General features: G+C 39.3%; 1 protein-coding gene across 6 annotated transcripts; it reads left to right on the forward strand.

Moving 5' to 3' along the window:
• The first annotated feature begins 11,412 nt into the window (after positions 1 to 11,412).
• LOC118015109 (gamma-taxilin-like) lies at positions 11,413 to 53,532 on the forward strand. 6 transcript variants are annotated; one of them, XM_035012815.1, is made up of 10 exons: positions 11,413 to 11,483; positions 22,620 to 22,923; positions 29,722 to 29,813; positions 40,206 to 40,376; positions 42,200 to 42,394; positions 44,800 to 44,919; positions 46,439 to 46,513; positions 49,506 to 49,598; positions 51,760 to 51,855; positions 52,810 to 53,162. In XM_035012815.1, exons 2-10 carry the CDS (start codon positions 22,635 to 22,637, stop codon positions 53,128 to 53,130), a joined length of 1,452 nt encoding a protein of 483 aa, XP_034868706.1. In that variant the 5' UTR covers positions 11,413 to 11,483; positions 22,620 to 22,634; the 3' UTR covers positions 53,131 to 53,162. The 6 variants fall into 6 exon arrangements, with proteins under 6 accessions (XP_034868706.1, XP_034871698.1, XP_034868031.1 ...); XM_035012140.1 differs by having other exon boundaries at positions 11,477 to 11,530; positions 52,810 to 53,532; XM_035014383.1 differs by having other exon boundaries at positions 11,477 to 11,530; positions 53,008 to 53,532.
• Positions 53,533 to 64,022: the final 10,490 nt, after the last annotated feature.

Raw genomic sequence — 64,022 nt, forward strand, 5'->3', positions numbered from 1 at the left:
AAAGAAAGAAAGAAAGAAAGAAAGAAAGAAAGAAAGAAAGAAAGAAAAAGGAAGGAAGGAAGGAAGGAAGGAAGGAAGAAGGAAAGAATGAAAAGAAACTACATCTTTCTTCTTAGCCCCCAAATCTTAGAAAAACATTTATTATGGTAACAACAAAAACTATCATCTTAACTGTTTTTAAGTGTACAGTTCAGTGGTATTAAATACACGTATAATGTTGTGCAGCCATCACTACCATCCATCTCAATAACTATTTTCATCTTGAAAAACTGAAACTCTGTGCCCATTAAACAATAACTCCCCATTCCCTGCCTCTCTCAGCCCTTGCAGCCACCATCCTACTTTCTGTTTCTGATTTGGACTACTCTAATTACCTCATAAGTGTGTTTTTGTGTGTGTTTTTATGAGTTGCTTATTTCACTTAGTGTAATATCTTCAAGCTTCAGCAATGTTGTGCCATATTGTAGAATGTCTTCTTTTTTAAGGTGAATAATATTTCATTGTTTGTGTGTACCATATTTTACTTATGTTTTACTATGAACATGAGCGTACAATTCTCTGTTCAAAATCCTGCTTTCATTTTATGGGGTATTTACCCAGATGAAGAATTGCTGGATTATAGGGTAATTCTATTCTTAATTCTTAGAGGAACTGCCATCCTGTTTTCCCCACCAACTATGCCATTTTATATTACCACCAACAGTGTACAAGTGTTCCAGTTTCTCTATATCTTTGCCAATATTTATAGTTTTCCAGGGTTTTTTAGATAATGGTTATCCTAATGGATATAAAGTGGTATCTGCATGTAGGTTTGATTTGCATTTCCCAAATTATTTGGTGATGTTGAGCATCTTTCATGTGCTTATTGGGCACTTACATATGTTCTTTGAAGAAATGTCTATTCAAGTCCTTTGCCTATTTTGTAAATTGTATTGTTTCTTTGATGTTGCTTTAGGAGTTCTTCAGATATTTTTAACTTATTTTATTTAAATTCAATTAGTTAACATATAGGTATCATTAGTTTCAGATGTAGAGTTCAGTTATTCATCCATTGCATATAACACACAGTACTCATTACATCATGTGCCCATCATCCATCCCCCTAATCACCTCCCATTCAACAACCCTGTTGATTTCCTATAGTTAAGAGTTTCTTATGCTTTGTCTCTCTCTCTGATATAATCTTATTTTATTTTTCTCTCCCTTCCTCTAGGATCCTCTATTTTATGTCTTAAATTCCACATATGTGTGAAATCACATAATTATCTTTCTCTGATTGACTTATTTCACTTAGCATAATACCCTCCAGTTCCATCCATGTAGTTGTAAATGGTAAGATTTCATTCTTTTTGGTGGCTGAGAAAAAATATTCCACTATATCTATCTATCTATCATCTAGCTATTCCACTATATCTATCTATCTATCATCTAGCTAGCGATACCTATCTATCTATCTATCATCATCATCTATCTATCTATCATCTATCATCTATCATCATCTGTCTATCTCACAACTTCTTTATCCATTTTCTGTCCATGGGCATCTGGGGTCTTTCCATTATTTGGCTATTGTGGACATTGCTGCTATAGACATTGGGGCAAAAGTGCCCCTATGGATCATAACATTTGTATCCTTTGGGTAAGTAACTAGTAGTGCGACTCCTGGCCCATAGTGAAGCTCTATTTTTATCTTTTGAAGAACCTCCATACTCTTTTTCAGAGTGGCTGTAACAGCTTACATTCCTACCAACACTGTAAGAGAGTTTCCCATTCCCAACATCCTCACCAACATTTGTTGTTCCTGGATTTGTTAATTTTAGCCATTCTGACTGGTGTGAGTGGTATCTTGTGATTTTCAATTGTATTTCCCTAATGCCCAGTGATGTGGAGCGATTTTTCATGTGTCTGTTGGCCATTTGTATATCTTCTTTGGAGAAATGTCTGTTCATTCTTCTGCCCATTTCCTGACTGGGTTTTCTTTGAGGGGGGGTATTGAGTTTGATGAGTTCTTTATAGATCTTGGATACCAGTTCTTTATCTGTAATGCCCTTTGCAAATATATTCTCCCATTCTGTAGGTTGCCTTTTGGTTTTGTCGATAGTTTACTTTGCTGTGCAAAAGCTTTTTATCTTGCTGAAGTCACGATGGTTCTTTTGCTTTTGTTCCCCTTGCCTTCAGAAATGTATCTGGCATGAAGTGACTGCAGCCGAGGTTGATGAAGTTGCTCCTTATGTTCTCTTTTAGGATTTTGATGGATTCCTGCCTCACATTTAGGACTTTCATTCATTTTGAGTTTATCTTTGTGAGCGGTGTAAAAGAATGATCCAGTTTCATTCTTCCGCATGTGGCTGTCCAATTTTCCCAACACTATTTGTTGAAGAGACTGTCTTTTTTCCATTGGACATTCTTTCCTGCTTTGTCAAAGATTAGTTGACCACAGAGTTGAGAGTTCATTTCTGGATTCTCTGTTCTGTTCCATTGATCTGTGTGTCTGTTTTTGTGCCAGTACCATGCTGTCTTGATGATCACAGCTTTATAATAGAGCTTGAAGTCAGGCAACATGATGCCCCCAGCTTTGTTTTTTTTCAACGTTCCTTTGGCTACTTGGGGTCTTTTCTGCATCCATACAATTTTAGGATTATTTGTTCTAGCTCTGTGAAAAATGTTAATGGTATTTTGATAGGGATTGCATTGAATGTGTATATTGCTTTGGGTGGTATAGTCATTTTAACAATATTTATTCTTCTAATCCATGAGCATGGAATGTTTTTCCATCTCTTTGTGTCTTCCTTAGTTTCTTTCACAAGTGTTCTGTACTTTTCAGAATACAGCTCCTTTACCTCTTTGATTCTGTTTATTCCTAGGTATTTTATGGTTTTGGGTCAATTGTAAATGGGATCAAATCCTTGATTTCTCTTTCTTCAGTTACATTGTTAGTATAAAGCAGTGCAACTGATTTCTGTGCATTGATTTTGTATCCTACCACATTGCTGAATTGCTGTATGAGTTTTAACAATCTTGGGGTGGAGTCTTGGGTTTTCCACATAAAGTATCATGCCAAATGCGAAGAGTGAGAGTTTGACTTCTTTGCCAAATTGGATGTCTTTTATTTCTTTTTGATGTCTGATTGCTACGGCTAGGACTTCTAGTGCCAAGTCAAACAACAGTGGTGAGAGTGGCTATCCCTGTTGTGTTCCTGACCTTAGGGGAAAAGCTCTGTTTTTCCTCATTGAGAATGATATTCACTGCGGGGCTTTTCATGGATCCTTTCAAGAAAGGATGCTGTATTTTGTCAAATGCTTTTTTTGCATCAATTAGGAGGATCATATGGTTCTTGTCCTTTCTTTTATTAATATGATGTATCACACTGATTGACTTGTGGATGTTGAACCACTCTTGCAGCCCTGGAATAAATCCCACTTGGTCGTGTTGAGTAACCGTCTTAATGTACTGTTGCATCCTATTGGCTAGTATCATGGTGAGAATTTTGGCATTCCTGTTCATCAGGGATATTAGTCTATAATTCTCTTTTTTGGTGGGGTCTTTGTCTGGTTTTGGAATCACGGTAATGCCAGCGTCATAGAATGAGTTGGGAAGTTTTCATTCCATTTCTATTTTTTGAAAAAGCTTCAGAAGAATAGGTATTAATTCTTTTTTACTGTTTGGTAGAATTCCGCTGGGAGGCTATCTGGTCCTAGACTCTTATTTGTTGGGAGATTTTGGATTAGTTCTTCAATTTCCTTGTTGGGTATGGGTCTGTTCAGGTTTTTTATTTCTTTCTGTTTCATTTTTGGTCATTTATGTTTCTAGGAATGCATCCATTTCTTCCAGCTTGCCTAATTTGTTGGCATATAGTTGCTCCTAATATGGTCTTATAATTGTATTCTTTTGGTGTTGATTGTGATTTCTCCTTTTTCACTTATGTTTTTATGTATTTGGGTCCTTTCTTTTTTCTTTTTGATAGATCTGGCTAGCAGTTTTTTTATCTTTGTAATTCTTTCAAAGAACCAGCTCCTACTTTCATTGATCTGTTCTACTGTTTTTCTGGTTTCTATTTCATTGATTTTGTTCTAATCTTTATTTGCCTTCTCTTGCTGGGCTTAGGTTTTATTTGTTGTTCTTTCTCCAGGTCCTTTCAGGTGTAAGTTTAGGTTATGTATTTGAGACTTCTTGTTTCTTGAGAAAAGCCTGTATTGCTATATGACCACCTTTGCTGCAACCCAAAGTTGTGAACTGTTGTGTTTTCATTTTCATCAGCTTTCATGATTTTTTTTAAAATTCTTCTTTAATTTCCTGGTTGACCTACTCATATTTTAGTAGAATGCTTTGAGTTCCTTCCAAATTTCCCCTTGTGATTGAATTCAAGTCAAATTATTGTGGTCTGAAAATATGCAGGGAATAATCCCAATCTTTTGGTACTGGTTGAGACCTGATTTGTGATTCAGTATGTGATCTATCCTGGAGAATGTTCCATGTGCACTTGAGAAGAATGTGTATTCTGTTGCTTTAGGATGGAATGCTCTGAATATATCTGTGAAGTGTCTCTGGTCCAGTGTGTCATTCAACATTCTTGTGTTTTTGTTAGATGATCTGACTATTGATGTGAGTGGGGTGTTAAAGTCCGACACTATAATTGTATTATTGTCAATGTGTTTCTTTAATTTTGTTATTAATTGGTTTATATGACTGGCTGCTCCCAAGTTAATGGCATAACTATTTACAATTGTTAGGGTAGACCTTTTAAGTATGATAGTGTTCCTCTTCATCTCTTATTATAGTCTTTGGTTTAAAATCTAATTTGTCTGATATAGGATTGCTACCCTAGCTTTCTTATGATGGCCATTAGAATGATAAATTGAAAAAAAAAAAAAGAATGATAAATTGTTCTCTGTTCCCTCACTTTCAATCTGGAGGTGTTTGAGTCTAAAATGAGTCTCTTGTAGGTAACATTTAGATGGGTCTTGCCTTTTTATCCAACCTGATACTCTGTGTCTTTTGATTGGAACATTTAGCCCATTTACAGTCAGAGTAACTATTGAAAGATATGAATTTAGTGCCATTGTATTACCTGTAAATTCAAAGTTTCTGTATATTGTCTCTGTTCCTTTCTGATCTGTGTTACTTTTAGATTCTCTCTTCACTTAAAGGATCCCCTTTAGTATTTCCTACAAGGCCGGTTTAGTGATAACAAAAATTCTTTTAGTGCCTGTTTCTCTTGGAAACTCTTTATCTTTCCTTCCAGTCTGAATGACTGCCTTGCTGGATAAAGTACTCTTGGCTGCATGTTTTTTCTCACTTAGCACCTTGAACGTATTATGCCAGTCCTTTCTGGCCTGCCAGGTCTCTGTGGACAGGTCTGCTGCCAGCCTTATATTTCTGCTGTTATAGGTTTAGGACCTCTTGTTCTGAGCTGCTTTCAGGATTTTTCTTTGTTTCTGAAATTTGCAACTACTCTATTATGTCACCCTTTATCCTTTTTTTTTTTTTTTTTTTGAGGGGGGGCGTTCTCTCTTCCTCCTCGAGTTGAATGCCTGTTTTCTTCTTCAGATTAGGGAAGTTCTCACCTATAATTTGTCCAAATAAACTTTCTTTCCCTCTCTCTCTCTCTCTCTCTCTCTCTTTCTCTTTCCTCTCTTCCAGGACCCCTACTATTCAAATATTATTGCACTTTACCATATAACTGATTTCTCAAGCTTCCCTTCATGATCCAGTAAGAATTCTTTAGATTTTATGAATAGTAATCCCCTATCAGATCTGTGATTTACAAGTGTCCCTTCCATTCTGTAGTTGCCATTTCATTCTGTTGATGTCTTTTGATGTACAACATTTATAACTCCCATGGAGTCCAGTTTGTCTATTTTTTATTTTGTTCTCCTTACCTTTGGTATTATATCAAAATGATTGTCAAAGCCAATGCAGGTTTTGCCCTATGTTTGCTTATGAGTTTTACAATCTTAGGTGTTACATTTATGCCTTTGATTCATATTTAGTTAATTATTTTAGATGGTGGTAGGTAAGCTTTCAAATTCATTCTTTTGCATGTAGATATGCAGTTGTCCTTTTCCCCATTAAATGTTCTTCACATTCTTGTCAAGAATCATTTGATTATATATAGGAGAGTTTATTTTGGGGTTCTCTATTCCATTCCATTAGTCTGTATGTCTGTTTTTCTGTCAGTAAGACACTGTTTTAATCACTATATGTTTATAATAAGTTTTGAAATCAGGAAGTGTGAGTTCTTCAGTTTTGTACTGTCTCATGCATCTTTCCTAGATTTGGTGGTGTTCTTTGCTGGTATTCTTGGCATTTGTTGGCTTATAGCTAGTACAGGTGGGGGAAAGTTCTGCACAGAATTCATTTGTACCTTTAGAAACAAGAATTATTTTGTATTGCTGCAAGTAATCTACAACTTACAGAGTTGTAAAATAGTTTCAGATGAAGAAAGGATAGAATCTGATAACCTGAACGACTGTGCTATAAATATTACTTAGTTTCTGTTGAAGAGAACAGGAATCTTTTTGTTTATTTGCCATATCCTTATAACATTTAGAAAGTTCTCACATTACTTGAGAAACTTAATTGGAAGAATTATAAAAGGAAGTGGTTTAAATATTAGGTTGCTTTGGATAGAGTTCTCTCTTAAATTCCTACCTAGGCTTGTAGAAGGATTTTTATTTTTTATTATTTTTTTGTAATCACAAAATGAATATTTTTCTAGGCTAAGGGAGACTAAACATTGATCACAATGAAATGCCAGAGGTTAAGCTATGTTTATGAAGTGCCTTAACATACTTTTACCTTCTTGCCTTCAGAAACCCTTGTGAAATCAGCAGGATGGTGCTATTGTTTTCACATTACAGATTAGGAAACTCCTAGATAAGTTTCAGGAAGCTAGCTTTCCTTCTTGAACCGGATTAGAAGCCAGGTGAAATTTGCTTCCTCCTGGTAAATATTGCATCCTGTTCCAAAATTTGGTAAATGTCATTTGGTAAATATTGCATCCTGTTCCAAAATTTCTCTGATGGAGATCCCCAACATATTCTGGTGGAGGCAGCTCCAGCAGCTCTCATTTTAGGCAGCTCTTTCCACAGACTGCAAAGTGAAAGCATCGTATCTTTCAACCTTTCTGTTCACCTGGTTAATTCCTGAAGAAACAACTTAAAAGCATTTCTGCATCCCGACAATCTGGATGTACCTGAACTTGTATAGACCCTGAGGGAGTTAATCCCTAGAGGGACAGCTGGATAAGTCCTGGTGTAGGTTAGGGATTCCTGTGATTAAATATAATTAAATACAATTCCCATGGAGATTGGGGAGAAGATTGGCATGCTGGTGACTTGGCAATGTGTATTCCTTATCCCAGTAAGTTTCAAAATTTTACCTGGCTGGTTGGATACCCAGTTATGTGGTCCTGGATCTCAGTCCATGACCCTGAGCTAAGCATAATGCAGGAAGACAGGGGGCATCTGAGAATTGCAGTCTTGAGAGACCAGTTTGCATGGACAGAACAGTGTTGTTGTTTTTGCACATTCATTTATTCCATTTTTGTGGAATGATGAGCCACAACTGAATGAGGAAGTCATAAGGAAATATACAGTCAGTGTGAAGACTACAGTGACAATTTGGGATTGCACTTCAAGAAAATCCATGGCTTCTATCTTAAGGAATGCATGAGGAGTCTGTCAATGCTGGCAACTTTGGCTCAACTTCCTCCTATTTGCCCAGTGGAAATTTTTTGGTGTCTAGGTTCAGGGGTTATTAGAGCAGTGGGCTGTGGAGGGATCCTGTGAATATGTCAAACCTGACCCAACAGTGAATTAATAAGTATTCACAAGTTAGAAGTTAATCTTCTAGGGTTTAAATTGAACTGGATGCCCTTCCACTGACTACCAAGCACATACCGGCACAAGAAAGCTTTGGGCTGTGGTCAATACAAGACCTGATAGTGTTTGCAAGAGGGTGAGGAATGACCACACTGCCCTCATTGCAAGTGATCAGAAGTTCTCAGTTATCTGCCAATAACTGGCCACCAGTAGTTAGGTAGGGGATGGGGGAAAAAGGAGAGGGAATTCTATAAAAGACTTTCTCTGACTTTTCTTTCAATAGGCAAGAGGCTCTGCAATTTTCCTTTACAAACAGAAGACTAAATATTAAGTCTTCTCTTTGTTCAATTTAATTGTATAACTTTTATCTTGGAAAGTTAGATCCCAGTTATTTGACTCAAAGCATTTCCCAAACTCCTTAACACTGAGGACCCAACTTTGGAGAAACAGAATAACTGGAGGCATCCATATTTGTAAAGAAGAAACTAATACTATCTACAAAACATGGTCTTGTACACCGTGTAGAAAATATTAACAAACAAAAACACACGTGTGCACACACACACATTTCTGTTAGAACTAATAAATAAATCCTGGAAAGTTGAAGTAAACAGGATCAACACCCAGAAACTAATTGTATTTCTATAAATTAAAAATGAATAGTCTATTCCATTTTCCCTTCCTTCCCCTATCGTCCTCTGCACTATTCCTTATATTCCACATATTAGTGAAGTGATTTGATAATTATCTTTCTCTGCTTGAATTATTTCATTTAGCATAACACCATCCAGTTCCATGGGAAAAAATATCAGAGAGGGAGACAAACCATGAGAGACTCTGGACTCCGGAAAACAATTTGAGGTTTGCAGAAAGGTAGGGGTTGTCGGGATGCGGTAGCGGGGTGATGGGCATTAAGGAGAGCATGTGATCTGATGAAGCCTGGGTGTTATACATAACTAATTAATCATTGAACACTACATCAAAAACTAGTGTTGTACTACATGTTGGCTAAATGAATTTAATTTAAAAAAGAAAATAAATGAATGATCCAAAAATGGAATTAAGAAAACATTCCATTTTCAGAAGCATCAAAAAGAATAAAGTACATAGGAATAAATTTACCCAAAGATGTGCAGAATTTGTACATTGAAACTACAAAATATTGTTGAAAGAAATTTTAAAAGGCCTAAAAAAAGAGTGGAAAGGCTTCTATGTTCATGTATTGGAAGACTGAAGACTGCTAGCAGTACTCATTGACAGGTGATCTACAGCTGATCCCAAAAAGATGTGCCACTTCTATGCAATCCTTTTCAAATCTCACTTGACTTTTGTGTGTGTGTGTGTGTGTGCGTGCGCGCGCATGTGCGCACGCGTGCTTATTTTGTTTCTACAGAAATGCACAAGTTAATTCAAAAATTCACATGGGTTTACAAGGGACCTGGAAAACCAAATCAATCTTGAGAATATAGGACTTATACTTCCAAGCTGCAAAATGTATTACAAAAGTAAATACAGTATAGCAATGGCATGAGAATTGACATACAGATCAATAAGAAAATTTAGAGTAAAAAATAAACAGTCACATGTATGGTCATTTGATTTGCAACAAGAGTGCCAAAACCATGTTAATGGGGGAAAAGAGTCTCTTGCACAAATGGTGCTGGGATAACAAGTTATCAACAAGTAAAAGAATGAAGTTGGACTCTACAATACACATGTACAAAAACTATTCAAAATTGTTTTAAGAACTTATAAGAATTCAAAATTCTTATAAATATAAAAATTAAAACTATAAAACTTTTAGGAGAAAACATAGCTACAAATCATCATGTCTAGGATTAGGCAATGGCTTCTAAAATATGACATCAAAAGTACACCTGCAAAATAAACTGAGTTTCATCATCATTAAAAACCTTTGTGTGGCACAAGAAACCATGAAGAAAGTGAAAAGGTAACTCACAGAATGGGAGAAATATTTGTAAATCATACCTGATACAGGTTTATATCCAGAACGTGTGAAGAACTCTTACAGCCTAGTAATAATAGCTGAAATTTTAAAAGGGCAAAAGATCTCAGTAGACATTTCTCCAAAAAGATATACAAATGGCAATAAGGAAAATATGCTAAATATCATTCATGATGGGGGAAGACAAATCAAACTATAGTAAGATCTGATTCACACCCACTTGGATGGCTATAATCAAAAGAATGAATAATAGGAAGCATTGTTGAGAATGTGGATAAATATGTTGCTACTGGGAATATAAAATTGTGCAGCTGCTGTAGAAAACACTTTCATCAGTTTTTCAATAAATTAAGCATAGAATTACCATATAATCCAGCAATTTCTCTACCCAAAAGAACTCAAACCAGATTATCAAATATTTGTTCAGAAATGTTCACGGCACAATGATGTTCACAATAGTCAAAAAGTGAAAACAGTACAAATGTTCATCCACAGATGAATGAAGGAAATATGAAAGTCCAAGGTTTATAAGGAGCCCTAGAACGATTTGAAGAACTGAGAATCTTGAAATCATTATTGTAAGTGAAAGAAACCAATTGCTAGGCTGAGGGAGAATGTGGTGAGTATGGGGATTTTTGTGGTTAGATGATGAAAATAATGGATTTATATAGTAGTGGCTGGACAACTTTATATATATCGTAAAAATTACTTGTACACTTCAAACATGTAGAATTGTATGGAGTGAATTGTATCTCTAAAAAAGTCTTAAGTCTTGATTTTATCAACTGGAAACAATGTTCAGGAACCCTCAGAGCAACGTTTCATATTAACATCATCAACGACTACCAAAACTGACTCAGCAAACAAAATGTATTATAAATCTAATAACGAAACAGTGGCTCGCAGTAGAATCCATTCAACAAGTATTAAACGCCAACTATTTGTGGAACTGTGTTCTTGAAGGCCCCAGAAAGTTAACCAGCACTCAACAAGACACGGTCCTCATCCCACTGTAATCTGAAACTAGTAAAGGACCACCAAGGTTATGATGGCTGGATGGGGCTCTGGGCAGATGTCTGAGACCGGACAAATTATAAAAGCCAATACTCCTGAGTTTTTTCCTAAGTGTGAGGACGCCATATAGCTTAAAGCAACAGGGACAAAACAGAAGTATATGATTCTTTTGATGTATAAACACTGGAATACTTATAAAGTTTTTCGAGTACTTTCCATAACCCGAACACCACCCCTTGAAAACTACAAATCCCAGTAGGCTGTGCGCGCAGCGGAGTGGGTACTTTCCCTTTCTCAGAACCCTGAATTACGCTGTAAACATTATCTGGGCTTGGGGAGCTAGGACCACGCAGCTTGCAAGGAGTGCCAGTTTTTTCCAGAGTCTTCATCAGGGACTTCGCAAACTCGTCCCGACCAGTACCCAGCCTTTGGAGGACAAGTTCAGCCTAGCGTCTAATATTCCCCACCCACATCCCAGTCCGTTCCTTCTGGGGCCAACCTTCTCTGGTCACGTGGAAGGCCTTGTGTGCGCGATTGGTCGCCGGGGTGCGGAAGCTGGGAGATAGGTCTGGCGAGCTTCAGTGCTGTTGGTTGAATTGCGGATTTGGCTGCTTCCGTCAACTTTCAGCGACTGGGTTCAAATAGGCCGTCAGGAAGGAGGCGCCCGCTGTTCCTGGCAGGTATGTGGGTTAGATTCCCTGGTCACCGCTGGCTGCAGGGGTCGAGGGTAAGGGAGAATACGGCCTTTTACAAGTTGGCTTTTAACTCTTGTTTGTTTACTTTAGCCGCGGGACGAATACTTGGCTTTCTTTCCTCCCGGGGAATCACTGTGGGAACAAGTGTGTGTTTTTATCTGTGTGTCGGACTAAATTGGGTGGAAGAAACGGCTAGGGTTTGGGGCGCGCGACTGACAGAGAAGAAAAGGTAGGGAACGCAGCCCTGTCTGAAGGGATAGTATGCGAAGCAGGGATGGGCCAGGTGTGACAGCCACGTGCGGACGGCGCCGCGGGGCCTCCGGGAGGCTGGTGTTCTCTCTCCCAGCCCCTGTCGTTCCCGCGCTCCCCGCGCTGGGCACCACCGTCTGGAGACTAACTGAGGTCAACAGCTAGCCCTCCGGTTTTGGCGGGTGCACAAGGAATTGCGCAGGATGCTCCCTGGCAGAGCTATTGCGTAGTTCCATAATGGCGCGGAAGCCGTCGCTACGCTACCTCCTCCCTTTCCAGGTCTTTCCTTTCCTTTCCGCCGGCGAAGGGTTGTGGGCTGCTGTGAAGTAGCTGGTTATGGCTGCGTGGTTCCTGAGCCCTTGGCCCTTAGCGTCACCGGTTTGGCGACACTTGGGGCAGCGATGCCTACGTGGTGCCAGAGGACCTCACCGCGGAATTGGCAAACATCGTCATGTAGTAACTTCTTTCTCTCTCTTTTTTTTTATTCTTATGAAGTAACTTCTTTCTAATTCATGTTTTTCTTCCCTTTCTTTTTCTTGTCCTTTGAATGCCTCTCCTATGGCCTTTGGTATCTCAACCTGTGATACATCCTAGAAAATTCCCCTTATTTTATTTACATCAAGGAGTTTTCATTGTCTTTGTGGATACAGGAAAATGGGGACCTCCTTAAGATTGGGAAAATCCGATTTGTCCTGGGGTCAGTGTATAGAATTCGGAAAAGTTCGCACAATAGATGGGCTCACCTACTCTCTACTGTTTTCAGAGCCCTGGAGTGGAGAATTGCAAGGAGGGGCCTGGGAAGATGAAAACCCCGTTTGTTTTTCCCTTCACTTGGACACAGTAAAACATTCACTCCTGTATGAAATTACGAAATAATGTTCTTCTAACAAGTTTAATGAATTTCAAAAGGTCAAATTTATATTTGATCAGAGTGTCAAGAATTAGCTTTTGAGGGTCTGTTTCCTATGTCAGGTATTTTCATGTGTCACTACAAGGTGGTACTACTCAGTTGTCTCCCCCCACCCCCTTTTCACTCTCCGTGCATCTGAAAGAAAGATCCAGTACCTGCAGGATTGAAAGAGAAGCCATGGATTCAACATACTCTAGGGATTCAAAATTGTAACTTTTGGTGACAGTGATGTTGGAGGTCTTTACCCCAGGGACAACTCTGATTTAAAAACACATTGCTATTAAGGACATAAGTTTTGGTTTATGCTCCTTGGGATGAGGGTAGAGACTGGTTGAATCTGGAACAAAGTTTTATTCCATTAACATTTTAAATGACCAAATTAAAAAGGTTAAGGTAATGACCTTTTGTGTTAATAGTTGGAAATGAATAGTCTGAAACTAATAGTGCCTTAACGGTCTCATTTTCATCTACCAAATTATACAGTCCATCCTTCTCTGCCTATACTTTTTCTGAGCATTTTTCTAGTTTTGTTATCTTTTCTCATTTAACAACATGGGATTGAAATACATGATAAAGTATAGTTTTTCAATTTTTATTTTAAAAACTTGGGTAAATATCTGCTGTCTCCATATATCACTTTTAGGTAGGTTCTTTATGACTCTTTAATTTTTAAATTTTCTCACTGACTTGAAAAAAATACTTAACACTAGGTTAACCTCTGGTCTTTCTAAGGAAGCAGAAATAATGTATAATTATTTGGTTATTTTTTTTAAATATTGGGGAAATTAAAAAACAAGTGAGTCTTGTCCCTCTTTACAGGAGATGGCCTTTATTGGGTTCTTATTTCAGAATTTACTATTTTTCCCTTCAAAGTGTTTGTTATTGCTTATATCTTTTGGGGTTCTGTTAGGTGTATGTAAATTTGTAATTGTTGATTTTCACGCATTGACATTTCAGTCAATATATAACACTTTTGTAACAGTTTTGTCATAACATCTTTTTGTCTAATTTTAGATTGCCACTCTACTTTTCCTTTATTTTTTTTTATGGAATATCTTGTTCCATCTTTTAGTATTCCTATAATTTGAGTCCTTGTATCTGAGGTGAGTCTCTCCCAGAAAGCATGTAGTTGGATTATTCATTTTTTAAAATACTTTATTTATTTGAGAGAGAGCAAAAGAGAATATGAGTGGGGGTCCAGAGGTGAGGGGCAGATGTAGAAGGAGAATCAGACTCCCTGCTGAGCAAGGAGCCCTGTGCAGGGCTCAATCCCAGGACCCCTGGGATCAGTGACCAAAGCCAAAGGCATATGCTTAACGTACTGAACCACCCAGGCACCCTATATTATTAATTTTAAAATCCAAGTGTCATACTTTGCATTATTTATTTACTTATTTATTTATTTTAAAGATTTTATTTGTCAGAGAGAAAGAGTGTGTGCACAAGCAGGGGGGAGGAGCAGAGACAGAGGGAGAAGCAGGCTTCCCACTGAGCAAGGAGCCCCGATGCAGGACTCCATCCCAGGACACTGGGATCATGACCAGAGCTGAAGGCAGCCGCTTAGCTGACTAAGCCACCCAGGGCGCCTATATACTCTGCTTTTTAATTGGAAAGTTAACTCCATTTACATTAAAAATAATTACTAACAGACAAATTTACTTCTGTTAATTTGTTTTTGTAGGTCTTTTTCCCCTCTATTACTGCCTTCTTTTGTGTTTGTGTTTTTTGTAGTGTAGCATTTTATTTCTCATTCCTTTTTCTGTTATTGTTTAGTTTTCTATTTTCTGGGGATTATAATTGGCAACTTCAGTTTATAACAAATCAATTTGAATTAACATCAGTTTATCTTCAGTAGTGTGCAGAAAGTCAGCTCCTATATAGTTCTGCCCTCCTTTCTTTTGTTAGTGTCTTAGAGTGTATCTTTATAGATGAAATAGTTTTATTAATGTTTGTAATTTGTCTTTTAATCATGGAGAGAAAAAAAGAGATAAAACCAATAATGTAATGATATTGGCTCTCTTATGTAGCTATCTTTACTATTGTTTATTTCTTTGTATGGTTTTGAGTTGCTGAGTGATATCCTTTCATTTCTGTCTCAGGATTGTCATTTTCATTTTTTGAAATGAACGGACATCAACACTGAACTCTGGAAGCCAGATTCTGCCCCTACTCCCTAGGGTTCCTGGTTGCTGCTTATAAGGGGTTGTAGTTGTTTAGTAACTTTTTATGCTTTGGCTAATGGGGGATCCGCTCTTTTGCGTTATATTTGTTATTTTGTTTTATTTTTTATTGGAGTGTGGTTGACATACAATATTATATTGTTTTCAGGTGTACAACACAATTATTCAACATTTAAATATGTTAATGAAGTGATCAGATGCTTAATCTCGTTGCCATTTGTCACCATCTTCAGCTTTTGTTTAGAGATGTTTTAATGCCCTCTTTATTTTGAAGGATAGACTTTGAGTTTATCATATCTAAAGTTCGTTTAGTTCATTAGATGTGTAGATGAATAGTTTTCCTCAAGTGTGAGAAATTTTTTGGCTATTATTTCTTAAAAAGAAAATTTTTTTTTGGCATCTTTCTCTTTCACTTCCCCTTTAACTCTCATTGTGTGTATGCTGGTATGCTTCGTGGTGTCCTAGAAGTCTCTTAAACGCTACTGATTGTGTTCCTTCTTCTTTCTGTTTCTCAGACTAATTTCAGTTGACCTAACTTCCAGTTTGCTGATTCTGCTGCCTGCTGAACTCTGCTATTGAACCTCTCTCTTTAATGGATTTTGCTTTTTCAGTTAATTTATTGTTCAGCTCTGGAATTTCTATTTGGTTCTTTCTTTAAATAATTTCTCTTTACTGATGCTGTTATTTTGTTCATATATCGTTTTCCTGATTTAGCACTTTGTTTAAGTTTTATTTTTTTAGTTTAACTTTTCGAGCATAGTTACAACACTTGATTCAAAACGTACTCCTAATTAGTTCTATACCAGGGTTTGCTCAGGGACATTTTCTCTTAATTTCATACCTGTAATTTGCTCATCTTTCCATGTTTCTTTGCATAATTTGTAATTTTTCTGTTGGCAAGTAAATATTGTGAATGTTATAATGTTGTCAAACAAAAACAAATTGTGATTTGATAAGACACCTTATTCAAGGACATTACAGCAATAGGGAGGACATTCTGATTTTAGAAATCTGAACGTATTTCCGAATCAGAGGATGATTTTTCTTTGATTGGAAGGGGTAAGCAGGACTAGTAGAAACTTTTTAAGAGGAAACTGAGCAAGGAAAGAATGAGCAGACAGCATGATGGGAAATGTGTCACCACTCTTCCTTGGGATGACCTCTTACTAAAGGGGGCATAATCTGTATTTTAGTGCTCACTCAGGGGTAAGCCCAAATTCAGGGACCGGAGGGAAGTAGAGAAACTTGACTAAAGTTTGGCCAAGAGAAGGCAATGAGTACGAGGTGTGGCGTGGGGAACACTGAACTCTGGAAGCCAGATTCTTCCCCTACTCCCTAGGGTTCCTGGTTGCTGCTTATGAGGGGTTGTAGTTGTTTAGTAACTTTTTATGCTGTGGCTAGTAGGAGTTGTTTTGTAAAAATAATATATGCTTTGTATGGCTTTGGAAGTCTCTTCTTTTAGCTTAGAGGTCAGCTACTGATTTGAAAGAGATTTCCTTGCCACAATGTCCCTTTACTAAAATGTACCATTCTTTCTTCATTTAGCCTTTCTGTGGTTGTTGTAAATTTTGATTACATTCCAGAGTTTCAAAAAATTAAATTTTTTGGATGGTTTTTTGGAGCTTAATCTTTGCTTTAGTATAGGAAGAATGGGTTTTTAGAAACCCTGCTTCATCGTTTTCAGTCATGTTTCTCCCTCTAGTATAAGCTTAATTTTGTGAAGTAGTGGTATCTGGATAACACATCCAGTTTAAAAAACAAAAACAAAAAACCAGCAAAACTGCCTTAGGTGACATAGTTCCTAATCATGTTGCAGATGTTTAATCAGAACAAGCCAGAGCAATGAAGATACAAGGGAAAATGCTTTATATCGCCTCCTATTTGGATTTTCCTGGCTTGATAACACCGATCACTTCACAAAACGACGTCTTATTTATAAGTTATAGTTGATTGAGAAGGAAGTGGTTGGTACTCCTCTCCCTGTTGTCCTACCCAGTTCCAAGGCATTTTCCCTAAAGTTGGGTTTGCCTGATAATATGTAAGGTAGGGATCCCTCTTAGACAATGTCTTTATTTCTACTGCCTTCCTGTCTGTGTCCTTATTTACACCCAAGGGCAACAGTTCTCTAATTTTTTGGCCTAAGAAGTCACTTAACTATTACTTAATTTTACTCTAAAAATTACTTAACTATTACTTAATTTTACTTTAAATATTACTTAAAAAGGGGCGCCTGGGTGGCTCAGCCATTAAGCATCTGCCTTCGGCTCGGGTCATGATCTTGGGGTCCTGGGATCGAGCCCCACATCAGGCTCCCTGCTCGGCGGGGTCCTGCTTCTCCCTCTCCCACTCCCCCTGCTTGTGTTCCCTCTCTCGCTGTGTCTCTGTCAAATAAATACATAAAAATCTTAAAAAAAAAATACTTAAAAAGCACTGACGACTCCAATATAGAATCTTAAGTCCTACTAGAACTTTTTCTAATGTGCCCTTTTACAATCCAGTGCTCTGTTTTATGCTTTAGATGCATCCTGTTCTTTTGGGTCATTTTGTAATGCATTGTCATGTGGAAAATACTGAATCACTGAGTTGTGTAGATCTTTCAAATGTTGTTATAAAATATTAGACCATCATAGTTGTTGATACCGTGATCAATCTTATCATAAAAGTCTTTATGTACTGGGAAGCTGCCAGTCATGGTGGCTGACTGAAATTTTCCAAAAATTCTAATTTTCGTTTGAAAGTTTGAATTTTCCCATTGGGACAGATACTGTCTGTTGTTTATCCTTATGAGCTTGTTTCGTTCATTTTCTAGAAAATGCCTGGCACATACCCAAATTTGAATAATCACGGTAACTAGAAACTACAAAGGTCAGAGATGTTATTTTACTTACAAACTACTTTTTTTTGTCATAGTTTGTGAGTACTGGGAGAAGTGTCAAGACAAAAGACAGGTTTTTACAATAGCATATACCAAAGTGTCCACATTCACACCTGTTTCCTGAGCCTCAGTTCTTGCAGGGTGATGTAAAGAAAACCAGATGATGTTTGCATTTCATAAGAGGAACCCTAAGCTTCGGATCCTAAGATCCTAGTACTTAGGATCCTAAGATGACTCTTTTAGAATGTAGCAGACTCAAAGATGCCCATGTCTTAAACAGGGACCTGTAAATTATCTTATTGGCCAAAGGGATTTGGTATAGATGTGCTTGCATAGATTAGGATTTTGAGGGATTATCAGGATGGGCCCAGTGAAATTGCAAGGATCTTTATAACAGGAGGAGGAAGACAGGAGTCAGAGTGAGAGGGTGCGCATTGTGCATAAGGCTTGTCTTGCTGTTACTGGCTTTGAAGATAGAAAGAAGAGCCAGGAGCTAGCCTGCATAAAAGGCAAGGGAATGGATTCTCCCATAGACCCTTGAAAAGGGATGTGATATAATAAATAAGCCACTGAGCTGTGGCAATTTATTATAGCAGCGATTGGAAACATGCCAATAAACAAATATGTCTTACAGCTTTAGAAGTAGACACCATTCCTATTTCCCACCCCCCAAGGCTGTTTGCTGTATGGGCATCCTTGTAAAAATGGCCTGAAACAAAGGCAGTGTCTCTGTCCACAGGAGAAGCAGAAATACTGTCATAGGTTCTAGTGAATTTTCCCTTGGGTATACAACCCCATTGCTAGGACAGATTTGTTCAGTTTATCGGTAGGATACTATCAACAGGACTCCAAGCATCAGGAAGAGCCCAAGTGGCAGGGTTAATAACTTCAGCCCTACCCTGAGATCCAGATGTAACAGGCTGAACAAGTCTCATAATCTATCAGATCTACCTCAGAAAGCCAGATGGCTTTCTTCCTTGAGGCTCCGTGTTGACCTTCCACTGGCTGGGAGTGTGGCTCATGAATGGTCCACAAGAAGGTGGTCTAGGGCAGTTTTATCATTACTAATAACTGAGACTCACCTGAAGCCAGTCAGTCATTGATCATTTCAACTAAAGTTGTGGACAGATTGCAGACTACCTTTTGTTAGTGAGTGACTCCCATTCTGGGGATAAAACTACCTACAGTGTGGGCAAAAGCCCATGTTATGTGTGGAATGAGTTGGCCCTCTGGTGAGTTCATGCAAAGAACCAAAGGTGTGAGGGCTACATGAGTACTGGTTGTGTTTCCTTAAACAGCTGGTGATCTTTTATGGCGACCCCTAAGGGAGAAGACACAGAGTTTTTTGAGGGATGCAAGTTAATGCACAGCTTCCATGAAAGAAGAGGTGCATATTGTATATCTGTAAAGAAAGTGTTTTTATGATTTTGGGGCTTCCCAAGTAGTACTTAAATCTGTGTTCTCAAGTGGACACAAGTTTAGAGTGCTTTACTGCATAGCTCCCTAGAGAACTTGTGAGTCTTACAATTTCCAGTTAAGTAATTGAATTACGCCCTCTTCCCCTTTTTGAAAGGCCTGCCTGAGGCCACTCTGTCCAGTTTGCCTTGTCTGTCGATTACATCAGCTGGATGACATTTGTTTACCCCTGGATTGACTTGGTGATGACTAGAGGAATGAGGGCAGGAAAGACATTCAGTCACTTATTTGGGGGATGCAGGAGTTGGGACATCCATTTCTGCTTCCCTTTAAAAGGCAATAAACTTACCATCCTTGTCTCTCTGTCAAATAAATAACACACACACACACACACACACACACACACTCTCTCTCTCTCTCTGGTGTGGCCTTCTCAAACTGTTGCAATGTCCTTGGATCTGACGCATTGCTGAATGTAGCTTCCAGCCAGATCCAAGGACACTGCAACAGTTTGAGAAGGCCACAGCAGATATATATGCTATATACATTTATATGTATATATTTAAGATTTTATTTATTTATTTGACAGAGAGAAAGACAGCGAGAGACGGAACACAAGCGGGGAGTGGGAGAGGGAGAAGCAGGCTTCCTGCGGAGCAGGGAGCCCGATGGGGGGCTCGATCTCAGGACCCTGGGATCATGACCGGAGCTGAAGGCAGACGCTTAATGACTGAGCCACCCAGGCACTGCCAGAGTATATTTTTTATGAGGAGGTCTCCAGGAATAGTTTTGAAAGACACAGGATAGTTCATTACTTTCCTCCCTCAACACTCCTCGTCTAAGCTGTTACTCAGTACTTAGATTTTGTAACTGCCACAAAGTTGGTATTTCCAGTAGATTCAACTTCACCTTTTGTCCAGTCATCCCCTACTTGTAGCAGTCCTTTTGTCCAGAAAGGTTAGGTGCTTGGGGGATGGGGAAAGTTTTATAAACTGTACAGAGGTCAGAAGACCTCTTTGATCTGTGTGGGTTATCATCCTAGGGATACCCCATGGGCAGTGGACAAGTGGTCATTATCCTTGTGATATAGGACCATGTCAGTCCCACAAGAGAATCCAGGTAGCTGAACCAAAGTTTGAATCATCTAGGGCCCATTTTGTACCTGGAGAATGTACCATGTGGATTGATTTGGTTTTGCTTTTGGGGGAATGAAAGAAGCATCGGTTTATGAATGGTCAGGGTTCTTTGAATGTCATTTGATGGTGGTGCAAATGTTATGATCAGTGCAATGACTGTAATTCAGGTAGCAATGGTGGCAGTGTGGGTGGGGCAGGCTTGATCAGTGGCTTCATTTTAGTTGCCTTGGGCAACTGTATGAATAGCCCAGATGATTCATTTAGTAGGTTTGATTGATTTCCTCATTTTGTGATGCTAAAGAGGAGGTCTTTCATCTACGACTGGGTTCATCTACTGCTCCATAGTTTTCTAAGCTGAACACCAAATAGTGAGGCTGTAATAGGCTTATCAGGGAGTATAGGTCAGAGCATTTCTCTCCACTAACACGTTCTTGGTCCTTCATAATTTGTTTTGAGGCAAAACAGCTACTGCAGCCAGCTGCACACTGTTCAGTTTCATTGTAACTGAATCCCCTAGTAAATGGGAACCAGGCATTTGCAGAGCCTCTGTGAATCCCACTGGGCCAGTGGCTTTGCTTTAGGCAACAGATCTCCAAAATGACGCCCTACATTTCTTTGTGTAGCATTGAGATGAGACTTTGCTGGCTAAATTCTTGACTCTAGACTCTACCATTTCAGTTTGAGAAATGAAGTTTGTTGGGTCTTTCCTACATGGTTAGTCTGATAAACTGAGCTGACCCACCCCAAAAGAAGAATATTAGGCCAGAGACTCAGGAGAGTTTTATTCATTAGGTGTTCACTGTTTACAACAGCCCCGAGGTAAGATAATTGGTGCTTTTCAAAAAGGATATGTCTGGTGTGTGAGGGAGGCTGCTTTTTGCTTGCCTTATCATAGAGACTTGTGACATAAAGGAGTCATTAGGGTTTGTGGACCCCCAAAGTAGTTATTTGTGGGTTTCCCAAATGAGAGAATCCCCACTGGCAGCATATTACCCTTCATATCTAATGTATATATGTATTTGTATAGTAATCTGTACTATACATTCATATTTGGGGGCAACACTAACAGTACATTGAATAAGGCCAAAGCTGGTTGGTCTAACTTTGTAGGTCTACTGTGACGTGTGCCCCAGATGCCATTAGTGAAACAGAATCAGGTGGGGCAGCGATTTAGGTAGCTGTTTCCAAACAGAGACATAAAAATTTGAGTCCCTCAATTCTACACAGTACGCCAACATACTAGGATGCGTTATGTGTGGCCTTTGGTTCCATTTGGGGATAGTGAATCCTTGGTCCAAACCCTAACCATCTTTCTCCTTAAGGTGGCTAACGTCAGGGTACACAGGAAGAAATTAGAGGACATGAAGAAGGAGAGAGTAGGTCCGTCCACATGATACGCAAGAAGTGTTTCTTCTTGCTTCTGAACAGCATAACCAGGGTGTTTATAACTCTGCTTTCAAATGTTAGCCTTCACTTCTGTTTGAAGGCCAGACTGAAGGCCAGGAAGAGGTAAAAGGTAAGTTTGGGGTGTGAGAGCTTCTAAAAGCATATCATCATCTCCTCTCCCAGTTTCTCTCTTCTCAGTTTTTTTCTCTCTGTTGCTTACTTTTTCCTGATTGTTGTCCCTTAACCCAGCTGCTGAAGTCAGTATTTGTGCCTATAATGTTTTTATCCAGAGCTTCCTGGAAAGCTGCCCCAGCCTTGGGACAGCTCTCTCAAGAGTGAAACAAAGGCATACTCTTGCACAGGTTTCTCAGGGAGCTGCCAGAAAGGCTGAGGGAATCCTTTGAAAGTCATGTCTATATCATTCCCTCTGGCACTAAGAGTATGGGCTGCCATCTTTATGGCCACTGTTGATGTAGAGTGTGAGGAAAGGTAGGTGGGAAGTTTAAAATCCCACGGTGCTCTCCTGTAGCAAAACAGCTGCTTTTCTATTCACTAAAGTCTTCCATTTGGATTGAAGTTTTAATTTTGTGGGTACATTTTTAGAAAATTCCAGAAGACATTTCTGCAAGAGTTGTTTCTGATGGATTCTGCCAGTATATATTACTTATTGGAGGGACAGGGCCTTGGGAGTTTCCTATTCTACTGTTACGGTAGTCCTTTTTAACTCTTTGCCTCCTTTAATTCTAAACAGCATTGTTATTTTGTAAACAACTATGAAAGGATGAAAAACTGTCAAATGATGACGTGCCTATTGATTGTACCACATACAAAAAGTAAAACGTACACTCAGACATGAACAAAGAATGTAGGATGAAAAACTGTATTTTTACGTACTGCATAGTTCCCTCCCTTCATTACATTTGATTTAGGTTCCCTTCTGTGATCTTTTTTTCTCCTCATTCTTTCTAGCTTGTGATTGGCATAATGGAAGACTCTAGAATTTGCAGGCTAGGACTAAAAGCAGATATATCATGTAACTCTCAATCAAGTGACATTCTTCAACATCAAGACTCAAATTGTGCTGGCACAAGTTATAAGAATTCCTTGCAAGAGGGTGAAGGCAGTAACTTTATAACAAAGAACAGGGATTTGGTGAACCCAGTGCACTGCGTGCAAGAGTCAAGAGTGGATCCTCCTGGACCAGATGTTGGAACAGATCCTTCTGATAGTCAACAAGATTCACAGTGCAACAGGAACAAAGGAAAAACCTTAGGTAATAATCTCATAAATAAATCTCATGTCTCGGGGTGCCTGCGTGGCTCAGTCGGTTGAGCGACTGCCTTCGGCTCAGGTCATGATCCTGGAGTCCCGGGATCGAGTCCCGCATCGGGCTCCCTGCTCAGCGGGGAGAGTCTGCTTCTCCCTCTGACCCTCCCCCCTCTCATGCTCTCTGTCTCTCATTCTCTCTCTCAAATAAATAAAAATAAAATCTTTAAAAAAATAAAAATAAATAAATCTCATGTCTCATAAAATTTGACATTTATACATGCTGCTCATTTTACCTAACTTTTCTGTGGCACAGGCAATTATAGAACCTGTCCAGTTTCAAGGTAGTTGTGGTTTTGGTTGAAACACACCTCTGTTTTCTTTGAACAGGTCGGTCAGTTATATGCAGCAGGGGAAAATGGCGAGGTAGGGACCTTAGTTATAGGATCCGAGTTATTTCTCCCTGAATAATCAAGAATTGTTTTTTTGTGGAAAGGGTCTATGGCCATTTGGCAGAAGCACTATTGTTTTGCCCTGTTTTTTGGTTCTGTAAAGTAATCTGACCAATTACTGTGAAGACTGTGTTTTTGCTCAGTTTATTTAAAGAATATTTACTAATATTTGGCATGATCTATTATTGCTGGCTTAGAAAGCAGGCCAGTAAGACTGGATTTCAGGGTGTGTTTTCTCCCTTCTGCTCTGTTAGTTTGAGAAGTTAGGGCTAAGAATGCGATACGTTAAATTTCATGAATAAAATCTAAAACCCTGACTTTGGCTTTAAGGGTTGCTTCTCATTTTTAAAAATTCCTGTTCTAACCAACATTGACCGTATTTGAATTGAGTGATTTCTGTACCTAACACTAATTTGGAATTTTTTTTTTTTTTTTTAAGATTTTATTTATTTGACAGAGAGAGACACAGCGAGAGAGGGAACACAAGCAGGGGGAGTGGGAGAGGGAGGAGCAGGCTTCCTGCTGAGCAGAGAGCCTGATGCGGGGCTCGATCCCAGGCCCCTGGGATCATGACCTGAGCCGAAGGCAGACGCCTAACGACTGAGCCACCCAGGCGCCCCTGGAATTTTTTTTAAGTCCATTTTCCGCCATCCTTTATGATTTTAAAATTTATAGGAATATGAATAGTATTTAAAATTCCTGGCAAGCAAGACCAATATCTTCAGAATAGGCATCCCCAACAATATATGTAAAATGTAGCTTTAGGTTAAAATTGTTTAAATAGTTATAAATGGTTACAGTTTAAAATCTTCATAAAATTACAGTTTAAATGTTCTGTTATTTAACAAATTGTATTTCCTCTTTATTTGTCCTTGAACTCAATGAGAAACAGTTTCAGAATGAAAATTTTATGTGCAGAGCAAAGTATTTTATTTTAAGTTCAATTAAATAACATATAGTGTATTAGTAGTGTAGAGTTCAGTGATTCATCAGTTGTATGTAACATCCAGTGCTCCTTAACAAGCCCTGGTTAATGCCCATCACCCAGTTACCCCATCCTGTGTCCCCCTTCCTTGGCCCCCAGCAACCCTCAGTTTGTTTCCTAGAGTTAAGCATCTCTTACGGTTTGCCTCCATCTCTGTTTTTATTTGTCCTTCCCTTCCCCTATGATCCTCTGTTTTGTTACATCATATGATAATTGTCTTTCCCTGACTGACTTATTTCGCTTAGCATAGTACCCTCCAGTTCCATCCACGTCCTTGGAAATGGTAAGATTTCATTCATTCTTTTTGATGGCTGAGTAAAAGTCCACTGTATATCTTTATCCATTCATCTGTCGACGGACATCTGGGCTCTTTCCATAGTTTGGCTATTGTGGACATTGCTGCTGTAAACATTGGGGTGTAGGTGCCCCTTTGGATCACTATTTTTGTATCCTTTGGGTAAATAATTAGTAGTGCAATTACTGGATCATAAGGTAGCTCTATTTTCAACCTTTTGAGGAACCTCCATACTGTTTTCCAGAGTGGCTGCACCAGCTTGCATTCCCACCAACAGTGTAGTAGGAGGGTTCCCCTTTCTCCACATCCTCACCAACATCTGTTGTTTCCTGGGTTGTTCATTTGAGCCATTCTGACTGTGGAGGTGGTATCTCATTGTGGTTTCAATTTGTATTTCCCTGACGATGAGTGATATTGAGCAGTTTTTCATGTCTCTGTTGGCCATTTGTAAGTCTTTGGTGAAATGTCTGTTCACATCTTCTGCCCATTTCTTGACTGGGTTGATTGTTTTTTGGGTGTTGAGTTTGAGAAATTCTTCATAGGTCTTGGATACCAGCCCTTTATCTGATAAGACATTTGCAAATATCTTCTCCCAGTCTTTCGGTTTTCTTTTGGTTTTATTCACTGTTTCCTTTGCTGTGCAGAAGCTTTTTGCCTTGATGAAGTCCCATTAGTTCATTCTTGCTTTTGTTTCTCTTGCCTTTGGAGGCATGCCTAGCAAAAAGTTGCTGTCACCGAGGTCACAGAGGTTGCTGCCTGTGTTCTCCTCTAGGATTTTGATGGATTCCTATCTCACATTTAGGACTTTCATCCATTTTGAGTTTATCTTTGTGTATGGTGTAAGAGGTTCAGTTTCATTTTCCCGCATGTGGCTGTCCAGTTTTCCCAACACCATTTGTTGTAGTGATTTTCTTTCTCCATTGGATATTTTTTCCTGCTTTGTCGAAGATAGGTTGACCATAGAGTTGTGGGTCCATTTCTGGAGTCTATTCTGTTCCATTGGTCTCTGTGTCTGTTTTTGTGCCAGTACCATGCTGTCTTGGTGATCAGAGCTTTGTAATAGAGCTTGAAGTCAGTCAGCGTGATGCCCCCAGCTTTGTTTTTCTTTTTCAACATCCGCCTGGTGATTCGGGGTCTTTTCTGGTTCCATACAAATTTTAGGATTGTTTGTTCCAGCTCTGTGAAAAATGTTAGTGGTATTTTGATAGGGATTGCATTGAATGTGTATATTGCTTTGGGTGGTATAGACATTTTAACAACATTTGTTCTTCTAACCCATGAGCATGGAATGTTTTTCCATCTCTTTGTGTCTTCCTCAATTTCTTTCACAAGTGTTCTGTACTGTTCAGAATACAGATCTTTTACCTCTTTCGTTCAGTTTGTTCCTAGGTATTTTATGGTTTTGGGTGCATTTGTAAATGGGATCAAATCCTTGATTTCTCTTTCTTCAGTTACATTGTTAGTGTAAAGCAGTGCAACTGATTTCTGTGCATTGATTTTGTATCCTGCCACATTGCTGAATTCCTGTATGAGTTCTAGCAGTTTTGGGGTGAAGTCTTTTGGGTTTTCCACATAAAGTATCCCGTCACCTGCAAAGAGTGAGAGTTTGACTTCTTCTTTGCCAGTTTGAATGCCCTTTATTTCTTTTTGCTGTCTGACTGCTGAGGCTAGGATTTCTAGTACTATGTTGAACAATAGTGGTGAGAGTGGGCATCCCTGTCGTGTTCCTAACCTTAGGGGAAGAGCTCTCAGTTTTTCCCCGTTGAGAATGATATTTACTCTGGGCTTTTCATGGATGGCTTTTATGATATTGAGGTATGTTCCCTCTGGCCCTACACTGTGGAGAGTTTTAATCAAGAAAGGATGCTGTATTTTGTCAGATGCTTTTTCTGCTTCAATTGAGAGGATCATACGGTTCTTGTCCTTTCTTTTATTAATGTGATGTATCACACTGATTGACTTGTGGATGTTGAACCACTCTTGCAGCCCTGGAATAAATCTCACTTGGTCGTGTTGAACAACTGTCATAATGTACTGTTGCATCCTATTGGCTAGTATCATGGTGAGAATTTTGGCATCCCTGTTCATCAGGGATATTGGTCTGTAATTCTCTTTTTTTGGTGGGAGGGGGTCTTTGTTTTTGAGATCAGGGTAATTCCAGCCTCATAGAATGAGTTGCGAAGTTTTCCTTCCTTTTCTATTTTCTGAAACAGCTTCAGAAAAATAGGTGTTGGGGCACCTGGGTGGCTCAGTCATTAAGCATCTGCCTTTGGCTCAGGTCATGATCCCAGAGTCCTGGGATTGAGCCCCTCATTGGGCTTCCTGCTCGTGGGACTCCTGCTTTTCCCTCTCCCACTCCCCCAGCTTGTGTTCCGTCTCTCGCTGTGTCTCTGTCAAATAAATAAATAAAATCTTTAAAAAAAAAAGAAAAATAGGTGTTAATTCTTCCTTAATGTTTGGTAGAATTCCACTGGGACGCTATCTGGTCCTAGACTGTTAATTTGCTGGGAGATTTTGGATTAGTTTTTCAATTTCGTTGCTGCTTATGTGTCTGTCCAGGTTTCTTATTTCTTCCTGTTTCATTTTGGTAATTTATATGTTTCTAGGAATGCATCCATTTATTTCTTCCAGATTGCCTAATTTGTTGGCATATAGTTGCTCATAGTATGTTTTTATAATTGTTTGTATTTCTTCAGTGTTGGTCGTGATCTCTCCTCTTTCACTTATGTTTTTATTTATTTGGGTCCTTTCTCTTTGATAAATCTGGCTAGGGGTTTTTCAGTCTTGGTAATTCTTTCAGAGAACCAGTTCCTATTTTCATTGATCTGTTCTACTGTTTTTCTGGCTTCTATTTCATTGATGTCTGCTGTAATCTTTATTATTTGCTTTCTCCTGCTGGGTTTAGGCTTTAATTGCTGTTCTTTCTACAGGTCCTTTAGGTGTAAGGTTAGGCTGTGTATTTCAGATTTTTATTGTTTCTTGAGAAAGGCCTCTGTTGCTATATACTTCACCTTCCCTCAAAGGTTTTGTAGAGTTGTGTTTTCATTTTCATTGAGCGAAGTGTTTTTTTGACGTCAACCTGTTCTTCCTCCCTACCCCCCTTGCATAGCAGTTTGTAAAGTGTATACCAACTAGGAAAGTTTTCTTCAGATTCTTTTTTTTTTTTTTTTTTTAAGATTTTATTTATTTGAGACAGAGAGAATGAGAGAGAGAGAGAGCACATGAGAGGGGGGAGGGTCAGAGGGAGAAACAGGCTCCCCGCGGAGCAGGGAGCCCGATGTGGGACTCGATCCAGGGACTCCAGGATCATGACCTGAGCCGAAGGCAGTCGCTTAACCAACTGAGCCACCCAGGCGCCCCTTTTTTTCAGATTCTTAAAATGAAATAACCTACATACAAGAGTGAACAGTTTAGAAAATAAAAAAGGCACCTACCCTCAGGGTAAAAAGGAAACATTATCACTTACTTTGAAGTACCATTTGCCTGCACTTATCTCAGCCACCTCCTTCTTCCTGCCAAAGTTATTAAAAGTATCCTTTTAAAAACTCTTTTCCCTGAGGGAAGAACGAATTATTTGACTTTCTTTTCTTGACCCTAAAGTTGGTTAACACCCAGAATATGGTTGGTAAATCACCTGAAAACAACTATAACTCAAATTGGTCATTGGAAAAGTTTTTGGTCACAGTGGATTATGTGCGTTTTAGATAGGCAGAGTGTGCTAGCTGAATAGTCTTCAACTTCCTTCAGTATTTGTATTTGGCCAGTGGGAAGGTTTTGAAAACATTCCTACCCTTTGTAAAATGTTTTACCTTGGAATCAGCAGTTAAGTAAGAGGTTTTTTGTTTTGTTTTGTTTTAATTTTATTATGTTACGTTAGTCACCATACAATACGTCATTAGTTTTTGATGTGGTGATCCACGTTCCATTGTTTTCAAAAAACACCCAGTGCTCCATGCAGTACGTGCCCTCCTTAATACCCATCACCGGGCTAACCAATCTCTCCTCCCCCCCACCCAAACCTGTTTGTTTCTCAGAATCCATAGTCTCTCATGGTTCATCTCTCCCTCCGATCCCCCCCGCCCTTCATTTTTCCCTTCCTTCTCCTAATGTCCTCCGTGCTATTCCTTATGTTCCACAAATAAGTGAAACCGTATGATAATTGACTTTCTCTGCTTGACTTATTTCCCTTAGCATAATCTTCTCCAGTCCCATCCGTGTTGATGTAAAAGTTGGGTATTTGCAAATGACAGTACAGATAAAGGGCTGGTATCCAAGATCTATAAAGAACTTCTCAAACTCAACACCCAAAAACAAATAAGACAAAAAATGGGCAGAAGATATGAAAAGACACTTCTCTGAAGAAGACATACAAGTGGCTAACAGACACATGAAAAAATGTGCATCATCATTAGCCATCAGGGAAATTCAAATTAAAGCCACATTGAGATACCGCCTTACACTAGTTAGAATGGCAAAAATGGACAGGGAAAGAAACAACAAATGTTGGAGAGGTTGTGGAGAAGGGAGAACCCTCTTACACTGTTGGTGGGAATGCAAGTTGGTACAGCCACTTTGGAAAACAGTGTGGAGGTTCCTCAGAAATTTAAAAATAGAGCTACCCTATGACCCAGCAATTGCACTACTGGGTATTTACCCCAAAGACACAGATGTAGTGAAAAGAAGAGCCATGTGCATCCCAGTGTTCATAGTAGCAGTGTCCGCAATATCCAAATTGTGGAAAGAGCTGAGATGCCCTTCAGCAGATGAATGGATAAAAAAAGTATATACGTGGTCCATATATACAGTGGAATAAGTAAGAGTTTTTAAACTTTCAATAAGTGGTGTGCTTACTAAGTACCAAGTAGCTAATTGCTAATGGCTTTAGTAAACTGAAGAAATTTGATGGGAGGCAGGGGGGCTCTTCCTAATAGTTTCCCTGATTTACTGGTTACTCTATGTCTAATTAACAGCCTTACATCATAATCTGAATGTTTGAACATGACATTTATGTAGAATTTACAGATTGGATTAATTTTATCCTCTGGTACTTTATTTTCTTTTATTGACCAACAGGAAAAGAAGTGTTATTATTGATGCAAGCCTTAAACACTCTTTCAACTCCAGAGGAGAAGCTGGCAGCTCTCTGTAAGAAATATGCTGATCTCGTGAGTATTAAGGGTACAAAGCCTATGTAAAATAATAGCAAAATGTGTGTTTTAAAATAGAATTTTGATATGGCTTTAAATGTAAAGTTGCATTTCACTACAAAATTGAAGGGAAGAATCTAATTTCTTGAGGCTTGGGTTGATTGTATGGCCTCATTTTATGGTATGATATATACAACATTTTATTGCTTTCTGACATGTAGGGTAGATTTTGCAAAACTCAGTTTTAGCATTTCTTTCCTTCTTTTTTTTAAAGATCTTATTTATCTGAGAGAGAGAAAGCAAGTATGGTGGTGGGGGTGGCAGCAAGGGAGAGGGAGCCTGAAGAGAGGCTCGACCTTGGGATCATGACTTGAGCTGAAGGCAGATGCTTACCTGACTGAGCCACCCAGATGCCCCAGTTTTAGCACTTCTAAGTGAGCATTTTAATTGTATGTTTATATACCTGACAGTCGTGAGGGAGTAATTTCATATGTAAATTGATGAATTCTAGACATGAAAGCAGTATTAAAATGTTTGAAAGATTTAAGGATTTTGAATGAAGTTGTGAGTTACATGAAGTAGTCTAGCAGTGTCTTAGGAAAATATTTCCTTAGCACCCACTCTATGCCAGGCATTGTATTTTTTCCCCATCTTCCAAAGAAATCGACTCCTAAAAAGAGTTTGTTCTGAGTTATGGTCTGTGTTACCTCAAGTAGCATTAATCCTTTCTTGGGGGATATGGAAGAACTCTCAACATGGAAACCCTGCCATCATTTTAAAAGTGAAGAATGGGAAAGTCATAAAACCTTTTGAAGAATAGTTGTGGGAATTTTTTAGAATCGTTGGTTCTGATGTAAATGCTGATATTCTTGTGTTTTGTGAAATATTTACGTGAATTATTTCTGATGAATTTTAAGCATTCACACATGTTATTAAATCAACTACTCTATATAATATATATTTGATTAGAAGATATACATCATATCTCCTAATAGACTATGTTTTGTGAATAATGGACTCTAAGTATAGAGCTGGAACAATTATAGTTACTGTTCCTTCAGGTAGTACACATATACCCCACTGGCATTTTCTGAAATTGTGAGATGCAGGAACCACTCAGCATCAATGAAAAGACCTAGAAACTGTCCAGATGCAAAGATGGCCGTAATCAGAGTTGTTGGATTGCTGGCCTCAGGAAAGGGAAGGGCTGCTTCCATTGGGTGGGGAAGTCAGTCTGTAATGGTACACTCACATGATGAAAATATAATAAGAAATGGCAGAAAAAGGGTGCCTGGGTGGCTCAGTTGGTTAAGCGACTGCCTTCGGCTCAGGTCATGATCCTGGAGTCCCGGGATCGAGTCCCGCATCGGGCTCCCTGCTCGGCATGGAGTCTGCTTCTCCCTCTGACCCTCCTCCCTCTCATGCTCTCTGTCTCTCATTCTCTCTCTCTCAAATAAATAAATAAAATCTTTAAAAAAAAAAAAAAAAGAAATGGTAGAAAAAGAAATATGGAGAAAGGAGTGAAATTCACATAGAAAAGTGGCAGAATGGAAGGTTGGGTAGTTGACCTGGTGATGTGATATATCAGCAGGCAGCATGAAAGGATTAGGGAAGAAAGCAAATTGACTAGCAGAGTGGGCTAGGGCAGTCCTTCTCAAACTCCTACACATCACCAGAGAATTTTGATTGTAGATTCCGATTCAGTAGATGTAAAATTCACTTTATAGTAGGTCTGAGGCAGGAATGGGGGAGATGGCTAAAATACCATATTCTAACAAGTTACCAGTTGATGGCCAAAGGTGTTGGCCCAAGGGCTAGACTTGGAGAAACAGAAATCAAGTGGAGTTTCACTTGGGAGGAGGACACGAAAAGTAAGAATTACTGCATTAGTTTTAGCAAGCAACACATTAGAGACTTTGCTAGTGAGTAGCTTCTCTTTGATCCCATTCAGATCAGTAGTTCTTGTGAATAATAAAAGCGGGCATATTTTGTTTTGGAAAAAAAAAATGTTCTAATACTTTGTTTCTTGAAAAACTAATTTCCTAAAAAAGTAGAGTAGTAGAATTAGGATACGTAACAGTGAGACCATCTTGAGAGTATAACATCAGTATCAAAGAAAAAAGCAAAGGGCCACATTACAGTGGATAGGAGAGACCGAGACACAAATCCCACACAATGGGTGCCAACAATCCGGAGGTTTGTCTGTGAGGAACAAAGAGTTCATAGCTCATATCACACACCCCAAGTTTGAAGATCTGCAACTGAGAGACAGACCTCCACAATATCTGGCTTTGAATACTGGTGGGGTTTCTATTCACAAGACCCAGAGGGCAGTGTAAACTGAGATACTGTTCTGTAAGGACTCGTGCCTAGACTCACTTGCCCTAGGGCCCAACACAGAAGCCGCTGTTTGAAAAACATCCAGACTTAATGTGAAAGACACTCATTTGATTATCTTAGAGTATGGACCTGAGGGACAAGGGCCTGTTGGAATGCTCTTCAGGGACTGCAGTGATAGCAGGTACCATTTTTGTACGATCCTTCTCCTCTCCCTTGCTAAAGCCCATGAGTGCCTTTTTTTTCCCCCTCAACTCTAGAATCCCCCCCACCCCCCCTTTAGCGGGTGCCATCTTTGCCCTCTCCCTGTGTGTTGCTACAATCAGTGGGAACCATTCTTTTATTTCTTTTTCCTTGGTGGTGCCATCTTTGAGCTCTCCCTCTGCCATGCTTCCCAACTCCCAGGGGGAAGCTTGTTTTAGTGGTTGCCTCCCAGGGGACAATAGTTTGTTGTCTGGCTCTTGAGGCTGAGGAAGTTGTTCTGCTGGACCCCACAGGACTGTAACAAGCAGGGACAGTTCTTGACTGACTACCATCCCCAGGGCCCTGCACAGACACCACACAGGTAGCCGACTGAAACATATCTTCAGTCTTTCTGAGAAACTTTATCATCACAGCTGCAGTCTGAGGGTCAGTCTTGTAATAGGCATGCCTCAATAGGCAGACTGTAAACATTTCCAGAGATCTTGGAAGATGTGTGTTGTCTTTGAGCTCTCCCTCTCCCACTCTGGAGCACCAGAATCTCTTAGAGAACAGCTCTTACACGTGCCTGCTGCCCACAGGACACCCTTTGAATGCCTTGTCCAGTGGCCACAAAGTCTTGTGTTCCTGGATCCCATAGGGCTGTAACAATCAGAGAGAGAGTTCGTGGGCTAGCACAACCTACAGGACATTGCACAGGCAGCAGACTGAAACACGCCAGCAAGTCTTTCTGTGAAAAAAGCCTATTTGCTTGTCCTGAAACGTCAGCTCGAGAGGCAGGCTTCAGGTTTCTATACAGTTGCTCTCTTTGAAGAGAGGCCAGAGTATGCCATGATTGTCTCTTCCTCTGCCTCACTACAGCTCACGAGTATCTCCCAGAAAGGAGCTTGTTTGCTCATCTGGAATTCTGATTTTTATGACTTTCACCCAGGGGACACCTCCAGTTTTGGCAGAGACCCAAACCCAATAGTTTTTGTTTTTGCTTCCTTTGCCATAGGACACATAGGGAGAAAAATATTGCTACGATTGGTGTCAGAGACATTACTGCCTGTGCTCTCTTCTAGGAGTTTTATGATTTCGGGTCTGATGTTTAGGTCTTTAGTTCATTTTCTGTTTATTGTTGTGTGTGGTGTAAGAAAGTAGTGCAATTTCATTTTTTGGCTTCTTGCTGTCCATTTTTTCCCAAACCATTTGTGGAAGAGACTGTCTTTTTCCAACTGCATATTCTTGGCTCATGTCAAAGGTCAGTTGGCCATATAGCTTGGGGTATATTTCAGGGTTTTCTCTTCTGTTCCATTGATCTGTGTGTCTGTTTTTGTGCCAGTACCATGCTGTTTTGAATACTACAGGTTTGCATTATATCTTGAAATCCGGTAACGTCTTCCCTCCAGCTTCATTCATTTTTATTAGTATTTCTTGGACCATTCAGGGTCTTTTGTGGTTCCACACAAATTTTAGTATCATTTGCTCTAGTTTTGTGAAAAATGCTATTGGTATTTTGATACGGATTGCATTAAATGTGTGGATTGGTTTGGGTAATGTGGACATTTTAACAGTGTTCTTCAAATCCCCAAACATGAAATATCTTACCATTTGTTTGTGTCATCCTGAATTTATTCCATAGGTGTTTGTTATAGAGTATAGATGTTTCAGCTCCGTGTTAACTTTATTCATAGGGTTGTTGAATTTATTTATTTGGTACAATTATAAATGGTATATGTTTCTTTAATTTCTCTTTCTGCTACTTTATTAGTGTATAGAAACACTACCTATTTCTGGGCATTAATTTTGTATCCTGCCACTTTGCTGAATTAGTTTATGACCCATAGTAGTTTTTTTGCTGGAGTCTTTATGATTTTCTATGTCATCTGCAAACAGTGACACTTTAATTTCATTCTTTTTGGATATTATTCCCCCAGCATCTTTTGTTGAAGACGCAGATTTTCCCCCATTGAACGGTCTTGGCAACCTCGTTGAAAATCATTTATCATGTACTTGAAAAACTATTTCTGTGCTGTTTATTCCATTGATCTGCATGTTTGTCTTTATTCCAGTCCACACTATTTTGATTACTATAGCTTTGCAGAAGTTTTAAAGTCAGGGAGTGGTGAGATATTCAACTGTTCTTTTTCAGTATCTGGCTATTGTTGTCCCTTGAGATTCCACATGATTTTAGGGTGGATTTTTGTACCTTTATAAAAAACCAAAAACCAAACCAAAGCAAAACAAAAAAACCCCACACCATTGGTAACTTGATAGGGATTTCATTGAATCTGTAGATCACTTTGGTAATATTGCCATCTTAACAATATCCTGATACTAGTGTAGCCACCCCATTTGTCTTTTGGTTCTCTTTGTGTGTAATGTCTTTTTCTACCTATTTACTCTACCTATGTGTATTTTGGATGGTAAGTGAGCCTCTTGTGGACAGTATGTAGTAGGATCATGCATTTGCTTACCCATTTATTAACTTGTATTTTTTTATTGAGAGATAAATGGCATAACATTTATTAGTTTCAGTTGTACAACATAATGATTAATATTTGTGTATAATTGAAAATGATCACAATAAGTCTAGTTAACATCCATCAACACACATCATTCACAAATTTTATCTTTCTTGTGATGAGAACTTTTAAGATCTTCTGCCTTGTCAACTTTCCAATACACAGTACAGTGTTAGTTACAATCACAATATAGTACATTACATCTTCAGGACTTACTTATCTTATAACTGGAAGTTTGTACCTTTTGACCACATTCACCCATTCTTGGCTCCCCCAACCCTGCTTCTGGCCACCACCAGAATTTTCTTTTGTTTTTATTTTAGGATCCACATATAAGTCAGGTCACAAGGTATTTATCTTTCTCTGCCTGACTTACTTCACTTAGCATAATGTCCTCAAGGCCCATCCATGTTGTTGCAAATGGCATCATTCCCTTCCATTTTTATAGCTGAATAATATGCCCCTTCCCCTTTCTGTGAGTGTGTGACTTCTTTATCCATTCATCAGTCAGTCGACACAGGTTGTTTTTATGTGTGGCTAATGTAAATAATGCTTCAGTGCACATATATGTTTGAGTTTGTACCTTCATTTCATTCACAAAAATACTCACAAGTGCAATACGGTAGTCCTATTTTTAACTTCCCAAGAAACCTCCATACTAATCACCATAGTGGTTCTGTGGTTCTATGCCTCTTGTAGGATAGTTCTATTTCTGTGCAAAATGCCATTATAGTTTGGATAGAGATTGCATGAATTAGTAGATTGACTTGGGTAGTATGAACATCTTAGATTGATAATTCTTCCAACCCATGAGCATGGAATTGCTTTACATTTATTTGTATATTACTCATTTTTCTTTCATTAATGTCTTACAGTTTTCAGTACAGGTCTTTCATCTTCTTGGTTAAATTTATTTATTTTTTTATTTTTTTAAAGATTTTTTATTTATTTGACAGAGAGAGACATAGCGAGAGTAGGAACACAAGCAGGGGGAGTGGAGAGGGAGAAGCAGGCTTCCCGCAGAGCAGGGAGCCCGATGTGGGACTCGATCCCAGGACCCTGGGATCATGACCTGAGCCGAATGCAGACGCTTAACGACTGAGCCACCCAGGAGCCCTTCTTGGTTAAATTTATTCTGAAGTGTTTCATTATTATTAGTGTGATCGTAAAAGGGATTGTTTTCCCAATTTCTCTTTCTGATACTCCCTTTGTTGCTGTATAGAGAAAAACACAGCTGATTTCTGCATATTAATTTTATATTCTTTAACTTTACTGATTCATATATCCATACTAACAGTTTTTTGGTGGAGTTGTAAGGTTTTTCTATACATACAAATCATGTCATCCGCAATTAGTTAGAGACACTTTTTTCCTTTCCAATTTGGATTATTTTATTAATATTTTTTCTTGTTGAATTGCTTGGCTAGATTACTTTTCTTTCTTTTTAAGATTTTATTTATTTATTTGACAGAGAGAGAGGGAGGGAGTAGCACAAACAGGGGGAGTAGCAGAGGTAGAGGGAGAAGTAAGCTCCCTGCCTGACACAGGGCTCGATCCCAGGACCCCTGGATCACGACCGGAGAGGAAGGCAGGCGCTTAACTGACTGAACCACTCAGGCCCCCCGTGGCTAAGATTTCTGATACTATGTTGAATTAAAGTGGTGAGAGTGGACATCTTTGTCTTTTTCCAGATCTTAAGATCAGGAAAGCACTGCTTTTTTTTTTTTTTTTAAGATTTTATTGATTAATTGATTGATTGATTGAGACAGGAAAGAGAGGGGGAGAGGGAGACGGAGAGAAAGGATCTCCAGTAGACTCTATGCTGAGGGTAGAGCCCATCACAGGGTTTGATCTCAAGACCTGAGCCAAAATCAGAAGTTTAATGCTTGACCTACTGAGGCACACAGAGCCCCCTCAGCTTTTCACCATGGACTGTGATGTTAAGTGTGGGCTTATCACATATGGCCTTTATTGTGATGAGGTGTGTTTCCTCCAAACCCACTTTATCAAGAGTGTTTATCATAAGTGGATGTTGATTTTTCTGCATGTACTATGATGATCCTATGATTTTTATCCTTTTTTGTTGTTGTTGTAGTGTATCATATTGATTAATTTGTGAATGTGGAACCATTCTTGTATTCCTGGAATAAATCCCACTTGATCGTGGTGTCAAATCATTTTAATGTATTGTTGAATTTGATTTGCTAATATATTGTTGAAGGCTTTTGCATCTATGCTGCTCAGGGATATTGGCCTATAATTTACTTTCCTGTCTTGTCCTTGTCTGGTTTTGCTGTCAGCGTAATGCTGGCCTCATGAAAATGAGATCAGAAATGATCCCTCCTCTTCAGTTTTTTTGGAAGAGATTGAGGTGGGGTGGGGTGTTAATTCTTAAAAGTTTGGCAGAATTCACCGGTGAGGCCCTTGGGTCCTAAACCTTAGTTTGTGGGGAAGTTGTTGATTACTGATTAATCTCCGTACTTGTAATTTGTGTGTTCATATTTTCTATATCTTCATGATTCTGCTCATAGGTTATTTGTATCTAAGAATTTATCAGTTTCTTCTATGTCATCCAATTTGTTGATCTATAATTGTGTGTGATGATCTCTTATCATCCTTTGTATTTCTGTGGTATTTGTTTTTATGTCTCCTCCTTCATTTCTCATTTTGAGTCCTGTTGTTTTCTTGGTAACTGTGGCTTAAAGATTTGTCAATTTTATTATTTTTTTTTTTTTAAATCAGCTTAGTCACTGATGTTTTCTGTTGCCTTTTTAGTCTCTATTGCTTTTATTACACATGATCTGTGCTATTTCCTTACTTCTACTAATTTGGGGTTTTGTTTATTTATTTTTATTTTTTTATTTTTATTTTTATTTTTTTTGTTGGTCCTTGAAGTATAAAGTTAGATGGTTCATTTGGGCTCTGTGTATTTTTTTTTTTTATTCTTACGTTAATCCCCATACATTACATCATTAATTTTAGATGAAGTGTTCCATGATTCATTGTTTGTGCATAACACCCAGTGCTCCATGCAGAACGTGCCCTCCTCAATACCCACCACCAGGCTAACCCATCCTCCCACCCCCAACCCCTCTAGAACCCTCAGTTTGTTTTTCAGAGTCCATCGTCTCTCATGGTTCGTCTACCCTTCCGATTTCCCCCGCTTCATTCTTCCCCTCCTGCTACCTTCTTCTTCTTCTTTTTATTTTTAACATGTATTGCATTATTTGTTTCAGAGGTACAGATCTGAGATTCAACAGTCTTGCACAATTCACAGCGCTTACCAGAGCACATACCCTCCCCAGTGTCTATCACCCAGTCACCCCATCCCTCCCACCCCACCCCCCACTCCAGCAACCCTCAGTTTGTTTACTGAGATTAAGAATTCCTCGTATCAGTGAGATCATATGATACATGTCTTTCTCTGTTTGACTTATTTCGCTCAACATAATACCCTCCAGTTCCATCCATGTCGTTGCAAATGGCAAGATCTCATTCCTTTTGATGGCTGCGTAATATTCCATTGTATATATATACCACATCTTCTTTATCCATTCATCTGTCGATGGACATCTTGGCTCTTTCCACAGTTTGGCTATTGTGGACGTCGCTGCTATAAACATCGGGGTGCACATACCCCTTCGGATCCCTACTTTTGTATCTTTGGGGTAACTACCCAGTAGTGCAATTGCTGGATCATATGGTAGCTCTATTTTCAACTTTTTGAGGAACCTCCATACAGTTTTCCAGAGTGGCTGCACCAGCTTGCATTCCCACCAACAGTGTAGGAGGGTTCCCCTTTCTCCACATCCCCGCCAACATCTGTCGTTTCCTGACTTGTTAATTTTAGCCATTCTGACTGGTGTGAGGTATTTATTACTAAGAATTTTGCTGTTAGAAGTGTTTTTGCTGTGTCACATTTTGGTATGTTGTTTATCCACTTTAATTTGTCAGAAGATCTTTTTTAATTTCTTTTGGTTTCTTCATTGATCCATTGATTTTTCAGTATGTGATGTTTAATCTCCACACATTTGTGAATTTTCCTCTTTTTTCCCTTTGATACTGATTTCTTGTTTCGTACCATATTGTTTGAAAATGACACTTGTTATGATTTCAGTGTCCTCAAAGTGGGCTTTGGGGCCTATCATAAGACCTGTCCTGGAGAATGTTGCATGTGCACTTGAGAAGAATGTGTATTCTGCTTTTGGGTGGGATCTCTGGTGCAGGTTTGTTAATATCCTTTTGGTCTAACCTTTTTGAATCCATAGATTGATTTTCTGTTTGGATGATCTTCTTGTCTCAGTGGAGTTTGCTTTGAAATCTGTTTTGTCTGAAATAAGTGTAGTTACCCCAGGTTTTTTGGTTTCCATTTTCATGTACTATTTTTTCCACCCCCTCATTTTCAGTCCTGTGCATTCCTATTGTTGAAGTGAGGCTCTTGTAGGCAGCAAATAGCTAGTTATGTCTTGTTTTTTTAAATCCGTTCAGCCACTCTGTGTCTTTTGATTAGAGAATTTAGTCTATTTACATTTAAAGTAACTGTTTCCGCTGTACTTACTGCTGTTTTGTTCATTGTATTCTGGCTCTTAATGAATTACCAGTGTAAATGTGCTGTACTCATAGACATAGTAGGATTCAAAAGCAAAATTATTCTTTCCTGGCAGGAATTTCAGTGAAAGTATTTTTAGTAGCTGTAAACATGTTGCCTCCAAGAGTGATTGTTTTGTTTGTTTTTTTAAAATTTGTTTGTTTGAGAGAGAGTGCGGGCTAGTTGCCTAAGCATGTGGGCGGAGGGGCAGAGGGGGAGAGAGAGAGAGAGAGAGAGAATCTCAAGCAGACTCCCTGCTGAGCACTGAGCAACACACGGCTGGATCCCATGACCCATGAGATTAGACCTGAGCTGAAACCGAGTCGGATGCTTAACTGAGTCACCCAGGTGCCCCACCTCAAGGAGTGTTTGATAAATCAACATTTGTCAACATTTTTTTTCTTCATGAAAGCTTTATTGAAGTGTCAGCAAGACTCATATAATTTGCTCTGTCTACAATTGCCTTCTTCTCACTCACAAAGAGCTGCTGATTTTTTCAATGAAGTAGTTTTTGTATGTTCTTGTAGAAAAGCAAAACCAGATGGTGTGCATTCATAAGAAGTTTTCCTAAAAGATCTCTTTTTGTTTTTAATTAAAAAAATAGACACTGAGTTTTGATTTTCTTCATACACTAAATTATTTGCATACTTTTTTTTATGTCTCAACTGAATGAGAGTAGTAGAAAGATTCCATGATGGTACTTCCCCAGTTCTGCCAACTGTAACTCAGAGGTTCTTACTTTACTTTGTAAACATATGGAGTGCTTGTTAATTTTAGCTGGAGGAGAGCAGGAATGTTCAGAAGCAAATGAAGATTCTGCAGAAGAAACAAGCCCAGGTCGTGAAAGAGAAAGTTCACTTGCAGAGTGAACACAGCAAGGCTGTCTTGGCAAGGAGCAAACTAGAGTCTCTTTGCAGGGAACTTCAGCATCACAATAGGACATTAAAGGTTAGTTTGTTGACTTTTTTGTTTTTCAGATCGTTAGGGTGATTTTATAATCACAATGTATGTGTTCGAAGTAAATCCTTGCTTCACTTGCTGTACTGGAACTTGGTTGTAATAATGGCTGCCTGTTCATACTCCTAGGTACACTTGGCTCTGGTAAGTTAGGTTCCTGAGCAGAGGACTTTGTGGGGTCCTCAAGGACATACTACCTTGCTTACTTGTTTATTCACTTTTGCCTGGGTTAATGCTGTATGTGAGTCCACTGTAAATCTATGACTCGCTCTCTCTATCCAACTTGTGGTTTCAGCTTCAAGGAAGAGCTCTGTGGTATGTATATCTTATACTTGATCACAGGGAACCAAGATAGTATTGATGTTTATGTCCATAGCCTTCCTGCTTATTAGGGAGCTCAGGGTGGCCAGATATTCTGCTGATCATTAACGTAGTTGATTACCACACTCTTCTTAGATAAGAAATGAAATGGTTAGCTGAAATGAAGAGAGTGGTTGATATAGACTTGAATCAAAATGAGTTTAAGAAAGAAAAACAGGTTGCAGCGTCGAGCCGCACTATGGATGCTGATTGGCAAGGGTGCCTGCCAATCTCTGCCAATCTTCAGCTATTCAGTTGCTAAATACTGCAGAATAGCACTTATACCTAGGCTGATTTTATGTACCTGTGTGTATGTAAAAAATATATATAAGTATATGTAGTCCTATATATAAATAATTCTATATATAGGATTATATATATAAAGAATTTGATTATTTGTATATAAAAAGGGTTATATGTGTGTGTATTATACATGCATATGATTTTATACATAAAGTATATGTATATTTATACATAAAGAAAGAGGGAACAGGTATCAAAATTTGTGTAAACCAGGGAAGAAGGAACAAGAACAGAGACTCTAGAAGGACTCTGCCTTCTATAATGGGAACGTGTCTGCCTTTAGCTAACAGTAGCTAAGCAGGTACAAATGGAGTAGGATTTTGATTAAGTAGGATTTCTAATTACCTCTGTCACAGCAAACTTCCTGGAATATAGGACAACTCATGAAATGAATCCTTATCTAGTGTGAGGCTTGCCCCCCGTGTAGAAGCCTTAAATTTGGATTTAACGAAAGTGGGGTTTTTTCCTCCTTATTTCAAATTAACATTTTGACTAGACTGATCATTGTTTAGGTAAAAGTCTTTTGTGCTTGTATCCTAGGAAGGATGGAGAATAAGTTTTGTTTTATTTTGTTTTTTGTTTTTCTATTATGTTCAGTTAGCCACCGTACAGTACATCATTAGTTTTTGATGTAGTGTTCAATGATTCATTAGTTGTGTATAACACCCATTGCTGGGTATTAAGGAGGGCACGTGTTGTGATGAGTACTGGGAGAATAAGCTTTTAAAATAAAGATTCCATTTGTCCCTTGACTCTCAGGGAATGGAAAGTGTGACTCAGAAAATAGGCGGCTAGATGCTACATCTCTCTTCCGACTGATATAGAATGATGCCTTGCCAAACCAGTGAGGAGAATACTGGGGAGAATAATGAGGAAGAATATGTGTGGAGAAGCTCCTTACTTGTGCTTTGGGCAGTAAGGTCTGCATAGTCAGTAAATACTTATTTTGTAAGCAGGACAGTTGTTTCTCTCTGATTATCTACTTAGGAAATATGTTTGCTTTTAAATGAAAGTTTTCTGGTCATAGATAAGGAGAAGGAGGTGAGAAGCAATACTTGGGGCAGGATTACATGAACTGAAATAGCAGTAACATGAGCAGGTTATGTATGAGTTTTATACTATACCAGTAACATATTATTTTGGATAATAAGGAAGAAAATACGCAGCAGGCACAAGAAGAGGAAGAACATCGTAAAGAAGCAACTGCACGTTTCCAGTTTACTTTAAATGAAATCCAGGCACAGCTGGAACAACATGACTTAGACAATGCCAAGCTCCGCCAGGAAAACACTGAACTGGGAGAGAAGCTGAAGAAACTTGTTGAACAGTATGCACTAAGAGAGGAGGTAAAGACGTTTTGTTTATTTAGACAGCATCTTGTTATTATGAAAAACTTTTCACCATTCATTACTAAAAACTACTGTCACAGGACAATATTTTAAAACTTGTGTGCACAGGGTAGTAGTAGGGCATTAATTAGGAAAGTGGTAGGCACACTGTGAACTGAAGGACTAATTGGGGATCATCACTGATGATCCAGGGGTCTTTGGATTTGGATATAGGTACTTTCTGCAAGACATGTTGAGTGGTACTTGTTTTCCATGCGATAGTAGAAGATTGTGGTTTTAGCATACAGATTGTTTTTCTCATATCCAACCTACCAGTAAATAAATATTTGGGCCCCCAATATCCAATAACTCAGACTTCCATGGTAATCCATCATATATCTATGATGACACAAGGTATAGTACCACTGCATTCTAGCTACCATACTTTTGGGGAGAAAAAAAAAAAACCTTCTTTTAACAGAACACCCAGTCTTCTTGGTTGTCACACACAGTAAGTTTACAGGAATGATCTATAGCTGCACAGGTGCAGTTATTTTACAAACTAGTCTGGAAGTTCTGTGGTATCTAGGTTAAGAGGAAATTGGTGATACTAATTGGCTCATTAAGTTTTGTTACTTTCCGAGTTCAAGTATACAGGGTGAGAGCCTTTGGGTTTTTCAAAGGGTACATTCCTCTGCCGTTGTTATGCTTTAAGGGTAGTAAAATGTAGCATTATGTGTGTTGAACTCCTTACAAAACAGATTAAAATTGCTAATTCAAAAACATTCTGACCAATAAAAATGGCTAAAATGGTAAATTTTAAAATGGTGTATTTTACTCCCCAAAACAGCCCCAGAACAATCCAACAACATTTTCTATGGCATTTATCCAATTGTACTTCAAATTTTAGATTGTTTTAACTTACGGACTCCCTTGCAGCCTTTGAAAACATATTTAGGATTTTGAGCATTTTCCTAACCATTCTCATTCATTCATCTTTTAACAGCAAATCTGTGTTTAAGCATATCCAAGATGTCATATTACTTTACTCAGCACTATTTGAACATATCTTGAAATGACAAGACTCTCTTGAAGCAGAAACACAACACCATTTTCACACCAAAATATTTAATAATAATTACTTAATCCTTGTCACTACCCACATTTCTCTGTTCCCCAGCCCCCTTTTTAAGATTGTTTGAATCAGATCCAAACAAGATTTATACGTTTCATTGGTTGTTGTGTCTTAAGTCTTCTTTCAAATACAGGTTTCTATCTCTGTGTTTTCTCTGTGCAGTGTATTTATTGAAGAAACTGTTTTTCAGGCCTGCAGAGTGGATTGTCTTTTCACTAGATTTATAAAGTCCCCATTTTCTTGAAGTTTTCTTTCATTCTGTTGTTACAAATGAGAGCCTACTTCGTTATTACAGTGGCACATTTTGACAGTGTATGTTCAAATCATACTACGTGTAAGTCTTGTTTGTTTTAGAATTTTCTCTCATCTGCCCTTTTTTGCAAATGGGGTCAAAATAAAATCTGATAAAATTTACAAATTTTTAGACAAATTTACAAATTTTTAGACAAATCTAGTGCACTCCTTAAAACTTAATTAGATGATTCATTATTAACTAGCATTTCTTCCTATCACATGGAATATTGAACAAAAAGTTTTAATGTTTCTCCATCTGTAAAGGATGTTTTGATGACTTTATTATACAGAAATACTACTTAACAGCCTAGTTTGGAAATAGTGATGACCTCTTCTCTTACTAAGTGTCTAATATGGTTAGGCACCAAGCACATTAAATAGTGTAAGCATTGTATTGATTTTTACAATAACTCCGGGAAGGCACATGTATGGTTGTCCTTCAGAGATACAGGAGCTGAGATTCATCAAGGAGCAGAATTTGCCCAAGGCCATACACTGAGCCATGATGCAACCCCAGGCCATTCCTACCACGTACCATGCTAGTATCTACTGTAAGAAATTTGGGAAAATTTAATGAGAAAAAGTATCCTGGAGATGTGTGTGTGATAAATGGGTTCCGTAGTTTGATATCCTTACCCGTCTGGGGTTTTTTGGTGGTTGTTGTTTGTTTGTTTGTTTTGATAGTTTGAGCCTAATTCTCAGGTAAAGTAGAAACAGGAAGTACAAAGCCATTGATTGGGTTAGACCCCATCAACAAGAATGGCCTGAGGCTAGTAGTCAGAGGGAATCATTTCTGCAGCTGCAAGAGTGGTTTGCAAGGTGACATAAATAGATGCTTCTGCAAACACAAGGATAGAAAGACGCAATGTTATTAGTTATGGTGGTATGAGCAGAAAGATCAGGGCAGGAAATTATTGTTACCTTGTGTTGTATCTCCTCACCAATGTTTAGCCTTTTTCATTAAGTGACGGAAGACATTTTATATTTTCTGTAGCATATTGATAAAGTATTCAAACATAAGGAACTGCAGCAACAGCTTGTGGATGCCAGGCTTCAGCAAACAGCAGAGCTCATAAAGGAAGCAGATGAAAAACACCAAAGGGAGAGAGAGTTTGTAAGTTTTGTTTCCTAAAAACATTATTGCAGAATTGTAAACAAGATATTTAAAATTCTTAAATTCATTCAATATTTTACATAGACCTGGGCATGTAATTTGTCTTTTTACTATCAAGATTGAGAAATTTTAGAATACATCCCTCTTTTTATTTCTGGTGAAATTTTCTTACAAAAGTAGACTTAGAAGTATTAGACCAAGTTAGTCGAAAGGTCTGCAGATGGCGATTTTGTTCACGTGTCGAATGTTATCTTGATTTTTAGGTAACAGTCACCAGGTGCAACAGTTGTGGCAGGTATCGGCAAATTAGGCCTTAAGAGCTACAGACAATTACATTTCACAGCAAGTTTACTGTCTCCTACAGCCTGTTACATTTTCTCTTAAATGAGTAACTTGAAATAGGCAAGCTGGTTGTTTGACAACTCTGGTATAATTTTCTGGTAAAATTTAACAGAATTCTCTATTTCCTTAATCATGCAGCATTTTTCCCCTGAGGATGTACTTAGATTATTTTGTGTGTCAGTAATTGTGAACATAGTGAAATCTCATATGTAACATACACAAATCAAACTGTATATGCTTAAGTTAGCTTCGATAAATTATGTACTATTTCATCTAGCATTTCACATTTCATTCAAGTACCCTAGATGCTGAGGTAATCATGATATGGAATGCTTAGTTCCTGAATCTTCCTCAGGATGTGAACAACACATACTAAGTCTGAGTTTAGAAAGATGGGATTTTTCAAAGCATGGACACCTTTAGTGCAGTGCAACAGTGATAACTGGTGTACAACTGAAGGAACTGTTGCCATTTCCAACCTGGACTATAAAGAGTGTGTGTGTGTATACACGTATGTATACATAAACATGTACATACATACATTACATGTATTATACTTTCTGGTTGGTTTACAAACCTTTAAGACTTATTTGTAATATATGTGACATTTTACTTCTGAAATTCAAAGACTGAATTTCACAACTGCTTACTCTATAACTTTTTACTATATAATTTTCTTAAAAACCTGGGTATAAAACTAGACCCTCCTCTTCCCCACTTTTAAAAATGTAATCAGAAACTAATACCTGTTTTCACTGCTTTGCTCTATGTATTCCCTTTCTACCTGCCTCATCTTGCGTCTCGGAGTAGAAGGGCTTTCTAAACCACCTAGGTAATGCTGAGGTTTCCAGCCCTGTTTTCTGCTTCTAAGTGTAGATGCCTGGTTTCGTTCACCTAAACATGACTATTTTAACCCTGAGTTTTATAAACCTTATTATGCCTCCAGGGTACTTTTTCTCCTTAATCAGTTTAAAGATGTTTCCCCCATTCCAAAGTATTAGCAAGTGGTGCAGATCAAAGATAGAAATACTTGGCAACTGATATAATAGGATGCTTGACCTGCGACTCTTGTGAAAATAATAAGAGGGAACACTAAACCTAAGTATCTGGTTATTTGACATTTTAGCCACATGTGTAATTGCTATTAGTATTTTGCCAGAATGTTTCTGTTTTCTAGTTATTAAAAGAAGCAACAGAATCGAGGTACACATATGAAGAAATGAAACAGCAAGAAGTACAATTAAAACAGCAGGTAACTTGACAACAGAGGATAGTAGAATGTGTGAGTTGTTGTTCCCAGCCAATAACAGCTAAAACTGAAAAATAGATCTCTTGACCTCTTGGAATGTTCCTCTTCATTTATGGTAACTAAGTCATTGTAAGTTGATTAGGACTTTTCTCAAACTAGCAGTGTGAGTCCTGTGTCTCAAAGAACCCCCTAGTCCCAAGCAAGTCCGGATGGCTGGTGAGCCTCTTTCCAGTGTCCTCTTTCTAGAAATTTTTTCTCCAGGGCCTTTTGAGTTTTGTTCTATGAGGAAAATAAAACAGGCAGAAAATACATATCTTGTTGTATGTGTAGTTTTAAAAACCTGTATATGCTCACCAAATTCACTTTGCAGGTGTGTGTATTGTGTGTCTGTGTAATTTTTAAAGGAGGAATTCAGATTCTTTGTTTTTGAGTTCAACCTTCTTATGTAGTTGCTTTGTGTGGCATAAAGGAAGTAGATGCTGCACCGTCGCTTCAGGAAAAGATCCAGGAAAGAGATCGTGCTTCCGTCTCTGAAAGTTTACTAATATCTACCTAGTGTTTATAGACAGTAACAATTAGGTATTTATCCATATAATTTATTCTTTTACTTAACCAAATTATATGTTGTTGGAAAAATATCACGTACTTTTTAAAACTTTATTAAATGCTGTTTAACATAAAGACTCTCTTAATTAGTTCTAAAATACACTCATATATTAAGACTGGCACACATGTTCATGAGCAACCCTTCTGTGACAGCTCTTTATCGCTTTGGGAACAGTTTTTAATGTGATATTAGTGATAAAGCTAGTAGCCCCACTTACTGTGAAAATTGAAGAGGAATCAGATATGACAAGTCTTTTCTTCTTATGGAGCATAAGTTACAACTCTGCTTAGCATGCTTCCAGAAACTTTAAACCCCTGCTTATTAGTCCTGTATACTCAGAAATCCATATAAAAGGGAGAGAGGATTGATGTGGAGAAGGTGTATAACATCTATATACAGCTTTGGAAGATGTTCTTTAATGTGGGATCATTGATAATTTCTCCAGTACCAGTCAGCAAAGGGCCTGTGACCAAGCGCCCAGGCAGCTCTGATTCTGTTGGGCTGTTCTTACTGCAACTTCTGTTGTCTGTACATCTGTGTCACTATGGTTGTGTTATCTGATCATTACTTTGTATCCTTTGCTGTCGCCTCTTCCTGTCCCAGTCCCTAAATGTGGCTGTCCTTTCCAAGACTCAGTATCACGTGTCAGTTTCCAGCATTTGTTGAGGATAGACTCACATTGGTGTGTGTTGACCATAAGGCAGGCATGTAAGTCCAGGTGTGATGGTAGTTGCCACTAACTACCCAGTGTGAGCCACCATTGAGCTCTCGGATGGGACAGTCTGCCTGTTCCATCTTCAGTATATGCACACCATGCGCAGACTGCCATAACTTCTTACCTCCTTCAAGTGCCCAAACTGCTCCCTTAGTCTCCCTGAGCGGCACCATTGCTCTGACTGCAGGCCAGCACCCTCAGAAGCCCTGTTGGTGTGTATCCCTCTACAGACTGCTCACAGCATTTTCCACTTTGCTCCTGAGTTTTGATTCAGCCTGGTGTTTGCCTTCCCCTTTCTGTGGAAGTGAGTTGGTTATCTTATAGTCATCACGTCTACCCTGTTACAGGTAACACTCCTTTTAGTCTGTTTCTCCCTCCCATGTGCAGCAGAACTTGCTTCTTTTTTTTATTTAATTTAATTTAATTTTATTATGTTATGTTAGTCACCATACATTACATCATTAGTTTTTGATGTAGTATTCCATGATTCATTGTTTGCAGATAACACCCAGTGCTCCATGCAGTATGTGCCCTCCTTAATACCAGTGATTGCTATTAAGGAGAACTTGCTTTTAAATGCTGTTTCCCATATGACCCATTCCACGTGATAACTGGGTGGACTGGTTCCATCATATCACATCCTATCCCTTCCCCATTGTGTTCAGGTGGTTTTCTTTATTAGTTCTCATACAGCACTGATGAAAATGGAAAGATATTGCTTATATTATTTCTGGGCCTCTAATGGTTTTTTATTCCTTTCTGAACTTTTCTTGGGCAAAACACTGTATTTCTCTGGTCCTCTTTCCTCATCCTGAACATAATATAATCATATATTAGTTACATACAATATGTAACATGTAACATATATAATATGTATGTAATATTTGTATAAAATTAATTACATTCATATTTGGAGATGGCCTCCAAAGGGTTCCCCCTGGCCTACATAAAACAATTCAGCCCATCCTGAGGCCTAGCTCAGCCCTCAGCTATGTGACCTTTCTGTTCTGGCCAGTACTATGCATGTTCCTCCTCCGCTGCAACTCCTTTTCTCAGGGGAAGAAAGAAGTGAATCTGCATGCTGTATTCTCTTTGGGCTGCTCAGTTGGCATTGTCTTCCCAGCTACAATTTAAAAACTTCTTGAGGAGGGTGGGCATTAAAAGAAAAAATTGGCATCTCTAACTTAATTTAGCTTTCCTTTTTCTCAACTACAGTCCCACTGAATTCTTTGTCCTCCAACCAAGCCATTCTTCACCTTCTGTTTTATTTTCCTGACTACATTAAGGAAAGATGTAACCTTGGTATCAAGCTAAGAACTATGCAGGCTACTGATCTAAAAGAAAGACTCCCTCCCTGCCCTCCCCCCAAGAAGTTCTTCAGATGTATGGATGGGGGGTACTGCATAAAGCATTTATAGTTACAGGAAATTTATAGTTACAGGAAATTTTTAGTTTTCATTATTGGCATAATACAGCTAATAAAGGTTTGAACATTTCAGATATTTATAGTTAGATTAAATCAACAAGATTTCAGAAGTTTCAGAGCATTTCTTCTTCTTTGTAGCACTTATAACAAGTAACTAAGGTTTCACCATAGTACATTCTTTTGCAAGTCTTTGGGATTCTAAATCGCTTATCTGGAACTCAGAATATTTGATACTTTTTTTCTGTAGCTTTCTCTTTATATGGATAAGTTTGAAGAATTCCAGACTACCATGGCAAAAAGCAATGAACTCTTTACAACCTTCAGGCAGGAAATGGAAAAGGTATTTACATGATTTTAAGTAGAATATTACCACTAAATTTATATGAGGTCATTTTAAGTGTAATTAGTATTTGGATGAGTTTATATTGAACTGATATGATTTTAACTTTGTCTTTCCTGATCTTCACCTGGCATACTCAAGACATTTTGTCTTGAAATTACCCCAAGTTGCTCATGATCTTGATGCTCTCAAAATTCTGTCGTCGTTAAAAATAATTCTTTTATTAAAGACAGCTTATTGTTAGAAGTAGATTTTGTTTTAAAAAAATGCTTCAGATGATCCCCACCCAGTTCTTTTCACAGAGCATTATGTAAGTTATATTGTTTTTAAATCGAGGTCAAGGGAAGTTATGATATATTTTGGTTGAAATAGATGATTTCTGAAGATCTAGGTAAGCTGAATGTATTCTTGCTCTTGTAAATTTGATCTTTATACATACAGTATACAGGGACAGACGTCCTTACAAAATTTTAAAATACTGTTAAAATTCAGTGTAGAAAAATGTTTGGGGTCATTCCAGTTCAGAATGTGGGCTAAGTTACCTGCCTCTTCCCCAAATAAATAAACAGCCACCTTGGTTTGGAGCATGGACTTTGGAACTGAGTTCTGTTATTTGCATTGTGTAACTTCCATGGGGCAAACAGTTTAGCTTGGCATTTCCCCTTTTAAAATTGGGATTTAAAAAGAAATGACTGTCAGTAGAGGATAAGTAATAGTAAGGCTGACATTTTGTAGCCATCCAATACATATCAGGCATGACTATTACTAGCTCTTACATGATGGTTGAGAGCGTATGCTCATTAGTCAGATTTCTTGGATTAATAATCCTGTTCATCACTTATGGTAGACCTCGGACAAGTTGTTTAACTTTTCTGTTCCTTCATTGTTAAGAATGGGAATAACAAAAGTAACTGCTGTATTTCAAATGGTGCTTAGCCATGTTAAGTAGTCCAGTTACTACTTTCAGGTATTTTAATCCCCAGTGGTGCGTAGAATTCAGCAGGCAGCAGATTGGTTGTGCCTGCCAGTCGTTTCAGGTGGGTGCTCCAATGGAAGGGAAACTCCTCCACACACAGAAAATATTAGCTGCTCTCGAGGACCTGAGAGTCACTGATGCAGAGCAGCTTAGCACAGGGACTCCTCAGTTTGCTACCATTCTGGAGAACTCACTGGAGTGCAACATATTCCTCTGTGCTAGTTGCTAGTGCCTGTAGAGATCCCCGTTGGCAACACTGAACTTAGATCTTTCCGGAGCTCCTCCCGCAGCTGTTGTCCTACTCTGCCTTGTGGGACTTTTCTGGGCAATTACCTATGGCACAGGGCATTGGCTCTTGCCTTATCCTAGTTTCCCTTAATAGTGCTTGATGTAGCGTCCCGACTTGGAACAGAGCTAATGTGCAGACCAACACTAAAGGAATATTGGAAAGATGGGTGATTGATGGGCATAGTTGAATCTAATTTTGAATTTCAGAGAATTGGGGTCCTGTAGCATTAGTTTAAGATCACTCTTATTTTTACTCCCATTTTATCTTTAATAACAATCTTGAAATAGAATAGTCTTGTGAGTTGTGAGGATGGTTAAAGCTAAGGATTTAATAATTCCAGTATCATTTTCCTGATCACTTGCCTGAATTATGTGGCCTTTACTTCTGATACCCATAGGGTTTTAGATTCTTAATCTCTTTGTGGACTGAGAATATCTCTCTTTCTGAAAATCTGATGAATTAGTTTAATGTACTGTCTCTACAGAAAACTTAAGATCATGGACACTTTTTGATACAGTTTAGGGAGAAGGTGGTCCCATTTCTTGCTACCTCTGGCTGTAATAAATGGCACTCCACTCTTAACTGAAAGAGTTCAGAGTGTGGTGGTATCTGAAGTTTCCATGTGCTGCTTCCTCTGAAATTGAGATCAGTTTGTTGTTCTGATAATATGAAACTCCTACCTACTTTGGCTCCTGCTGCTGCCACTGTAGAGGTTGCTGCTATATTAGTTCTGCTAACAACAGTCAAACATAGCTACTTTTAGCAAGACATACACAGCTATCAGCTGGTTGAAGCAAGTGCACTAACGAGGGAGGAGAGGAACAATATAAGATATTTTTGTGGTGGGTCAGGGACTGCAACTTAGAATTTAAATTTACAATTGTGTTGATTCACAGATGACAAAGAAAATTAAAAAACTGGAAAAAGAGATGATAATATGGCGTACCAAATGGGAAACTAATAATAAAGAACTTCTGCAAATGGCTGAAGAGGTGAGAAGGCTTTACATGAATAACTGTTCATTTATTTCAGTACTAAGGCAGGCTAAAACTTCTAGAAGTTTCCTTACGTGGTCTCTTGCCTGTAGTAAGTTAGGTTGTCTTAGGTTAGGTATCAAAATTATTTCCCCAACTTATTACCTCAGGGTTGTGTTATAGACACCTACAAAGTAACTAGATTTTGCTTTTCTCTACAGCAAACCTAGCTTATATAGACTAAGGCTTGTTAAACAGGATGCTGTGCCCATCCTTTCCCCTCCCCCCCTCCACACACACAGCTTTTGATTCATTAGATCTGAGGTGTGGCCTAAAATTTTGCATATCTAACAAGTGTCCAGCGTATGTTCCTGTTGCTGGTTCAGGAGTCCACAAGTTGAGAATCCCAGCTTTTCCAGGAACACAACTTTATTCAAATTTCCTATGGACAGAGAACAAACTTTTAACCCAGTTGATTTTGTATCTTGACTTACTTCCAAAGGCAGCAAAGTACTTTTTGTAAGGTTTGCTGTAAAGGAAGCTGAAGTATATTCCATTTGCTAAATTTCTCAGTTTCATAAACTGGATAAGGAGTAGCTTATAACATTTCATGAGAGAAAATATTAGGGTTAGAAAATGGTGGAAAGGAAGAAAAATTGAAGAAATAAGCATTTTAAATTAAAATCCTGAATTTTGTTAATACTTCATTAAGTTGACATAGATACTTGCAGTCAAAAAGTGGATTTGGGTTACTTTAAAGAGATATGAAAGAAGAGTATTTAACTTTTTGCATTGCTACAGAATAATTATAAATATTTTAAGTATCAGTATAGAGGGAGGTCCAACAGATGACAAAAGGTAGTTTACAGTATAGCACAGATTTCTTAATTTCCTTTTTTTTTTGTATGCAGTAATATTTCTATTAACATGTAGGATGGTTACATGAATTCTGCCCTTTTTTTCCCCCCTCAGAAAGCCGTCCGCGATAAAGAGTACAGGGCCTTTCAAATAAAACTGGAACGGTTAGAGAAGCTGTGTAGAGCTCTCCAAATGGAAAGAAATGAGCTCAGTGAGCAGGTGAAAGTCCTGAAACAGCAGGTCTCTGTCAATGCAGTGGATGTAGATTTAGCTGCACCTGTAATGCGGTCCTGCACTGCTCTTGTTTCTCAGAATGAGTTGATGAGTTCCTCTAGTAAAGCTCCAGGAGTCTACCCGGATGCTGAGGTTGACGGAATGAATGAAACAAAACGCAGCTCCAAAGACCCTCTCTACATGATCTCTTCCAGGCACTGATTCAGTTGACTAACATGAAGTGTGATCACTGTATTGAGTGGTATTTTGTGTATAATTTTTCTGTGTTGATTACTGTTGGTTTTGTGGTGAATGTTCTTAACCTTTTCTTTATATCTGTATTTTTCAAGAACTATTGGACTGTGTGGTACAGGAGGCTGTTAAGCAGTCTTGCATTGTTTTAATGTATACACTTTCCACAGCTGTATTGCACACCTGCCTTACCTTCCCCTTCCCTGGAATACATGTGTTCACTGCCTTATCCTTTCACTTTGTGTGTTCTTTTGCCTTAATCTTGCCCCTTGTGTAATTATCATAATTAAATGGTTTCCCAATGTGGAAACTAATACTAATTTAAACTCTATAGTCCATTGATACAAAAGAAAGAGAGAGAGAGAGAGAGAATGGAAGGAAGGGAGGAAGGGAGGGAGGGAAAGAAAGAAAACATAAAGATGATTAGTTTTATCTGGTAGCTCATCTAAATGCCATGTTAAAATAAAGGTCAGGTGTGGGGTATGAAATACGCAAAGCAAATTTGATATAGATTATGTTTTTTTAATAATCTTTGCATCACTTGCAAATTGAGATGACTCCAAGATTGTGGTACCACCTGTATACGAAGATGTCATTTATAAAGAAAGTAGCATAATGCAGGCAAGTGATCGGACAAACAGGTTTCATGCTTGAGTCACCAAAAACAGTTCTACTGCTTTGGTTTCAGCTTAGAACACACGCTTAAAGAAAAAAAAAAGTGAGTATCTAGTCCGCTGCATTTACAATGGCAAAATTTCTGGAATTTGTAATTTTGTTCTTTACTTTGTTATTTCAGTGTTCAAAAGCTAGTCTTATTTATGTGTTTCTGTCACATTTATGACCTAAAGTGGGTTGAAAAGTGAAAATCACCTAGTAGGTAAGACAGTCTGGAGTGTGAGGTACTTGTAAACTTTCACCACTGACCATGATAATTAATGGCTAGAGGGTGAAAGAAAAGAAATTTACATGAAATTTGACACTGTTAGTCCGCCAGGATGAGCAAAACCAAACATCCCACAACTTTTTAAAAGCCTCTGCATCAGGCTCCAAATACCCACTACTTTGAGGGGAAATGAAAGTTATGTGTCACAAATATAATTTACCTTAAAAGTCATACTAAATGATCATATTGCGGCAGAACCCTGCTGCATGTAAAGGTCTTCATTAACATCTTAACTAAGGTAGTTATGTGGCTCCCACACTTCTTTGTGCCACTTGTTTTGTGTGGAAGGTATATCTTGGGCCGAAAGCAATGTGGTTCAGAGCATGTGCTCTACTGTTTTGTGTTTAGTAGGTTTATGTTAGATATTATTGTGTGGAATAATATAAGACATTGACAAGATCTGGATTCTGTTTGGGAAGCATTTGGTTTCCTTTCGGAATTTTTTCTCCGGTTAGCAAGAAAAAAAGGAGCCCTTATGACAAGGATTCCCTTCCAAATGGCTTTGTAGTATGTGCAGTAATACTATATTCTGGAACACAGGAGTTGTCAAACCATCTCTATATTGGCTAGGGCTGCTTTCATACTACAACCTACTGAGTTGATCAAGTCTTAAATATTTACTATCTGACCTTTGTTTGTCAGCCCTGTTTAAAAACCTTGTAGCTGGCCCAGGAAAAGTTTAAATGTTGCAATCAGTTAAATTATGTTTGTTGTAGCACTTTGTGGAACCCTCTGGAGTTGTAAAATCAATAGTGTCAGTGGACTCCAAGGTGTAGAAAAAAACATGGCTCTACAAAAATAGGACATTTCATCTTCATGTGTATAGGGAGTGCATTTTGTGGTCGTGAGACCAGTATTTTTAAATTATGTATTAACTGTCCTATCACACCTGCTTATCACAGTTCATCTCTCAGGTGTTAACAGAAATATCTACCTCTTTCAAACTGCAACTGAAAATAACCCAAAAAAGGATGCAGTGCTAAGTAAAAACTGCTCTATTTTTACAGCTCACATCTTTCATGAAGATACAAAATTGATGAAGCAGCCATATTTTGCTTTTCAAAGACTTTTTGTAGAGATTTTTCACTAATGTGAATCTTATTTTACCTACTCTGTTAAGGTTGAATAAATATGTGATGATTAATTTAACAGTGTCTGTGTATTCTTTATACTGAATGTGACTTCACTTGTAACATTCAAGCTCAGAGATAATTGTTCTAAATAGCTGATTTCTCAGGTCTTAAAAACAGCTAATTAATTGTTCCACAATTAAATAAACAAGGGGTGGAGGAGATTGCCTTCCGATGTTGGTAAAACAATTTTATTCCACCAGAGCACTGTGAGCACTCCCCCTCACCCCCATAAAGTAGGTGATTGTAGATGATGTCTATGGTATCACTATGAATTTCTCTGGTCCTAGCAGACCTTACCAAGAGACACTTGTATATAGACTGTCTTTTTGTTGAATTAGTTGTTGATAATAAAAGGTGCAGTTTATCTAATCCTATATAAGCAAGTTGAGTGAGTATTTTCTAGCTGAATAACCTGGGAGAAAGGTAATAATTGAGTACCTGTTCAGGTACAAGTTAAAAAAGAAAAAGTCAAGAATAAAAAATGCCGGGAGTCTGGCCCTGTACTGGAACAACCAATTTTGAAAATTTTATGTCAAAGAACGTTATCTAGTAAGTGCAAAGGTAATCTGTAAAATAGAAAAAAAAAATCTAAATCATGTATCTGATCAGGGTATACTATTCAGAAGATACAAAGAACAAAAAGACAATTAAAAACTAGGTAGAAGCACTTGTATAGATATTTCCCATATATAAGACCCTATGTAGTCATTAGTTAACCATATGAAATGAAGCTCAACATTAGTAATCTTTAGTGACATGCAAACCAGTATCATGAGACACCAATTCCTATTTACTAGGCCAAATAACAGTAGTAGACACTAGGCAAAATGAGAGAATGTGGAGAAATTGGAACTCTTGTTAATTGCTTAGGGGAATGTAAAATGGCGCAAATGTGGTGCAAAAGAGTTTGGCTGCTCCTCAAACAGATGGGAAGTGAGTGACATCCCAAGATGGCAACATAGGTCATTCTCAGTTTCACCCCCCTCTCACAAGAACCACCAACAGCTGTTCACGGACAAGACACCGCTGACAGAATCCTAGAATATGCTGGTGAGGCTGGGCCAACCCCCTGCACCTCAGAGACCAAGACAGACTGCCTTAGAGGGGTCAGAGGAAAGGCTACATGCTGATTTCATTGTCCCTCCCCCAGGCCAGTGCAGCACCATAAGGAGAGGTCTCCCTGAGTCTATGGTTCCTCCAGTGGAAATAAAGAACCCAGGGTGGACAACCAGCCCCATCCCTCTCCCTGCCGCCCTCATTGTGGGTCACTTTGTGGGAGCCACTACCCTGACCTCATACCATGGAGAGTGCAGGGGAGTCCGCAGGGCCCAGCCATGGGAATCTGACTGTGATGGAGAAGGGAGGGGCTCGCAGGGATCTTGGCTGACTGTGCGTACCTGCAGTGCCCAAGTAATATTCCCAATTGGTGGCTTTGCTCATCTGCGGAGCCAGGTTGGGGGAGGGTTCTAATCAGGGAGCTTGGCAGGGGCAGGTCTGTGTGACATGGATCCTTAAGTGAGTTTTGCCAGCCATAAAGCCTGGTTGGCCTTGTGCAGTAAAGGTGCTGAATCACCACCCCAACCTGTTGTGGAGAGTGCCTTCCAGTCCCATCTGACATGCAGGGTGGCTGGCATCTCCTGGAAGCTGTGTGGCCTAGTGGCACTTGAACTCAGAAGCTGAGAGGTAGTACCAATAATTTGCAGAACAAAGTCAGTGGCTTGCCTCAGCCAGGGGAATTGGGATGCTAGTTGGCTTGAGCTGGTAAGAGATCTACAGGCTTTAGAACTGCTTCCCCCACTGTGCGTGGGGAGGGAAGCTATTTTGTAGTGCCATTCATCAGTGAATACAGATTTCATTCAGCCTGTCCTACAAGGAAACCTAACGACAGCACATGGGAAGCTGTGTAGCCCACTCAACAGCCATATATTAGTAGCACTCAAAAACAGCACAGCCTGTGGTCTCACCCAAATACAGAGCAAAACTGGCGGCCTCCCCTGACCAGGAAATTTACTGCATACTCCAGGCCTCATTTGGACCCTCTAACAATGAGCTGTACAGGACATGGGTCCCCTCCTGCTGCCCTGCTATGTCATGGCAGCTAATTCATAGTCCCACTGAGTATATATCCAGTTCTGGCCATAGAAGCCTGGCCACAGAATCCAGGCAATGCAGAACCTATCCTACAGCCTCACTTGTTTTTTGTTTTGTTTTTTTAAAAGATTTTATTTATTTGAGAGAGAATGAGAGAGAGAGAGAGAGCGCACATGAGAGGGGGGAGGGTCAGAGGGAGAAGCAGACCCCCCGCCGAGCAGGGAGCCGGATGCGGGACTCGATCCAGGGACTCCAGGATCATGACCTGAGCCGAAGGCAGTCACTCAACCGACTGAGCCACCCAGGCGCCCGCAGCCTCATTTGTGTAGGGAACCAAGCCACTAGTCCTACCCAACTGTTGTCAGATAGAGACACACCCCACATTCGTGTCCCCATGCCTATCCCAAAAATATGCTCTTAAGAGTAGGCCCCACCTGCCCGAAGACTTTACAAGCAGACATGTCCAGAAACCCAAACTGAGCTGATGTGACGAACCATCTCTGGCAAAGTAAACCTCTAAAGTCTGGAAGAGGAACCACATTACTAAACTGCACAGATACCAGAGATCACAAGAAATCAGGTAAACATGGTATCAATAAGTTTCAAAGGAAAGGGGCGGCTGGGTGGCTCAGTTGGTTAAGCGACTGCCTTCAGCTCAGGTCATGATCCTGGAGTCCCGGGATCGAGTCCCACATCGGGCTCTCTGCTCAGCAAGGAGTTCGCTTCTCCCTCTGACCCTCCCCCCTCTCATGTGCTCTCTCTCTCTCTCTCTCTCATTCCCTCTCTCAAAGAAATAAAATCTTTAAAAAAAAAAGTTTCAAAGGAAAATAATATAGCTCCAATAACTGACCTTAAAGAAATGGAGATCAGGGCACCTGGGTGGCTCAGTTGCTAAGTGTCTGCCTTCAGGTCAGGTCATGATCCCAGGGTCCTGTGATCGAGCTCCACATCAGGCTCCCTGCTCAGTGCAGAGCCTGCTTCTCCCTCTCCCTCTGCCATTCCCTCTGCTTGTGCTCTTCTATCTCTCTGTCAAATAAATAAATAAAATCTTAAAAAAAAAAAAAGAAAAAGAAATGGAGATCAGTGAAGTCAAAGAATTCAGAATAATCCTCATAAGGAAGGTTAGAGACACATGCAGACAACTAAATGAAATTAGGAAAACAATGCATGAACAAAATGAGAAATTTGCAAAGGAAATAGTAACCATCAAAAAAGCCAATAGAGGGCACCCAAGTGGCTCAGTCGTTGAGCCTCTGCCTTCTGCTCAGGTCATGATCCCAGGGTCCTGGGATTGAGTCCTGCGTCAGGCTCCCTGCTCAGCAGGGGGAGTCTGCTTCTCCGTCTCCCTCTGCTGCACCCCCTGCACATGCTCTCTCTGTGGCTATCTCTCTCTCTCTCTCTTTCTCTCTCTCTCTGTCAAATAAAGAAAATCTTAAAAAAAAAAAAAAAAAAGCCAACAGAAATCCTGGCATTGAAAAATACAATAGCCCAACTGAAGAATTCAGTAGGCTTTCAAAATCAGACTTGGGCGCCTGGGTGGCTCAGTTGGTTAAGCGACTGCCTTCGGCTCAGGTCGTGATCCTGGAGTCCCGGGATCGAGTCCCGCATCAGACTCCTTGCTCGGCGGGGAGTCTGCTTCTCCCTCTGACCCTCCCCCCTCTCATGTGCTTTCTCTCTCTCATTCTCTCTCAAATAAATAAATAAAATCTTAAAAAAAAAAAAATCAGACTCAAGCATCCAGAAGAAAGAGTAAGTGACCTGGAAAAATAGACATTTAAAATGCTCCCCAGTAAGGGGAGTGAAAAAAGAGAAAAGAAAACATGAAGAAGAGTAAAGAAAGACTTTGGGACATAGAGGGCACAATGAAAAGAAACAGTATTTGCATTATGGGAATTCAAGAAGGAAAACAGAAACACAAAGGGACAGAGAGTATATTCAAAGTGATAATGACTGCAAACTTCCTGAGCTTGGGGAGAGAAATGGACATCCAGAAGCATGAGGCCCGAATAGGGTTACACAGAGTCACAAAGTAATTAAATTGTCAAAAGTCAAAGACAAAAAGAAGGGCTTCTGGGAAAATGGTGGAGTAGGAGGATCCTAACCTCACCTCATCCCACAGATACACCTAGATAACACCCACATCAGAGTAAATAACCCAGAAATGGGTCCACAGGACTGTCCATAGGAGTGAGGGACACCTTGGATTTGAAGAGGGAAGAGGACCATACCCCCATGCCCCCAGACATGGGGGACCCTAACTGTGAAGACAAATCTCCATAACATTTTGCTTTGAAAACCAGAGAGGCTTAACTTTAAGAATTCTAACAACCAGCACATGTTAACATCTGGAACTTTAAACATCAGTGGGCTCAGCTCTGGGGAAGTTGGAGGGTGAGAGGAAACTGTGTCCCTGCCCTTAAAAAGGCAGTCCAACAAACAGCACAACTGAGATATGGCACAGAAACAACCGTTTGAAAAGTACATGGGGTATATGGGAAGGAGATTTGTTTACTAATCTCAGAGCATGTCCTGGAGGGACAGGGATCTTTGGGGGACTCCTCCAAGAACAAAAGCTGGAGGGCATCATTTCAGTCCCCTGCCCTGTACACTCAGACATCTTTAAGAGCCAGCACAGCATGAACAGTCAGCACCTAGCTTGCTAACAGCCCACCCTGCCCCCACACTCTCCCTCAGACCTGCACCCTCCAACCTTCCCCCGGCAGTTCTCCAAAGCACCTACAGTTTGCCTCCCACAGGAACCTGTGCAAACCTTGCTAATGCCAGGCACCCCAGCCCTGCATTGTCCTGCAGACTTGTCCCCTTGGCCAGAATCCTACTCCAAAGAGGTGCCACAGTGTGGCAGCATGCAAGCAGCCCCTATAGGGACCAGCACCACTCTGGTGTGACCCCTGCCCCCCCAAAAGATAACATCTGTCAGACTGCAGTCCTAGAAGTGGGCTGGGGGCAGGGTGCCCCCACCACCATGGAAATGCCACCACCCATGGAAAGCTTGTCAGGGGACATCACAGGGAGAGTGCCTTGCAGTTCAGTGTGACTGTAACACTGGAAAACACCTGGGCTGACTTAGCTCAAGCCCAAGTCAGCCCCAGACTGGCCCACTACCAACACCATGACCAAACCCTGCCCACAACAGGCCAAGACAGCCATTGCAGATGACTGGAGGGAAGGCAGACACAACTCAATCATAATAGTAGGAGGAACACAAAACACATAGCAGACACCCCGAAAGCCCCAGGTCCTGGTGAACAGGGCACATCACACTGCAGGGCACTACAGGACCTCATCTTCATAAGGTGACTATTTTAAAGAGCAGGAAACGCAGCTGACCTTCCTAACACAGAGAAACACACACAGAAAGAAAAATGAGGACATAGAGGAATACATCCCAAAAGAAGGAACAAGGCAAAATCACAGTAAGAGAGCTAAATGAAACAGAAATAAGTAATATACCTGAGAGAGAATTTGAAGTAAAGGTCAAAGATCACTAGACTTGAGAAAAGAGTGGAGGATTTCAGTGAGACCCTCAGCAAAGGGACAGAAAACATTAAAAAGAACCAATCTCAGGTGAAGAATTCAATAACTGAAATTAAAAATACACTACATGGAATAAACAGTATACCAGAGGAAGCGGAAAAACGAATCAGTGAGCTAGCTGCAGGGCAGAGTAATGGAAAGCAACCAAGCTGAACAGGAGAAAGTAAAACAGGATAATGAAAATTGAGAATAGCTTTGGGGCTTCTGGGTGGCTCAGTGCGTTGAGCGTCCACTCTTGATTTTGGCTCAGGTCATGATCTCAGGGTAGTGAGATCAAGCCCCGCATCTGGCTCCCTGCTCGCAGGGAGCCTCCTTCTCTTCCTCTCCCTCTGCCCCATGCCACCCCTCTCAAATAAATAAAGACATCTTTTAAAAAATGAGAATAGGGGGCACCTGAGTGGCTCAGTCAGTAAGCGTTTGCCTTCCGCTCCGGTCATGATCCCAGGGTCCTGGGATCAAGTCCCGCATCGGGCTCCCTGCTCAGCGGGGAGTCTGCTTCCCCGTCTGCCCCTGCTGCTCCCCCTGCTTGTGTTCTCTCTCTCGTCCTCTCTTATAACTAACTAACTAATTAACTAACTAACTAACTAACTAATTAACTAACTAACTAACTAACTAACTAAATAAATAAGATCTTAAAAAAATGAGAATTGTTCAAGGAACTCAGTGACAACGTTAAGCATAATAACATTCACATTTTTTTATTCTTATGTTAATCCCCTACATTACATCATGTTTTATTTTTTTTTTAAGATTTTATTTATTTATTTGAGAGAGAGAATGAGAGACAGAGTAGGAGAGGGAAGAGGGCAGAGGGAGAAGCAGACCCCCTGCCGAGCAGGGAGCCCGACGCAGGACTCGATCCCGGGACTCCAGGATCATGACCTGAGCCGAAGGCAGTCGCCTAACCAACTGAGCCACCCAGGCGCCCTACATCATGTTTTAGATGTAGTATTCCATGACTCATTGCTTGTGCATAACACCCAGTGCTCCATGCAGAATGTGCCCTCCTTAATACCCCCCACCAGGCTAACCCATCCTCCACATTTTAAGAACCCCAGAGGAGAAGAAAGAGAAAGGTGGGAAGAAAATTTATTTGAAGAAATAATAGCTCCCAAATCTGAAGAAGGAAAACAGACATCCAGATCCAGGAGGCACAGAAAACTCCCATCAAAATCAACCCAAGGACGGCTGCACATAATTATATTTGTTGGATTGTACACATTCTTTCCAAGTGCACATGGAGCATTCCCCAGAACAGATCACATACTAGCCCACAAAAGAAGTCTCAACCAGTTTTTGAAAAGTCCAAGTCATATATAATTACCCATAGTAAATAAATGACAAAAAGTAGTGATAGGGAGAAAAATTTTAAAACAACAAGACAAAAGAAGACTTACATTCAAGGAGAACTTCTTTAAGCTGATTTTTCAGTAGTAGCATGGCAAGCCAGAAGGGAGTGGCATGATGTGTTCAAAGTGCTGAAAGCAAAAAAAACCTGAAGCCAAGAATACTGTATCCAGCAAGGTCATCATTTAGAATAGAAGGAGAGATGAAAAGAGTTTCAAGGACAAATACAAGTTAAAGGAATTCATCACCATCCACCAGGGTTTACAACAAATATTAAAAGGGACTCTTTGTGTGGAAAGGAAAGACCATAAGCAGGAATAAAAAAGAAGTATATCTTAGATAGAAATAAAATTAAGTATATCTGTGAGTATACACAAGAGATTCACAAAATAAGAAAACGTAAAGTATGACTTCATGTACCTAAATTGTTGGGGGAAAGGAGTAAAACTTTAGTGATTTTAGAATGGGTTCAAATTTAAGTGGCCATCAACTAAATACAGACTCCTATATGCAAAATGTTATAAATAAACCTAATGGTAACCACAAATATGCTTGCACCAATAATAGACATGCAAAAATAAAGAAAAGTAATCCAAATATATCACTAGAGAAAACCTGCAAACCCCGAGAGAACTAGAGAAGAAACAGAGAACTACAAAAACAACCATAAAACAAGTAACAAAATGGAAGTAAGTACATACCTACCAATAATTAATTTGCATCTAAGTGAATTCAACACTCCAGTTGATGTAGGAAAGACATTACGGTTCAAAGCCAAGAACCAAGAAAGAATTCTTGAGATGTCTTTGGTGCTAAAATGTGATTTTATTAAAGCACGGGGACAGGACCCGTGGGCAGGAAGAACTGCACCGGGGTCATGGGTGCTCCATTATACACTTTCAAGTTGGAAGGGGGTTAGGGATAGCACAAGTCTCTAGGGAATTTTGGAAGCAAGGATTCCAGGATCTTGAGGGGTTAGCTATTGTTGGGAACAGGTCATTTATTACCATCTAGTAAAGCCTGAGTCATGATACCCTTCAGATGTATATCGGTGGGTCATATGCTTGGGCGATGATTGCCAACACCTATCTTGGAGGGTGGCAGTTAGAGATAAAGGAAGTTTCCAAAGCAATTTTTATATGTTAAAGTAGACTTAGAGGATCCTGGTGGGGCTAGGGGGAGGGGGTCAGGCTAGGATTGTCTTTGGCCCTTAGCAAACTATCAACATCAAGGCACTTCAGTCCCTAGAGGAAGGTCACTCTGCCTGTTTCAGGGACTTGTCAATGGGCTCTAGGTAGTAAGGAAATTTAATAATTTTTCTTCTGCCTTTGTTTCCCACATCACACTCAAATGACACAGAGTGTCAGAATGGATAAAGAAACAAGACCCATCTATAATGCTGCTCTCAAGAGACCATTTTAGACCTAAAGTCATCTGCAGATAGAAAGAGTGAGGGGGTACAGAAACATTTACCATGTAGATGGAAGTGAAAAGAACTCCAGGGTAGCAATACCTATATAAACAAAATAGATTTAAAAAACAAAACAAAACAAACAAATTTTTTTTTAAACATCTACTTATTTATTTGAGAGGAAGAGCATGAGAGAGAGAGAGAGAGAGCAGGGGGAAGAGGCAGAGAGAGAAGCAGACTCCCAACTGAGCAGGGAGCCAGATGCTGGACTCTATCTCAGGACTCTGGGATCACAACCTGAGCCAAAGGCAGATGCTTAACTGACTGAGCCCAACAAAATAGATTTTAGAACAAAGCCTGTAACAAGAGAAAAATAAGGACA

The sequence above is a fragment of the Mirounga leonina genome, unplaced genomic scaffold (genome assembly GCF_011800145.1).
Source record: "Mirounga leonina isolate KUSES-001 unplaced genomic scaffold, KU_Mleo_1.0 Mir_100540, whole genome shotgun sequence".
Classification (NCBI taxonomy): domain Eukaryota; kingdom Metazoa; phylum Chordata; class Mammalia; order Carnivora; family Phocidae; genus Mirounga; species Mirounga leonina.

Bases quoted from the DNA above. Each gene is read 5' to 3' on its own strand.
- LOC118015109 (XM_035012140.1), top strand. From the start codon at position 11,486: ATGTGGGTTAGATTCCCTGGTCACCGCTGGCTGCAGGGGTCGAGG. The intron at 22,924-29,721 runs GTAATAATCTCA...ATTGACCAACAG, and splicing joins GAACAAAGGAAAAACCTTAG to GAAAAGAAGTGTTATTATTG. The intron at 49,599-51,759 runs GTATTTACATGA...GTTGATTCACAG, and splicing joins TCAGGCAGGAAATGGAAAAG to ATGACAAAGAAAATTAAAAA.